Source organism: Calonectris borealis, chromosome 15 (genome assembly GCF_964195595.1).
Source record: "Calonectris borealis chromosome 15, bCalBor7.hap1.2, whole genome shotgun sequence".
In the NCBI taxonomy this organism is placed as follows: Eukaryota; Metazoa; Chordata; class Aves; order Procellariiformes; family Procellariidae; genus Calonectris; species Calonectris borealis.
The window spans coordinates 2,433,425-2,494,372 of NC_134326.1; the positions used below are offsets into that span (position 1 = coordinate 2,433,425).

At 56.1% G+C, this 60,948-nt stretch overlaps 7 protein-coding genes and 1 long non-coding RNA gene across 8 annotated transcripts; all 8 read left to right on the forward strand.

Annotated features, from left to right (window-relative positions):
* The first annotated feature begins 2,011 nt into the window (after positions 1-2,011).
* Positions 2,012-8,119, forward strand: LOC142088936 (protocadherin alpha-2-like). Its single transcript, XM_075164810.1, has 2 exons — positions 2,012-7,320; positions 8,093-8,119. Exons 1-2 carry the CDS (start codon positions 4,837-4,839, stop codon positions 8,117-8,119), a joined length of 2,511 nt encoding a protein of 836 aa, XP_075020911.1. The 5' UTR covers positions 2,012-4,836.
* Positions 8,120-12,672: 4,553 nt separating this feature from the next.
* On the forward strand, positions 12,673-32,298 carry LOC142088574 (uncharacterized). The gene is made up of 2 exons (XR_012675870.1): positions 12,673-12,766; positions 30,507-32,298. It is a non-coding gene; the product is annotated as an uncharacterized LOC142088574 (long non-coding RNA).
* Positions 14,515-17,927, forward strand: LOC142088539 (protocadherin alpha-6-like). Its single transcript, XM_075163929.1, has 2 exons — positions 14,515-17,231; positions 17,760-17,927. Exons 1-2 carry the CDS (start codon positions 14,760-14,762, stop codon positions 17,925-17,927), a joined length of 2,640 nt encoding a protein of 879 aa, XP_075020030.1. The 5' UTR covers positions 14,515-14,759.
* On the forward strand, positions 24,004-27,630 carry LOC142088573 (protocadherin alpha-6-like). The gene has a single exon (XM_075164004.1). It carries the CDS (start codon positions 24,259-24,261, stop codon positions 26,878-26,880), a length of 2,622 nt encoding a protein of 873 aa, XP_075020105.1. The 5' UTR covers positions 24,004-24,258; the 3' UTR covers positions 26,881-27,630.
* LOC142088937 (protocadherin alpha-6-like) lies at positions 32,299-35,255 on the forward strand. Its single transcript, XM_075164811.1, has one exon. It carries the CDS (start codon positions 32,643-32,645, stop codon positions 35,253-35,255), a length of 2,613 nt encoding a protein of 870 aa, XP_075020912.1. The 5' UTR covers positions 32,299-32,642.
* Positions 35,256-41,674: 6,419 nt separating this feature from the next.
* On the forward strand, positions 41,675-45,313 carry LOC142088938 (protocadherin alpha-6-like). Its single transcript, XM_075164813.1, has 2 exons — positions 41,675-44,505; positions 45,287-45,313. The coding sequence occupies exons 1-2, from the start codon at positions 41,863-41,865 to the stop codon at positions 45,311-45,313; spliced, it is 2,670 nt and encodes an 889-aa protein (XP_075020914.1). The 5' UTR covers positions 41,675-41,862.
* A 2,590-nt stretch (positions 45,314-47,903) lies between these two features.
* Positions 47,904-53,318, forward strand: LOC142088939 (protocadherin alpha-2-like). The gene is made up of 2 exons (XM_075164814.1): positions 47,904-52,917; positions 53,310-53,318. Exons 1-2 carry the CDS (start codon positions 50,452-50,454, stop codon positions 53,316-53,318), a joined length of 2,475 nt encoding a protein of 824 aa, XP_075020915.1. The 5' UTR covers positions 47,904-50,451.
* A 1,079-nt stretch (positions 53,319-54,397) lies between these two features.
* On the forward strand, positions 54,398-60,661 carry LOC142088575 (protocadherin alpha-6-like). The gene has a single exon (XM_075164005.1). The coding sequence runs from the start codon at positions 56,930-56,932 to the stop codon at positions 59,567-59,569; it is 2,640 nt and encodes an 879-aa protein (XP_075020106.1). The 5' UTR covers positions 54,398-56,929; the 3' UTR covers positions 59,570-60,661.
* The last annotated feature ends 287 nt before the right edge of the window (positions 60,662-60,948 follow it).

Below are 60,948 nucleotides of genomic sequence, written 5' to 3' on the forward strand. Positions count from 1 at the left end.
TTAAAAGATGTGTAGATATGGTTTAGTGGTGGACTTGGCAGTGTTGGACACAAAGATCTCAAGGGTCTTTCCCAACATCAATGACTCTGTGATTCTATAATCATCTTTGGAAATAGTATTGCTCCCAGGTATGTAAGATTTCCATCTGAGATTGCTGAAGCATTGCAAAACATGAAGGGTAAGCTGCAGAGAGTCTGCTGGACACCGTGTCTACGATACCATCTTTGTGTTTTTCTATGGTGCTGTCATTGATGGAAGGGTCCACAAAAGCTGGAGTGAGCCCTGAGGTGGGAAAGGAACCTGTGGCATGTCGCAGAGGGGAATGTGTCAGTGGCACTGAGTCGGGCCTGGCCATGTCCTGATGTGAAGGGTGACCTTGAGCAGTGGGAAGATTTGTCTGAGGGAACTGGAAATCCTTGGGAAGACCATGTCACAAGAGAAGAATGGGAGATGATGTGCTTGTCTGGAGAACAGGTTGCAGAGTGGGGAATGGAGGATGCTTAGAGGAAAGCATGAGGCAGGAAGGCCACAGAGTGTTCTTGCCCAGAATCCTTTCCCAGGCTGCAAGGGTGTGGAGTTGGAGACCTTCCTGGTCTTGAGCTAGTGTGTGGTATTGAAATATCCACAACATCCTTTGAGGTTATGAAGATCTCCCACCAGAGAGAGTCCCTTGTGCTGCTGCCTGCCTGACGTAGGCAATGTGTTGGTAAGAGGGGGTGAGATGCAGGCTGCTGAATACTGTGAGATGAACGTTTTTGCTCCTGTTCTGGACAAGGTGTTGTGGGAGGGTAGTGCTTCAGTCTGGTGTCCTTGTGTAGTGGTGGGCATCTATAGCAGCTTCTGCATCCATTGATGTTGCCATGATGGTTCCTTGCTCCTCCTCAAATGGGATGTGTAAGCAAATGTGATTTGGAGGTGTGTGTAATCTGCGTGGGCTTGACTTCCCCTACTTGTGCACTTGGTAGAGACGGCCTCGGTAGAGATGGTGTGTCCCCTTGTCATGCTTAACTCAGATATGTGCACGTACACGCCAAATCCTTCACAGCAGCCCAGCTCTGGTTTTGTGTGGTACAAATCCTCCCACCCAGTTGATATCGTGAGTGCATTGCGGCTCAGCATTTGGCGTGGTTCTCTTGAAGAATAAAATCTGTGCGGACTGGATCAGATTTGTCACAGCTCTAATCATAGAATCCTTAAGAACTCTACAGTGCAGCTCTGTGGTGTTTCCATCTGAGATTGCTAAAAAGGCAGGAGAATTCAGGGTGACGTTCATGCACCTGGGAAGAGTCTGCCAGAGAGTGAGTATCTCTGCAGTCCTCCATGTGTTCTTTGTGCCAATCATGAGGGAAGGTGAGGATGTGCCAAGGCCTGTGTCACGCTGAGAGTGGGTTTTATTGCTGGGGCACGCTGTTGTGGTTGAGCAATGTCTGGGTATTGTGGCAGTGATCCTCTGAGTGACATGGAGTAGTGCCTGGGCATGTGTCACAGGGAGGGGGACCTTGAGTGGGGAAGCGTCTTGCCTGAGGGAAGTGGAGATGCTGGGTAGAACATGGTCTGTGTCACTGGGGAAGGGTTGGCGAATGTCTGCTTAGCTGTGGAGATGCTATTTCCCATGGTGCGGGATAGAAGATGCCAGTAGAAAACTTTGAGAAGAGGCCCAGCGCACAGGGCTGCCTGCCTGGGATCCTCTCAGGACCTCCGGAAGTTCCTCATATCCTCGCGCCTTGGTGTTGTCTTTGCAATTCTTGCCAGACGTGAAGACATGTGCCATACACAGCTTTGAGCACTTGTTTTTCATGTGGAATGGTGTTGATCAAACAGAAGCTTTTCCAAATTTGGATCATGCTGCCAGCGTTCTCTGAACATCTCTTTGGTTACTTCTCTGCTCTTAGTCTTGCTAGGGAGGGGAAGGAGTGGTGTCCGTAATCAGGGTGTTGGCAAACCTTGCATTTCAATACAGCAGAATGGGATCCTTTGGTTTTCTTCTCTCCTCTCACCAAAACCGCCCACCCTTTTGTTTTTCTCTCTCTCACATTGGCAATGTGTTGGTAAGAGTGGATGAGATGCATACGGCAGAATTTTGGCGGCTGTCAGGCGGCAGACGTTTCAGGCAGTTGGCCATCAGTGTGGGGGATGGCTTTTCCAGTCTCCTGAACCGAGTTTCATGTTGAGAGAATGTCCTTAGCTTTCAGGTCTCCCTTTCGCTTCCCCTGTTATGGAAGTGCGTGAGCGAGCACTGCGCACTGTCCAGTGATTTAAAAACTTTTGGAGAACGTGAGTCATTTTTTTCTGTCCAGCTTCCCCAGAAATCTCTGCTAGAATTAGGAGTCAATGTCCTTAGAAGCAATTCCCTTCCCCTGAAAATGTTTCTTTTCTGAAGAAGCAACCAGTGATGCTACAGGTAAGTCACTCACACCTGAAGAGGATGAGTTTGAGAGACAGATGTACTTTTGTTCCTGTTTAGTCATGGTATCTTCATGTTGGACCGACCAAACGTTGACTGGATCGGACCAGCAAAGCAGCACTGGCTGCTCTCATTCCTTTCCTGCTGCTTCCAGGCCCAGTGTGAGCAGGTGGCAGCAAGTGCAGACGAAGGAGGGACCCCAATGCATTTCTTGGAGTGGATGTGTTGGGAGTTGAGGGGATGTTGTCAGGGAAAATGCCACGGTGTTACCTGCGTGGATTTTGATGGGTGGATCATGCTAATGAGCAAGAGGCATTCCGTGAGGATTAATGCCCCTGGGTACCGAGATTCTTCCTGTGTTGTTCTGGCAGTGCGTGCCTGCCTGAAAGGAAAAGCAAAACCTCACCATTCATCGTGCAGGTGGAAAATGAGACCAGAAAAATAGCTCTTCACTGAGGTACATGAAGAGTGCTTGGGAAGAGGGCTCATTGGAGCTGGTTTGCACAGATGTCCAAGCAGCTGGGACTTGGGCTTGTGTTTCCGAGGGTGGTGGGTTCTGTTCTGATGTAGCAGAGCTGTTCTTTGCCATATGGTTGCCTTAGACTCTTCTTTCCTGGGTCCTTGAGAGGACTGGGGACTGAAGAGTGTGGTCTTTTTCCAGAAGGGGAGGGAAGCGGAGGTGAAGGGGCAGTCTGTCTGTCTTGCATAGGCTGGAGGAAAGCAGGAAGGTTGATCCTCGTCTGGAGGGATGGAGGGCAGCAGGGAAGAGGAGTGAGAGCTCTTGCCAAAGGGCATGTCCGTGCTTCATGTTGAGCGTGGGGTAGACATGTAGAAAATATTTTGGTAAAGGGGAAAAAGAAAAGAAAGGACAAGGATGGAAGCAGAAGAGAAGGGGAAGCAAGGATAGGGCAGGGCAAGGCAAAAAAGAAAAAGCAAAGGAAAAGAAGTAGGAAAGGGAAAAAACGTGAAAGGAAGAGAAAGGAAGAAGGAAAGAACAAGAAAGGAAGAAGGAAAGAATGAGGAAGAAAGACAGAAAGGAAGGAATCTATGCAAGGAAAAATCAAGCAAAGAAGAAGGAAAGAAGGAAAAGAATGCAAGGAAGGAGGAGGTGATAGAGGAGATTACCAGCATGCACCGACGTTATCTTTATATACTGAATGGAGTTGAGGACCCCGGCATCCTTGGTACTCAGGGGCGCTGTGCAAGGCTTGATGAAAAGTGAGTGGTGAGGAAGAGGAAAGAGCTTTTGCCAAAGGGCATGTCCATGCTCCACGGCGAATGTGATGTAGTCATATAGAAAACCTGTTGGTAAAGGAGACAAGGAAGAGGCCAAGAGGGAAGAAGAAGAGAAAGGGAGGGAAGGAAAGGGAAGAGAGGAGAAGGAGGAAGAGGGGAAAGAAGAGAAGGAGAGGACAATAGGGAGAAAGAAAAGCTAGGAAGAAAGAAGCAAGCAATAGAGAGAAAGAAGAGAGACAGGAAGAAACAATAAACAGGTTTTTTTAGCATGCACCGACGCTATCAGTGCACACAGAAAGGTGGGGAGCGAGAGAAAGGAAGAAAGCAAGCAAGATGCTAGGAAGGACTGAAGCAAGGAAGTAATGAAGGACTGAAGGAAGATGACAAAGAAGAGAAAGAAAGGAAGAAATCATAAAGGAGATTACCAGAGTGCAGCGACGTTATCTCTAGAGGCGGAACGGAGTTGGTCCTTAACAGCCTCCATTTGGTTAGAGTAGCGCGCTCCGGCGCTGATGCCCCGTAATTAGCGCTGATGGCTCCGCCTTTGCCGGTCTCCGCGGCGACGCCGGAGGCGACTGGTGAGCTGCGGTCGGGGGTAAAGAAGAGAGAAGGATGGAAAGAGACGGGAAAGAGGAGTAAAGAATCGGGCAGGGCAGGGCAAGACCGAAACGGAGAAGGAACAGAAGAAGGACAAGGAAAAGGAAGAAGAAAGAGACGGAGTAAAAAGAATTTAGCAGAAAGAGTAGAAATCAAAGTAGAAAAGAGAAAGGAAGAAAGAGATAAGCGAACAAAGAGCACTGAAAGAAAGAAAAGAAGAAAGAAATTAACAAAAAGGAAGAAGGAAAGGAAGAGAAAAGGAAGGAATCTATGCAAGCAAACAGCAAGCAAGAAACGAAAAAGAAATAAGGATTTAAAAAAAAGAGGAAAAGAAAGAATAAAAAGAAAGAGGTGAAGGCAGAGACGGCAGAGGAGATGAGGAGCGCCGGGCCGGGGCAGGAGCGTGCGAGGCGGCGGAGCAGCGCACGGTGTCGCTGCAGGCTCAGCAACGGCGGCGGAGCGGCGAGGCGGCTCCGCCCCGGCGCGGCGGAGAGCCCGGCTGTGAGCGCGGGGGGGCGGCGCGGGGCGGGCAGGAGAGCCGGTGCGTGCGGGCGGCGGCGGGGAGCCGTGCGGGGCCCGGCCGGGCGGCGGCGGCGGCGATGGGCGTGTGCTGGGGGCCCGTGGTGCGGGTGCTGGTGCTGCAGGCGGCCTGGGCGCTGGGCGGCGGGCAGGTGCGCTACTCGTTGCCGGAGGAAGCCAAGGCCGGGACGGTGGTGGGCCGGCTGGCGCAGGACCTGGGCCTGGAGGCGGGCGAGCCGGAGGCGCGGCGGCTGCGGCTGGTGGCGCAGGGCCGGCGGGCGAGCGTGGAGGTGAGCGGGGCGAGCGGGGCGCTGGTGGTGAGCTCGCGGCTGGACCGGGAGGAGCTGTGCGGGAAGAGCGCGCCGTGCGCCCTGCGGCTGGAGGTGCTGGTGGAGCGGCCGCTGCGCGTCTTCCACGTGGAGCTGGAGGTCACCGACATCAACGACAACGCTCCGCTCTTCCCCGCCGCCCGGAAAAACCTCAGCATCGCGGAATTCACCACGCTGCCGGGGTCTCGTTTCCCGCTGGAGGGCGCGTCGGATGCAGATGTCGGAGCCAACGCGCAGCTCTCCTACACACTCAGCCCCAGCGAGCATTTCGGTTTGGATTTACAGCGGAGTGAAGAATACCGGGAATCCCTGTTTCTGGTACTCGCGAAACCGCTGGACCGCGAGACGATGCCCGTGCACCGTTTGGTGTTGACGGCGAGTGACGGTGGCCGGCCGTCGCTGACGGGCACGATGGAGCTGGTGATCTCGGTGCTGGACGCGAACGACAACGCGCCCCAGTTCAACCAGTCGGTGTATAAAGTGCAGCTGCTGGAGAGCGCTGCAGAGGGGACGCTGGTGGCGCGGCTGAACGCCACGGATCCGGACGAGGGTCTCAGTAAGGAGTTTTCTTACAGCATCGTCAGTTCGGTTCCTGCTGGTAACAAAGATCTCTTCACCATTGATGCGAAGACGGGCGAGATCCGACTGACGGGCGCCCTGGACTTTGAAGACGTCCGTTCATACGAGATACAAATCGAAGCGAGAGACAAAGGTTGGCCTCCGCTGTCGGGTCACTGCAAGGTGGTGGTGGAGGTGCTGGACGTGAACGACAACGCGCCGGAGGTGTGGGTGACGTCGCTGTCGGTGCCGGTGCCGGAGGACGCGGCGGTGGGGACGGTGGTGGCGCTGCTGAGCGTGTCGGACCGGGACTCGGGGGCGAACGGGCGGGTGCGCTGCGCGGTGCGGCCGGCGGCGCCGTTCGGGCTGGTGGCGAGGCTGACGGGCTCGTACTCGCTGGTGCTGCGGGAGGCGCTGGACCGGGAGCGGGTGGCGGAGTACGAGGTGGAGGTGCGGGCGGAGGACGGCGGGGCGCCGCCGCTGCGCGCCAGCCGCGGGCTGCGGGTGCCGGTGTCGGACGTGAACGACAACGCGCCGGCGTTCGCGCAGGCCGTGTACACGGTGCTGGCGCGGGAGAACAACGCGGCGGGCGCGGAGCTGGCGCGGCTGTGGGCGCGGGACCCGGACGAGGCGGGCAACGGGCGCGTGAGCTACTCGGTGGCGGAGGGCGGCGGCGGCGGCGTGGGCGCGGCGGCGGGCGGCGGGTGGCGTCCGGCGTCGAGCTACGTGTCGGTGGACGCGGAGAGCGGGCGGCTGTGGGCGCTGCAGCCGTTGGACTACGAGGAGGTGCAGGTGCTACAGTTCGAGGTGCGGGCGGTGGACGCGGGGGAGCCGCCGCTGTGCGGCAACGCCACGGTGCAGCTCTTCGTGGTGGACGAGAACGACAACGCGCCGGCGCTGCTGGCGCCTGCCGGCGTCGGGCCGGGGCCCGGGGCCGCGGGCTCGGCGACGTCGGGGCCGAGCTCGGGGGCGTTGTGGGCGTGGGCGGCGTGGGGGGCGCCGGCGGGGCAGGTGGTGGCGAAGATCCGCGCGGTGGACGCGGACTCGGGCTACAACGCGTGGCTGCGCTACGAGCTGTGGGAGCCGCGGGGGAAGGGCCCGTTCCGCGTGGGGCTGTACAGCGGCGAGGTGAGCACGGCGCGGGCGCTGGAGGAGGCGGACGGCCCGCGGCAGAGGCTGGTGATCGTGGTGCGGGACCACGGGGAGCCGGCGCGCTCGGCCACGGCCACGCTGAGCGTGTCGCTGGGGGAGGGCGCCGAGGCGGCGCTGGCGGCCGCGGGCTCGTCCTCGTCCTCGCCGGGGGCGGGGCTGCGGCCGGCGGCGGGCGCGGAGGCCGGCGCGGCGGCGGCGGCGGCGTCGTCGTCGTCGTCGACGAACGTGTGGCTGGTGGTGGCCATCTGCGCGGTGTCGAGCCTGTTCCTGCTGGCCGTGGTGCTGTACGGGGCGTCGCGGTGGGCGCCGCGGGCGGCCGTGCTGTCGGGGCCCGGGCCGGCGACGCTGGTGTGCGCCAGCGAAGTGGGGAGCTGGTCGTACTCGCAGCGGCAGAGCCGGAGCCTGTGCGTGGCGGACGGCGCGGGCAAGAGCGACCTGATGGTTTTCAGCCCCAACTTCGCGGCGCCGCCGCCCGGCCCCGCGGCGAAGGAGACGCAGCCGGAGCCGCCCGTTCTCCCGGACACGGTCAGTGGCCCTCCCTTCCCCGCCTCTCGCCCCTGCCTTCCCCGTCGTCCTCGCCCTTCCTTCCCGCCCTGGGGCTGGGGAGGCGCTGGTGGGAGCCGGGCTGAGCCCGCGGGGCGTGCGGGCGGTGGGTGCTTGGCGGGTGCTTAAGGATGTGAAGGGGCCCTTTGCATGTGCCTTGGCGTCCTTGCCGGAGCCCCTCGGCTGTCGCTTTGGGGGCAAAAGGAAAGGTATTGCCGCAGGCAGCAGCAGTTGCCGTCGGCAGCTGAGGTTTGCTGTTCTGCGTGGGAGCTGTTCTCCCGTAGAATTAAATCACTGCCGATGGCGATGAGAGGTGCCACGGCACTGGCTGTGGAGACGCTCTCGTGTGGTGGTGTGTAGCATTTCCACCCGAGCTTGCTGAAGTTGTGCAAGAGACGCAGGCTGTGGTGGTGAGAGTCCCCCAGGCACTCTTTACTGCCTTATTGCCTTTGCTGAGTGCAGCCCGTGCTGGTATGAGATGTGGAAAAGTCTGTCCTCCTCTTTGACTCTTCTTTGCAAGATCGTGATTGAAGGTGACAGTCGGGATTCAGGGTTTTTTGTCCCCTGGTGTAATTTCTCCATTTTTTTTTGGCCCACCAGGGTCATTATGAAAGTCGGGAGGCAATATGGTCTTTTCCTATGTTCTTTTTTTTCTACTTAGTAGTATAAAGTGTTCAGGGAGAGGAGTGTGATGCAAGGTAGGTGTCAGAAAGGGGAATTGTCTTTTTCTTTTCCTGCTGCCCCTTTCCCCCAGGTTGTGGACTGCATTCCTTGCCAGTGAAGTGTTATGAAGTACACTGGCCTGTTTTGATGTTCTGTCAACATTTGTATCAACAGCCACACTGTTTCAAAAGCCCTGGAAATCTTATTTTATGAAAAGAAAAACAAATAAAGAAAAAAAAACCCAAATCCAAAGAACCACTGATCCCTAACAAAACCCAGATCAAATTCTCCCAACTGTCGCTATCATGCATTACAGTGTTGTGCTCATCAACATTTTGGGTTTTCTCTCAGAGAATGAAATCAATGCCATTGCCATCAGAGCTGTACCGATATCACTTTTACAAATAGAATTGCTCCCAGGTCTGCCACATTTCCACTCAAGGTATCAGAAGCATTGCCAAACATGAAGGGTCAGCAGCAGAGGGTCTGCCAACACCGTGTATATGATACCATCTGTATGTTTACTATGGTGCTGTCATTGATGGGGAGGGTAAGAAAAAGATGGATCGAGCCTTGAAGTGGGAAAGGAAACTGTGGCATGTCACAGAAGGGAATGTGTCAGTGGCATTGAGTAGGGCCTGGCCCTTCTCTGATGTGAAGGGTGACCTTGAGCAGTGGGAAGTCTTGTCTGAGGGAACTGGAAATTCTTGGGAAGACCATGGTCTGTATTATAAGAATGGGAGATGTGTGCTTGTCTGGAGAACGCATGTCGCAGAGTTGGGAATGGAGGCAGGATGGGCACAGAGTGTTCTTGCCCAGCATCCTTTGTGAGACTCCCAAGGGTCTGGAGTTGGAGGCCTTCCCAATGTTGAGATAGTGTGTGGTATTGAAATGCCCACAATGTCCTTTGAGGTTATGAAGATCTCCCACCAGAGACAGTCCCTTGTGCTGCTGCCTGCCTGACGTAGGCAATGTGTTGGCAAGAGGGGGTGAGATGCAGGCTGCTGAATACTGTCTGATGAACGCTTTCCCTCTTGTTTTGAGCAAGATGTTGTGGGAGGGTAGTGCTTCAATCTGCTGTCCCTGTGTTATGGTGGGCATCTACAGGAGCTTCCACATCTGTTGATGTTGCCATAATGGTGCCTTGCTCCTCCTCAGGCAGGATTTGTAAGTGCACATGAGGAGATGGGTATAATCTTTGTGCTCCTGACTTCCCGTACTTGCCGCAGCCAGCAGCAGTTACCATCGGCAGCTGAGGTTTGCTCTTCTGGGTGGGAGCTGTTCTCCCGTAGAATTAAATCACTGCCGATGGCGATGAGAGGTGCCACGGCACCAGCTGTGGAGACGTTCTCGCTTGGTGTTGTGTAGCATTTCCACCTGAGCTTGCTGAAGGTCTGCAAGAGACGCAGGCTGTGGTGGTGAGAGTCCCCCAGGCACTCTTTACTGCCTTATTGCCTTTGCTGAGTGCAGCCCGTGCTGGTATGAGATGTGGTTTCTTGTGGAAACTCTGTCCTCCTCCTCCCTCATTCTCCTTTGCCAAAGACATGATGGAAGGTGACAATTGGGACTTCAGGGTTTTCTGTGCCCATGGTGTAATTTCTTCATTTGTATTCACCCACCAGAGTCATTATGAAAGCAGGGAAGGCAATACGGACTTTTCCTGTGTTCTTTTTCCAAGTATGTTGTTCCTGTAGTTGGTAGTATAAAGTGTTTGGGGAGAGGAGTGTGACGCAAGGTAGGTGTCAGAAACGGGCATTTTCTTTTTCTTTTCCCGCCCCCACCCAAACCATGTTATAGAATTCCGTTCCAGGCAGGAGAAGTGACGTGATATGATGTACGCTGGCCTGTAACAGAGCTCCCAGGTGTGAAGCATTGCAAAACACGAAGGGTCAACTACAGAGAGTCTGCTGAACACCATGTATATGATACCATCTGTATGGTTTTTATGGTGCTCTCATTGATGGGAATGGTTTTGGACTTGTGTTCCTGGCCAGAAAGGCAGTGTGACGTATGCTGGCCTGTTATGATGTTCTTTCAATATTTCCATTAGCAGCTGTGGCCTCAAGTTGCGCCAGGGCAGGTTTAGATTGGATATTAGGAAATACTTCTTCACGGAAAGGGTTGTCAAGGTTTGGAACAGGCTGCCCAGGGAAGTGGTTGAGTCACTGTCCTGGTTTCAGCTGGGATAGAGTTAACTTTCTTTCTGGTGGCTGGGGGGTGCTGTGTTTTGGGTTTGCTATGAGTGGAGGGTTGATGGCCCATTGATGTTTTGGGTGGTGCTTGCACCGGGGACTTTTCAGCCTCTGCCAGGCCTCTGCCAGGTGCACGGGAAGCTGGGGAGGGAGCATAGCCGGGGCCATTGACCCCGCTGGCCAATGGGGTATTCCATACCAAGTGACGTCATGCTCAGTATAAAAACCCAGGGTGGGAGCTCTCACGTCTCGGGACGGGCTGGGCGTCAGTGGGTGGGTGGTGAGCAGTTGCATTGTGCATCGCCTGCTTTGTATATTCTATTATTGTTGTTATCATTGTTATTATTACTGTTCTACTTTGTTGTATTTCCCTTATTAAACTGTTTTTATCTCAAGCCTTGAGTTTTCCTACTTGTGCCCTCCCGATTCTCTCCCCCATCCTACCGGAGTGGGGGGTGAGTGAGTGGCTGCGTGGTGTTTAGATGCTGGCTAGGGTTAAACCACGAGAGTCACCATCCCTGGAGGTATTTAAACGACATGTAGATGTGGCACTTAGGGATATGTGTACAGTTGGACTGGATGATGTCAAGGGTCTTTTCCAACATCAATGACTCTGTGATTCTATAATCATCTTTGGAAGTAGTATTGCTCCCAGGTGTGTAAGATTTCCATCTGAGATTGCTGAAACATAGCAAAACATGAAGGGTAAGCTGTGGAGAGTCTGTTGGACACCATGTCTGTGATACCATCTTTGTGTTTTTCTATGGTGCTGTCATTGATGGAAGGGTCCACAAAAGCTGGAGTGAGCCCTGAGGTGGGAAAGGAACCTGTGGCATGTCGCAGAGGAGAATGTGTCAGTGGCATTGAGTCGGGCCTGGCCATGTCCTGATGTGAAGGGTGACCTTGAGCAGTGGGAAGATTTGTCTGAGGGAACTGGAAATCCTTGGGAAGACCATGTCACAAGAGAAGAATGGGAGATGATGTGCTTATCTGGAGAACAGGTTGCAGAGTGGGGAATGGAGGATGCCTACAGGAAAGCATGAGGCAGGATGGGCACGGAGTGTTCTTGCCCAGGATCCTTTCCCAGGCTGCAAGGATGTGGAGTTGGAGGCCTTCCTGGTCTTGAGCTAGTGTGTGGTATTGAAATGCCCACAACTTCCTTTGAGGTTATGAAGATCTCCCACCAGAGAGAGTCCCTTGTGCTGCTTCCTGCCTGACATAGGGAATGTGTTGGTAAGAGGGGGTGAGATGCAGGCTGCTGAATACTGTGAGATGAACGTTTTTGCTCCTGTTCTGGGCAAGGTGTTGTGGGAGGGTAGTGCTTCAGTCTACTTAGCTGTGGAGATGCCATTTCCCAAGGCGCGGGATAGAGGATGCCAGTAGGAAACCTTGAGAAGAGGCCCGGTGCACAGGGCTGCTTGCCTGGGATCCTCTCAGGACCTCCAGAAGTTCTGCATATCCTCGTGGCCTGTTGTTCTCCGTGGTGTTACTGCTTGTGAAGATAACTGCCATACGTGCCTTTAATCACTTGGTTTTGATGTGGAATGTTGTTGATGAAAGAGAAGCTTTTTGAAATTTGGATCATGCTGCCAGCCTTCTCTGAAGCTTCCTTAGTCTTCTCTCTGCTCTCAGTCTTGCTACGGAGGGGAAGGAGTCGTGTCCGTATTCAGGATGTTGTCAAACCTTGCATCCCATACAGTGGAATGGGATTCTTTGGTTTTGTTCCCTCCTCTCACCAAAACCACCCACCCTTTCACCCTTTTGTTTTTTTTTCTCTCAGACTGGCAACGTGTTGGTAAGAGTGGATGAGATGCAGACTGCTGAATTTTGGCAGCTGTCAGGTGGCAGACGTTTCTGGGGGTTTTCCATCAGTGTGTGGGAAGGTTTTTCCACTCTTGTGAGCTGAGGTTGACGTTGAGAGAATGTCCTTAGCTTTCAGGTGTCCCTTCTGCTTCCCCTGTGGTAGAAGTGCATAAGGGAGCACTACACACTGTCCAGCATTTTCAAGGCTTTTGCAGAACATTTTTCTCTGTCCAGCATCCCCAGAAATCTCTGCTAATGTTAAGGGACAATGTCCCCTAAAACAAATTCTCCTCTACTGAAAGTGTTTCTTTTTCTGAAGACGACACCAGTGATGCCACAGGTAAGTCACTCATTAGGAGGATGAGCTTGAGAGACAAATGTACTTTTGTTCCTCTTGAGTTCTGGTATCTTCATGTTGGATCGACCGAATGTTGCCTTGATTGTAATGCCTGTGGGTTTGGAGCAGCAAAGCACCGCTGCCTGCTCTCGTTCCTTTCCTGCTGCTTCCAAGCCCAGGGTGAGCAGGTGGCAGCGAGGACAGAGGGAGGAGGGACCTTAATGCGTTTCTCAGAGTAGATATGTTCTCAGTGAAAATGCCGTGGTGTTACTTTGGTGGCTTTTGTTTGGCTGTATGATGGGTGGCTTATGCTAATGAGTGAGAGGTATTCCGTGGGGACTAATGCCCCTGGGTACCGAGATTCTTGGTGTGTTGTTCTGGCAGTGCGTGCCTGCCTGAAAGGGAAAGCAAGAGCTTGACCTTCATTGTGCAGGTGGAAAAGGAGGCCAGAAGAATAGCTCTTCATCGAGATACAGGAAGAGTGCTCGGGAGCTGTGGAGGCCCCGTGCTTTTTCAGCCTTCCTGGAGGATTGGAGTGCTGGGCTGTGATGGGTTTGAGTTCCTGAATGAAAGACTCCCCTGTGTTGTTTGGAGTCTTTGGAGGCTGCTTGCAGAGAGGTTGAAGTACCTGGGGCTTGAGCTAGTGCTTCCGAGGGTGGTGGATTCTGTTCTGATGTAGCAGAGCTGTTCTTTGCCAAATGATTGCCTTGCTCTGTAATTTGTTGGGTCCTTGAGGGGACTGGGAGCTGAAGAGTGTGGCGTTCATCTTGAAGGGAGAGGAAGTTGCAGGTGCATGGAAAAGAGGAAAGCAGGAAGGTTGTTCCCTGTCCAGAGAGATGGAAGGTGGTAGGGAAGAGAAATGAGAGCTCTTGCCAGAGGGCATGTCCGTGCTTCATGGTGAGCATGTTAGTGACCTTTTAAAAACCTTTTAGTAAAGAAAAAAATGAACAGAAGAGGGAAGGATGGAAGCAGAAGAGAATGGGAGGCAAAGATAGCGCACAGCGGGGCCAGAAAGAAAAAGGAAGAGAGGAAGGAAGAGAGAAGGAAAGAGAAAGGAAAGGAAGAGAAGAAGGAAAGAGAAAGGAGGAGCAAAAAAAGAAGGAAAGGAAGGAATCTTTGCAAGTAAGAAACAAGCAAGCAAGGAAGAAAGCAAGCAGGAAGGAAGAGATGATTGAGGAGATTACCAGCATGCACCGCCTTTGTCTCAACACGCTGAATGGAGTTGAGGACCTCAGCATCCTCAGTACTTAGGGATGCTCTGCAAGGCTGGCTGAAAAGCAGTGAGGAAGAGGAAGGAGAGGTCTTGCCAAAGGGCATGTCCACGCTTCATTACGAGCGTGGTGTAGACATGTGGAAAACATTTTGGTAAAGGAAAAAATGAACAGAAGAGACGAGGATGGAAACAGGAGTGGAGGGGAGGAAAAAATAGGACAGGGAAGAGAAGGAAAGAGAAGATACAAGGAAAGAGAAGAAGGAAAGAGAAGGGGAAGAGAGAAAAATAGAAGGAAAAAAGAGAACAGCAGAAGGAAATGAAGAAGGGAAGGAAAAAGGAAAGAAAGACTCTATGCAAGTAAAAAGCAAAAGAAAGAAGAGAAAGGAAGGAAAGAAGAGGCGATAGAGGAGATGACCAGCACGCACCGACCTTACCTCTAGAGGCTGAACGGAGTTGGTCGCTAACAGCCTCCCCCTTGGTCATAGTAGCGCGCTCCGGCGCTGATGCCCCGTAATTAGCGCTGATGCCCCGTAATTAGCCCTGATGGCTCCGTCTTTGACGGTCTGCACCGCGGCGCCGGAGGCGACTGGTGAGCTGCGAGCGGGGGTCAAGAAGAGGGAAGGATGGAAAGGGAAAGGGGAGTAAAGAATCGGGGAGGGCAGGGCAAGACCGAAAAGGAGAAGTAACAGGAGAAGGACAAGGAACAAAAGGAAGAAGAAAGAGACGAAGTAAAAAGAAGATAGTAGAAAGAGAAGAAAACAAAGTAGAAAAGAGAAAGGAAGAAAGAGATAAACGAACGAAGAGCTCTGAAGGAAAGAAAGAAAAGAAGAAATAAAGAAAGAAAGAAAGAGGAAGAAGGAAAGGAAGACAAAAGGAAGGAATCTATGCAAGCAAACAGCAAGCAAGAAACGAAAAAGAAATAAGGATTAAAAAAAAAGAGGAAAAGAAAGAATAAAAAGAAAGAGGTGAAGGCAGAGACGGCAGAGGAGATGAGCAGCGCGGGGCCGGGGCAGGAGCGTGCGAGGCGGCGGAGCAGCGCACGGTGTCGCTGCAGGCTCAGCAACGGCGGCGGAGCGGCGAGGCGGCTCCGCCCCGGCGCGGCGGAGAGCCCGGCTGTGAGCGCGGGGGGGCGGCGCGGGGCGGGCAGGAGAGCCGGTGCGTGCGGGCGGCGGCGGGGAGCCGTGCGGGGCCCGGGCGGGCGGCGGCGGCGGCGATGGGCGTGTGCTGGGGGCCCGTGGTGCGGGTGCTGGTGCTGCAGGCGGCCTGGGCGCTGGGCGGCGGGCAGGTGCGCTACTCGTTGCCGGAGGAAGCCAAGGCCGGGACGGTGGTGGGCCGGCTGGCGCAGGACCTGGGCCTGGAGGCGGGCGAGCCGGAGGCGCGGCGGCTGCGGCTGGTGGCGCAGGGCCGGCGGGCGAGCGTGGAGGTGAGCGGGGCGAGCGGGGCGCTGGTGGTGAGCTCGCGGCTGGACCGGGAGGAGCTGTGCGGGAAGAGCGCGCCGTGCGCCCTGCGGCTGGAGGTGCTGGTGGAGCGGCCGCTGCGCGTCTTCCACGTGGAGCTGGAGGTCACCGACATCAACGACAACGCCCCGTTCTTCCCCGCCGCCCGGAAAAACCTCAGCATCGCGGAATCGTCGCTGCCGGGGTCTCGTTTCCCGCTGGAGGGCGCGTCGGATGCAGATGTCGGAGCCAACGCGCAGCTCTCCTACACACTCAGCCCCAGCGAGCACTTCTCTCTGGATTTGCAAAAAACCGAGGAGGACGGTGAGTCCCTGTTTCTGGTGCTCGCGCAACCGCTGGACCGGGAGACGATGCCCGTGCACCGTTTGGTGTTGACGGCGAGTGATGGGGGCCGGCCGTCGCTGACGGGCACGATGGAGCTGGTGATCTCGGTGCTGGACGCGAACGACAACGCGCCCCAGTTCAACCAGTCGGTGTATAAAGTGCAACTGCCAGAAAATACAGACCGCGGCACTTTAGTTGTCAGAGTAAATGCCACGGATTTGGATGAAGGGACAAACAGGAATATCTCGTATTCTCTCCAGCACTTGTTCCCTCAGGATGGAAGGGCCGTTTTCGGGATCGACGGAAAGAGCGGCGAGATCCATCTTAGGGGAGAGTTAGACTTTGAGGATGTTGGTCTCTATCGCCTGCAAGTGGATGCGGCGGATCAGGGCAACCCTCCGCTGTCGGGTCACTGCAAGGTGGTGGTGGAGGTGCTGGACGTGAACGACAACGCGCCGGAGGTGTGGGTGACGTCGCTGTCGGTGCCGGTGCCGGAGGACGCGGCGGTGGGGACGGTGGTGGCGCTGCTGAGCGTGTCGGACCGGGACTCGGGGGCGAACGGGCGGGTGCGCTGCGCGGTGCGGCCGGCGGCGCCGTTCGGGCTGGTGGCGAGGTTGGCGGGCTCGTACTCGCTGGTGCTGCGGGAGGCGCTGGACCGGGAGCGGGTGGCGGAGTACGAGGTGGAGGTGCGGGCGGAGGACGGCGGGGCGCCGCCGCTGCGCGCCAGCCGCGGGCTGCGGGTGCCGGTGTCGGACGTGAACGACAACGCGCCGGCGTTCGCGCAGGCCGTGTACACGGTGCTGGCGCGGGAGAACAACGCGGCGGGCGCGGAGCTGGCGCGGCTGTGGGCGCGGGACCCGGACGAGGCGGGCAACGGGCGCGTGAGCTACTCGGTGGCGGAGGGCGGCGGCGTGGGCGCGGCGGCGGGCGGCGGGTGGCGTCCGGCGTCGAGCTACGTGTCGGTGGACGCGGAGAGCGGGCGGCTGTGGGCGCTGCAGCCGTTGGACTACGAGGAGGTGCAGGTGCTGCAGTTCGAGGTGCGGGCGGTGGACGCGGGGGAGCCGCCGCTGTGCGGCAACGCCACGGTGCAGCTCTTCGTGGTGGACGAGAACGACAACGCGCCGGCGCTGCTGGCGCCTGCCGGCGTCGGGCCGGGGCCCGGGGCCGCGGTCTCGGCGGCGTCGGGGCCGGGCTCGGGGGCGTTGTGGGCGTGGGCGGCGTGGGGGGCGCCGGCGGGGCAGGTGGTGGCGAAGATCCGCGCGGTGGACGCGGACGCGGGCTACAACGCGTGGCTGCGCTACGAGCTGTGGGAGCCGCGGGGGAAGGGCCCGTTCCGCGTGGGGCTGTACAGCGGCGAGGTGAGCACGGCGCGGGCGCTGGAGGAGGCGGACGGCCCGCGGCAGAGGCTGGTGATCGTGGTGCGGGACCACGGGGAGCCGGCGCGCTCGGCCACGGCCACGCTGAGCGTGTCGCTGGGGGAGGGCGCCGAGGCGGCGCTGGCGGCCGCGGGCTCGTCCTCGTCCTCGCCGGGGGCGGGGTTGCGGCCGGCGGCGGGCGCGGAGGCCGGCGCGGCGGCGGCGGCGGCGTCGTCGTCGTCGTCGACGAACGTGTGGCTGGTGGTGGCCATCTGCGCGGTGTCGAGCCTGTTCCTGCTGGCGGTGGTGCTGTACGGGGCGTCGCGGTGGGCGCCGCGGGCGGCCGCGCTGTCGGGGCCCGGGCCGGCGACGCTGGTGTGCGCCAGCGAAGTGGGGAGCTGGTCGTACTCGCAGCGGCAGAGCCGGAGCCTGTGCGTGGCGGACGGCGCGGGTAAGAGCGACCTGATGGTTTTCAGCCCCAACTTCCCGCCGCCGCCCGGCCCCGCGGCGAAGGAGACGCAGCCGGAGCCGCCCGCTCTCCCGGACACGGTCAGTGGCCCTCCCTTCCCCGCCTCTCGCCCCTGCCTTCCCCCTCGTCCTCGCGCTCCCTTCTCGCCCTGGGGGTGGGGAGGCGCTGGTGGGAGCCGGGCTGAGCCCGCGGGGCGTGCGGGCGGTGGGTGCTTGGCGCGTGCTTAAGGATGTGAAGGGGCCCTTTGCATCTGCCTTGGCGTCCTTGCCGGAGCCCCTCGGCTGTCGCTTTGGGGGCAAAAGGATAGGTGACGACTGGGACTTCAGGGTTTTCTGTCCCGTGGTGTAATTTCTCCATTTGTATTCACCCACCAGAGTCATTATGAAAGCAGGGAAGGCAATACGGACTTTTCCTGTGTTGTTTTTCCAAGTATGTTGTTCCTGTAGTTGGTAGTATAAAGTGTTCAGGGAGAGGAGTGTGACGCAAGGTAGGTGTCAGAAACGGGCATTTTCTTTTTCTTTTCCTGCCCCCACCCTCACCATGTTATAGACTTCCGTTCCTGGCTGGAGAAGTGACGTGATATGATGTACGCCTGCCTGCTTTGATAGTCTTTCAGTATTTGTGCCAGCAGTGACTGCCTTATGGAAGGCCTGGAAACCTTCTTATCAAAAAGCCCCGATTTGTCCTATACATTAGGTATCATTCCTGACAGTGCCGTGCTCGTCAGCATTCGAGTTGTTCTCTCACAGAGGGAAGTCAATGCCCGTTGCTGTTAGAGCTGCCCTGACACCATCTCTACAAAGAGATGTGTAACATTTCAGATGTGTAACAGAGCTCCCAGGTGTGAAGCATTGCAAAACACGAGGGGTCAACTACAGAGAGTCTGCTGAACATCGTGTGTATGATACCATCTGTCTGGTTTTTATGGTGCTCTCATTGATGGCAACGGTTATGGACTTGTGTTCGTGGCCGGAGAAGCGGTGTGACCTATGCTGGCCTGTTGTGATGTTCTTTCAATATTTGCATCACCTGCCACACCCTTACAAAAACCCCAGAAACCTTATTTTCAACAAAACAAAACCCAACCAACAAAAAACCAAAAAGACCCAAACACCCCCCCCCGCAAACCCAAATTCTCCTACAGAATCAGTATCATCCGTTACATTGGGGTTCTTGTCAATGTTTGGGTTGTTCTGTCAGAGCATGAAATCACTGCCATTGCCATTTAGAGCTCTTCCAACATAACATTTAGAAAGAGTAGAGAGTCTGCTGGACAGGGTCTGTATGATACCATCCATGTGTTTTTCTATGGTGCTCTCGTTGATGGAAGGGTCTGCAAAAGCTGGAGTGAGCCCCGAGGTGGGAAAGGAACCTGTGGCATGTTGCAGAGGTGAATGTGTCAGTGGCACTGAGTAAGGCTGGCCATGTCTTGGTGTGAAGGGTGACCTTGAGCAATGGGAAGCCTTGCCTGAGGGAACTGGAAATCCTTGGGAAGACCATCGGCCATGTTGTAAGAAAACAAGAATGGGAGATGGTCTACTTTTCTGGAGAACGTATGTCGCGGAGTGGGGAATGGGGGATGCCTAGAGGAAAGCCTGAGTCAGGATGGGGACAGAGTGTTCCTGCCCACGATCGTTTCCCAGGCTGCAAGGGTGTGGAGTTGGAGGCCTTCCTGACCTTGAGATAGCGTGTGGTATTGAAATGCCCACAATGTCTTTTGAGGTTATGAAGATCTCCCACCAGAGAGAGTCCCTTGTACTGCTGCCTGCCTGACGTAGGCAATGTGTTGGTAAGAGGGTGAGATGCAGGCTGCTGAATACTATTGGATGAACCTTTTTGCTCCTGTTCTGGGCAAGGTGTTGTGGGAGGGTAGTGCTTCAATCTGCTGTCCCTGTGTAGTGGTGGGTAGTAGTAGTAGCTTCCACCTCTGTTGATGTTGCCATGATGGTTCCTTTGTCATCCTCAGGCAGGATTTGTAAGGGCACACACGGAGGTGGGTGTAATCTCTGGGCGCTCGACTTGTTGCCTGGCTCATTCTGATGTACGCATGTACAGGCCAAACCCCGCACAGCAGCCCAGGTCTGAGTTTCTACCATAGAAATTCTCCCACCCAGCTGTAATCACAGAATCTTTAAGAACTCTGAAGTGCAGCTCTGTGGTGTTTCCACCTGAGATTGCTGAAAAGGCAGGAGGATTCAGGGTGAAGTTCATACATCTGGGAAGAGCCTGCCAGACACTGTATGGCTTTGTATGCCTCCATGCAAAGGCCTGGGCATGTGTCATGGGGAGGGTGACCTTGAGTGGGGGAGTCTTGCCTGAGGGAAGTGGAAATGCTGGGTAGAACACGGTCTGTGTCATTGGGGAAGGACTGACGAATGTCTGCTTAGCTGTGGAGATGCCATTTCCCATGGTGCGGGATAGAGGATTCCAGTAGAAAACCTTGAGAAGAGCCCCAGCACACAGTGCTACTTTCTCGCAATCCTCTCAGGACCTCCACATGTTCTGCATATCGTAGGGCACTCTTGTTTTCCGTGGTATTACTGTTTGGTGTGTCACCTAACATACATGCCTTTAATCTCTTGTTTTTGAGGTGGAATGTTGTTGGTCAAACAGAAACTAGTGGTGGGCATCTATAGTAGCTTCCACAGCTTTGATGGTTCCTTACTCCTCCTCAGGCAGGATTTGTAAGGGCACACGAGGAGGTGGGTATAATGTTTGTGCTCTTGACCTCCCCTACTTGTGCATTTGCACAGGTGGCCTCAGTACAGATCGTGTGTCCCCTTACCATGCTTTACTTATTCGGTTACGTGCACGTACACGCCAAACCCTCCAGAGCAGGAACCCAACTCTCTTTTTCGATGGTACAAATTCTGCGCAGTTGATATCGTGAGTGTGCTTACGCTTCAGCATTTGGTGTGGTTCTCTCAAAGAATAAAATCTGTGTGGAGAGGGATCCGAGCTGTCACAGCTCTAATCACAGAATCTTTAAGAACTCTAATGTGCAGCTCTGTGGTGTTTCCATCTGAGATTGTTGAAGAGGCAAAAACATTCAGGGTGAAGTTCATGCATCTGAGAAGAGCCTGCCAGACGCTGTGTGGCTTTGCGTCTGTCCATATGTTCTTTGTGCCATTTGTGAGGGAAGGTGAGGATGTGCCAAGGCCTGGGTCATGCTCAGAGCTGGGTTTAGGGCTGGGGCATGTTACTGTGGTGGAGCAATGTCTGGGTATTGTGGCAGCGATCCTGCAAGTGGTACTGAGTAGGGCCTGGGCATGTGTGATGGGGAGGGTGACCCTGAGTGGGGAAGAGTCTTGTCTGAGGGAAGTGGAGATGTTGGGTAGAACACGGTCTGTGTCACTGGGGAAGGGCTGGCGAATGTCTGCTTAGCTGTGGAGATGCGATTTCCCATGGGGCGGGATAGAGGATGCCAGTAGGAAATCTTGAGAAGAGGCCCAGCGCACAGGGCTGCTTGCCTGGGATCCTCTCAGGACCTCCAGAAGTTCTGCATATCCTCGTGGCCTGTTGTTCTCCGTGGTATTACTGCTTGTGAAGATAACTGCCATACGCACCTTTAATCACTTGGTTTTGATGTGGAATGTTGGTGACAGAGAAGCTTTTTGAAATTTGGATCATGCTGCCAGCCTTCTCTGAACCTTCCTTGGCCTTCTCTCTGCTCTTAGTCTTGCTAGGGCGGGGAAGGAGTCGTGTCCGTATTCAGGATGTTGGCAAACCTTGCATCCCATAGAGTGGAATGGGATCCTTTGCTTTACTTCTCTCACCTAAACCACCGACTCTTTCACCCTTTTATTTTTTTTTCTCTCACATTGGCAACGTGTTGATAAGAGTGGATGAGATGCAGACTGCTGAATTTTGGCAGCTGTCAGGTGGCAGACGTTTGGGTGATTTCCCATCACTGTGGGGGATGGCTTTTCCACTCTCCTGAGCTAAGTTTCACTTTAAGAGAATGTCCTTAGCTTTCAGGTCTCCTTCCTGCTTCCCCTGTGATACAAGTGCAAAAGGGAGCACTGTGCATAGTCCCGGTTTAGCAGAACATGAGTCAGTTTTTCTGTCCAGCATCCCCAGAAACGCTGATAACGTTAAGGGAAAATGTCCTTTAAAAGCAATTCTCCTGTCCTGAAAATATTTCTTTTCTAAAGAAGCAACCAGTGATGATGAAGTCACTCACACCTGAAGTGGATGTGTTTGAGAGGCAGGTGTACTTTTGTTCCTGTTCAGTTGTGGCATCTTTATATTGGATCGACGGAATGTTGCCTGGATTGTAATGCCTGTGGGTTTGGAGCAGCAAAGCACCAGTGCCTGCTCTCGTTCTTTTCCCGCTGCTTCCAGGCCGAGGGTGAGCAGGTGGCAGTGAGGACAGAGGGAGGAGGGACCCCAGCGCAATTCTTGGAGTGGATGTGTTGGGCATGAAGATGTTCTCAGTGCAAATGTCGTGCTGTTACCTTGGTGGCTTTTGTCTGGCTGTGTGATGCGTGGATCGCGCTAACGAAGGAGAGGTATTCCATGGGGACTGAATCCCTTGGGTAACAAGGTTCTTGCTGCGATGTCCTGGCATTGCATGCCTGCCGGAAAGGGAGAGCAAGTGCTTGCCCTTCAGCGTGCAGGTGAAAATGAGTCAGGAAGAATAGCTCTTCCTCAAGGTATGTGAAGAGTGCTCAGGAGCTGTGGTTGCCCCGTGCATTTTCAGCCTTCGTGGAGGATTGTAGTGCTGGGCTGTGATGGGTTTGAGTTCCCGAAGGAAACTCCTCCCACTGTGCGTTGTTTGGACTCTTTGGAGCCTGTTTGCACAGATGTGCAAGTACGTGGAGCTTGGGCTTGTGTTTCAGTTCAAGCTGGCCAGCACTGTAAAGGACAAGAAAAAGGGCTTTTTAAAATATGTTGACAGCAAAAGGAGGATCAGAGATAACATCAGTCCGTTACTTGATGAGGTCGGCCACCTCACAAATAGGGATGTAGGCAAAGCAGAGATGTTTAATGGCTTCTTTGCCTGTGTCTTTAACACCGATGATGGGCCCTGGGACTCCCGGAGCCCTGTGTTGGAAGAGCGTGAGTGCGGGAATGATAAACCCCCAGCCAACTGTGAACTTGTTTGAGACTTGCTGCTCCAGCTGGAGACACCTAAGTCTATGGAGCCCAATGGGATTCACCCCAGGGTACTGAAAGAGCTGGCCGATGTTATCACAGGACCTCTCTCCATTATTTTTCAATGGTCTTGGGAGTGTGGAGAGGTCAATGGAGGTGATGTCCCAGTCTACACTGCAGTGGTGCGGCCCCACCTTGAGCATTGTGTGCAGTTTTGGGCGCCTCCAGATAAGAAGGACATCAAACTGTTAGAGTGTAGCAGAGCTGTTCTTTGCCATATGATCGCCTGTTATTTGCCGTGTTCTTTGAGAGGACTGGAGGCTGAAGGGTGTGGTCTTCTTCCAGAAGGGGAGGGGTGGGGGGGTGAAGGGGCAGTCTGTCTGTCTTGCATATGCTGGAGGAAAGCAGGAAGGTTTTCCCCATCTGGATGGATGGAAGGCAGAAGGGAAAATGAATGAGAGCTCTTGCCAAAGGGCATGTCCGTGCTTCATGTTGAGCGTGGTGTAGACATGTAGAAAATCTTTTGGTAAAGGGAAAAAAGAAGACTCAAGGATGGAAGCAGAAGAGAAGGTGAGGCAATAATACAGCAAGGCAAGGCAAAAAAGAAGATGGAAGAGAAGGAAAAGAAGTAGGAAAGAGAAAAAAGACGAAAGGAATAGAAAGGAAGAGTCATATACAAAACATGTTAGTAAAGGAGACAAAGAAGAGAGAAAGAGGGAATGAGATCGGGAATAAAGGACAGTGAAGAGCAGAGAAGGAGAAAGAGGAGAAAGCAGAGCAGGAAGGAAGAAACAACAGAGGGAAAGGAAAGCAATTCAGAACAAAGCAAGCAATAGAGAGAAAGAAGATAAAATGAGAAAAAAAAAAGAAAAAGAAGAAAGAAACAATAAATGAGTTTACTTGCCTGCCTGCACGCTATCCCTGTACACAGAAAGGTGGTGAGGGAGAGAAAGGAAGAAAGAAGGTAAGAAAGAAAGAAAGAAAGAAGGCCAGAAAGAAAGAAAGAAAGGAAGCAAGGAAGAAATTAAGGAAAGGAGGAAGATGACAAGAGAAAAAAAGGAAGAAACCTAAAGGAAATATCCAAAGTTATCTTGCAGAAGAACCCAGAAGGAAAGGAAAAAGGCAAGGAAGGAATCTGCGCAAGTAAAAAGCAAGAAGGAAAGAAAGAAAGAAAGGGAAGGAAGAAAGACGTGAGAGACGAGATTAGGAGAACGCAGCAACGTTATCACTAGACGCGGAACGGAGTTTGTCCCTAACAGCCTCCACCTTGGTCAGAGTACTGCGCTCCGGCACTGAGGCCCCGTAATTAGCGCTGATGCCCCGTAATTAGTGCTGATGGCTCCGCCTTTAACGGTCTCCGCCGCGGCGCTGGAGGCGACTGGAGCTACGAGCGGGGGTAAGGAAGAGGGAAGGATGGAAAGGGAAAGGATAGTAAAGAATCGGGCAGGGCAGGGCAAGACCCAAAAGGAGAAGGAAGAGAAGAAGGACAAGGAACAAAAGGAAGAAGAAGGAGACGCAGTAAAAAGAAGATAGTAGAAAGAGAAGAAAACAAAGTAGAAAAGAGAAAGGAAGAAAGAGATAAACGAACGAAGAGCTCTGAAAGAAAGAAAGAAAAGAAGAAATAAATAAAGAAAGAGGAAGAAGGAAAGGAAGAGAAAAGGAAGGAATCTATGCAAGCAAACAGCAAGCAAGAAACGAAAAAGGAAAAAGCAATAAGGACTAAAAGAAGAGGAAAAGAAAGAATAAAAAGAAAGAGGTGAAGGCAGAGACGGCAGAGGAGATGAGCAGCGCGGGGCCGGGGCAGGAGCGTGCGAGGCGGCGGAGCAGCGCACGGTGTCGCTGCAGGCTCAGCAACGGCGGCGGAGCGGCGAGGCGGCTCCGCCCCGGCGCGGCGGAGAGCCCGGCTGTGAGCGCGGGGGGGCGGCGCGGGGCGGGCAGGAGAGCCGGTGCGTGCGGGCGGCGGCGGGGAGCCGTGCGGGGCCCGGGCGGGCGGCGGCGGCGGCGGCGGCGATGGGCGTGTGCTGGGGGCCCGTGGTGCGGGTGCTGGTGCTGCAGGCGGCCTGGGCGCTGGGCGGCGGGCAGGTGCGCTACTCGTTGCCGGAGGAAGCCAAGGCCGGGACGGTGGTGGGCCGGCTGGCGCAGGACCTGGGCCTGGAGGCGGGCGAGCCGGAGGCGCGGCGGCTGCGGCTGGTGGCGCAGGGCCGGCGGGCGAGCGTGGAGGTGAGCGGGGCGAGCGGGGCGCTGGTGGTGAGCTCGCGGCTGGACCGGGAGGAGCTGTGCGGGAAGAGCGCGCCGTGCGCCCTGCGGCTGGAGGTGCTGGTGGAGCGGCCGCTGCGCGTCTTCCACGTGGAGCTGGAGGTCACCGACATCAACGACAACGCCCCGCTCTTCCCCGCCGCCCGGAAAAACCTCAGCATCGCGGAATTATCTACGATGCCGGGGTCTCGTTTCCCGCTGGAGGGCGCGTCGGATGCAGATGTCGGAGCCAACGCGCAGCTCTCCTACACACTCAGCCCCAGCGAGCACTTCTCTCTGGATTTGCGAAAAACCGAGGAGGACGGCGAGTCCCTGTTTCTGGTGCTCGCGAAACCGCTGGACCGGGAGACGATGCCCGTGCACCGTTTGGTGTTGACGGCGAGTGACGGTGGCCGGCCGTCGCTGACAGGCACGATGGAGCTGGTGATCTCGGTGCTGGACGCGAACGACAACGCGCCCCAGTTCAACCAGTCGGTGTATAAAGTGCAACTGCCAGAAAATACGGACGGCGGTACTTTAGTGATCAGAGTAAATGCCACGGATTTGGATGAAGGGACAAACAGGAATATCTCGTATTCTCTCCAGCACTTGTTCCCTCAGGATGGAAGGGCCGTTTTCGGGATCGACGGAAAGAGCGGCGAGATCCATCTTAGGGGAGAGTTAGACTTTGAGGATGTTGGTCTCTATCGCCTGCAAGTGGATGCGGCGGATCAGGGCAACCCTCCACTGTCGGGTCACTGCAAGGTGGTGGTGGAGGTGCTGGACGTGAACGACAACGCGCCGGAGGTGTGGGTGACGTCGCTGTCGGTGCCGGTGCCGGAGGACGCGGCGGTGGGGACGGTGGTGGCGCTGCTGAGCGTGTCGGACCGGGACTCGGGGGCGAACGGGCGGGTGCGCTGCGCGGTGCGGCCGGCGGCGCCGTTCGGGCTGGTGGCGAGGCTGGCGGGGTCGTACTCGCTGGTGCTGCGGGAGGCGCTGGACCGGGAGCGGGTGGCGGAGTACGAGGTGGAGGTGCGGGCGGAGGACGGCGGGGCGCCGCCGCTGCGCGCCAGCCGCGGGCTGCGGGTGCCGGTGTCGGACGTGAACGACAACGCGCCGGCGTTCGCGCAGGCCGTGTACACGGTGCTGGCGCGGGAGAACAACGCGGCGGGCGCGGAGCTGGCGCGGCTGTGGGCGCGGGACCCGGACGAGGCGGGCAACGGGCGTGTGAGCTACTCGGTGGCGGAGGGCGGCGGCGGCGGCAGCGGGGGCGCGGCGGCGGGCGGCGGGTGGCGTCCGGCGTCGAGCTACGTGTCGGTGGACGCGGAGAGCGGGCGGCTGTGGGCGCTGCAGCCGTTGGACTACGAGGAGGTGCAGGTGCTGCAGTTCGAGGTGCGGGCGGTGGACGCGGGGGAGCCGCCGCTGTGCGGCAACGCCACGGTGCAGCTCTTCGTGGTGGACGAGAACGACAACGCGCCGGCGCTGCTGGCGCCTGCCGGCGTCGGGCCGGGGCCCGAGGCTGCGGTCTCGGCGGCGTCGGGGCCGGTCTCGGGGGCGTTGTGGGCGTGGGCGGCGTGGGGGGCGCCGGCGGGGCAGGTGGTGGCGAAGATCCGCGCGGTGGACGCGGACTCGGGCTACAACGCGTGGCTGCGCTACGAGCTGTGGGAGCCGCGGGGGAAGGGCCCGTTCCGCGTGGGGCTGTACAGCGGCGAGGTGAGCACGGTGCGAGCGCTGGAGGAGGCGGACGGCCCGCGGCAGAGGCTGGTGATCGTGGTGCGGGACCACGGGGAGCCGGCGCGCTCGGCCACGGCCACGCTGAGCGTGTCGCTGGGGGAGGCCGCCGAGGCGGCGCTGGCGGCCGCGGGCTCGTCCTCGTCCTTGCCGGGGGCGGGGCTGCGGCCGGCGGCGGGCTCGGAGGCCGGCGCGGCGTCGTCGTCGTCGTCGACGAACGTGTGGCTGGTGGTGGCCATCTGCGCGGTGTCGAGCCTGTTCCTGCTGGCGGTGGTGCTGTACGGGGCGTCGCGGTGGGCGCCGCGGGCGGCCGCGCTGTCGGGGCCCGGGCCGGCGACGCTGGTGTGCGCCAGCGAAGTGGGGAGCTGGTCGTACTCGCAGCGGCAGAGCCGGAGCCTGTGCGTGGCGGACGGCGCGGGCAAGAGCGACCTGATGGTTTTCAGCCCCAACTTCGCGGCGCCGCCGCCCGGCCCCGCGGCGAAGGAGACGCAGCCGGAGCCGCCCGCTCTCCCGGACACGGTCAGTGGCCCTCCCTTCCCCGCCTCTCGCCCCTGCCTTCCCCCTCGTCCTCGCGCTCCCTTCTCGCCCTGGGGGTGGGGAGGCGCTGGTGGGAGCCGGGCTGAGCCCGCGGGGCGTGCGGGCGGTGGGTGCTTGGCGGGTGCTTAAGGATGTGAAGGGGCCCTTTGCATCTGCCTTGGCGTCCTTGCCGGAGCCCCTCGGCTGTCGCTTTGGGGGCAAAAGGAAAGGTATTGCCGCAGGCAGCAGCAGTTGCCGTCGGCAGCTGAGGTTTGCTGTTCTGGGTGGGAGTTGTTCTCCCGTAGACTTAACTCGCTGCCGATGTCGAGGAGAGGTGCCACGGCACCGGCTGTGGAGACGCTCTCGTGTGGTGGTGTGTAGCATTTCCACCCGAGCTTGCTGAAGTTGTGCAAGAGACGCAGGCTGTGGTGGTGAGAGTCCCCCGGGCACTCTTTACTCCCTTACTGCCTTTGCTGAATGCAGTCCGTGCTGGTATGAGATGTGGTTTCTTGTGGAAAACTCTGTCCTCCTCTTTGACTCTTCTTTGCCTGATCGTGATGGAAGATGACAGTTGGGACTTGAGGGGTTTGTGTCCCCTGGTGAAATTTCTCCATTTTGTTTGGCCCACCAGAGTCATTATGAAAGTCGGGAAGACAATATGGACTTTTCCTATGTTCTTTTTTTCTACTTAGTAGTATAAAGTGTTCAGGGAGAGGAGTGTGATGCAAGGTGGGTGTCAGAAACGGAAATAGGGTTTTTCTTTTCCTGCTGGCCCTTTCCCCCAGGTTGTGGACTGCATTCCCTGCCAGTGAAGTGTTATGAAGTACACTGGCCTGTTTTGATGTTCTGTCAACATTTGTATCAACAGCCACACTGTTTCAAAAGCCCTGGAAATCTTATTTTATGAAAAGAAACAACAAACACACACCGAAAAATAACAAAACCAAAGAACCGCCTCTCCCCAACAAAACCGAAATCAAATTCTCCCAACAGTCGCTATCATCTGTTACGGTGGTGTGCTCATCAACATTTTGCTTTTTCTCTCAGAGCATGAAATCAATGCCATTGCCATCAGAGCTGTATCAACATCACTTTTAGAAATAGTGTTGCTCCCAGGTCTGCCACATTTCTACCTAAGGTAGCTGAAGCATTGCGAAACATGAAGGGTCAGCAGCTGAGGGTCTGCCAACACCGTGTATATGGTACCATCTGTATGTTTACTATGGTGCTGTCATTGATGGGGAGGGTAAGAAAAAGATGGATCGAGCCTTGAAGTGGGAAAGGAAACTGTGGCATGTCACAGAAGGGAATGTGTCAGTGGCATTGAGTAGGGCCTGGCCCTTCTCTGATGTGAAGGGTGACCTTGAGCAGTGGGAATATTTGTCTGAGGGAAGACCATGGGCTGTGTTATAAGAATGGGAGATGTGTGCTTGTCTGGAGAACACATGTCGCAGAGTTGGGAATGGAGGCAGGATGGGCACAGAGTGTTCTTGCCCAGCATCCTTTCTGAGGCTCCCAAGGGTCTGGAGTTGGAGGCCTTCCCAATGTTGAGATAGTGTGTGGTATTGAAATGCCCACAATGTCCTTTGAGGTTATGAAGTCTCCCACCAGAGACAGTCCCTTGTGCTGCTGCCTGCCTGTCGCAGGGAATGTGTTGGTAAGAGGGGGTGAGATGCAGGCTGCTAAATACTGTCTGATGAACGCTTTCCCTCTTGTTTTGAGCAAGGTGTTGTGGGAGGGTAGTGCTTCAATCTTCTGTCCCTGTGTTGTGGTGAGCATCTACAGGAGCTTCTGCAGCCGTTGATGTTGCCATGATGGTTCCTTGCTCCTCCTCAGGCAGGATTTGTAAGGGCACACGAGGAGGTGGGTATAATCTTTGTGCTCCTGACTTCCCCTACTTGTGCGCTTGCACAGTTGGCCTCAGCAGAGATGCTGTGTCCTATTACACATGGCTTGTTCTGATACGTGCACGTCCGTGCCAAACCCTGCACAGCAGCCCAGCTCTGGTTTTCTATGGTACAAGTTTTCCCACCCAGTTGCTATTGTGAGTGTGCTTGCGCTTCAGCATTTGGTGTGGTTCTCTTGACAAATGAAGTCCGTGTGGACTGGGATCCGAGCTGTCACAGTTCTAATCACAGAATCTTTAAGAACTCTAACGTGCAGCTCTGTAGAGTTTCCAGCCGAAATTGCTGAAAAGGCACAAAGTATTTAGGGTGACGTTCAGGCATCTGGGAAGAGTCTGCCAGAGGGTGAATGGCTTTGCGTCCGTCCATATGTTCTTTGTGCCATTTGTGAGGGAAGGTGAGGATGTGCCAAGGCCTGGGTCATGCTCAGAGTGGGGTTTAGAGCTGGGGCATGTTATGGTGGTGGAGCAACATCTGGGTATTGTGGCAGTGATTCTCCTAGTGGGATGGAGTAGGGCCTGGGTATGCATCACGGGGCGGGTGACTTTGAATGGGGCAGAGTCTTGCTGATGGACATGGGAGGTGCTGTGTCATTGGGGAAGGACTGGAGAATGTTTGCTTAGCAAGAGATCTGCAGATTTCCCATAGCGTGTCATAGAGGATGCCAGTAGAAAACCTTAAGAAGAGGCCTGATGCACAGGGCTGCTTGCCTGGAGTCCTCTCAGGACCTCCAGAAATTCTGCACATTGTTGCACCCTTTTGTCCTCAGTGGTATTCCTGCGTGATGTGAAGACATCTGGCGTAGGCTCCTTTAATAATTTGCTCCTGAGGATGGTATGTTGCTGGTCAAACAGAAGGGTTTTGAAATTTGGATCATGTTGTCTGCCTTCTCTAAAGGTCTCCTCAGTCACCTCTCTGCTCATCTCCCTTGCTAGGCAGGGGAAGAAGTGCTCTCCGTATTCAAGATGTTGGCAAACCTTGCGTTTCAATAAAGTGGAACGGCTTCCTTTAGTTTTCTTCTCTCAGCAAAAATTCCCACCCTTTTGGTTTTTCTTCTTTCACATTGGCAATCTGTTGGTAACAGTGGGTGAGATGCAGATGGCAGAATTTTCGCAGCTGTCTGGTTGCAGAGCTTTGGGCCGTTTGCCATCAGTGTGGGGGATGGCTTTTGCACTCTCCTGAGCCGAGGTTGACGTTGAGAGAATGTCCTTAGCTTTCAGGTGTCCCTTCTGCTTCCCCTGTGGTAGAAGTGCATAAGGGAGCACTACACACTGTCCAGCATTTTCAAGGCTTTTGCAGAACATTTTTCTCTGTCCAGCATCCCCAGAAATCTCTGCTAATGTTAAGGGGCAATGTCCCTTAAAACCAATTCTCCTATCCTGAAAATGTTTCTTTTTCTGAAGAAGCAACCAGTGATGCTACAGGTAAGTTGATGATACCTAAAGATGTGTTTGAGAGGCTGATGTACTTTTGTTCGTGTTCCATTTTGGTATCTTCATGTTGGATCGACCGAATGTTGCCTGGATTGTAATGCCTGTAGGTTTAGAGCAGCAAAGCACCGCTGCCTGCTCCCATTCCTTTCCTGCTGCTTCCAGGCACAGGTTAAGGTGGTGGCACCAAGCACAGATGGAGGAGAAACCCCAATGCATTTTGTGGAGTGCATGTGTTGGGTGTTGAGGGGATGTTCTCAGTGACAATCCCGTGGTGTTACCTTGGTGGCTTTTGTTTGGCCGTGAGACAGGTAGCTCATGCTGGTGAAAGGGAGGTATTTCGTGGGGACTAATGCTGCCGGGTACCGAGATTCTTGGTGTGTTGTTCTGGCAGTGCGTGCTGCCTGAAACGGAAAGCAAGAGCTTGACCTTCGTTGTGCAGGTGGAAAAGGAGGCCAGAAGAATAGCTCTTCATCGAGATACAGGAAGAGTGCTCAGGAGCTGTGATTGCCTCATGTTTTTTCAGCCTTCCTGGAGGATTGGAGTGCTGGGCTGTGATGGATTTGAGTCCCCTAAAGAAAGACTCCCCTGTGTTGTGTGGACTCATTGGAGCCTGTTTGCACAGATGTTGAAGTACCTGGGGCTTGGGCTTGTGTTTCTGAGGGTGGTGGATTCTGTTCTGATGTAGCAGAGCTGTTCTTTGCCATATGGTTGCCTTGCTCTGTTATTTGCCGGGTCCTCGAGTGGACTGGAGGCTGAAGAGTGTGATCTTCCTCCAGAAGGGGACCTTCAGGGGCAGTCTGTCGTTACTGCATAGACGGGAGGAAAGCAGGAAGATTGTTTGCCATCCGGAGGCATGGAAGGCGGAAGGGAGGGGGAATGAGAACTCTTGCCAAAGGGCATTTCCATGCTTCATGGCAAGTGTGGTGTAGTCACGTGGAAAATCTTTTGGTAAAAGGGAAAAAGAAAAGAAGGTGGAAGCGGAAGAGAACGGGAGGCAAGATTAGGGCAGGACAGAGCAGGAAAGAAAAAGAATGAGGAAGAAAAGAAGGAGGAAAGAGAAAAGAAAAAAGGAAGACGATGGAGGAGAAAGGAAGAGAGGACCAAAGGGAAAGGAAGAAGGAAAGAATGAGAAAGGAAGCAGGAAAGGAAGGAATCTATGCAAGGAAAAAGGAAGCAAGGGAGAAAGAAAGGAGGAAAAGAAAGGAAGGAAGGAAGGAGGGAAGCAAGGGAGGAAGGAAGGAAGGAAGAGACGATAAAGGAGATTCCTAGCATGCACCGACGTTATCTCTGCACGGTAAATGGAGTTGAGGACCTTGGCATCTTTGGTTGTCATTCAGTGACACTGTAAGTCGTGATGAAAAGTGGTGAGGAATAGGAGAGAGCTCTTGCCTGAGAGCATGACCGTGCTCCGTGGCGAGAGTGATGTAGTCATATAGAAAACATACTGGTAACGGGGAGAAGAAGAGAAGGGGAGGGCAGGACAGGGATAAGAAGAGAAGGAAGGAGGGAACAACAGAGAGAAAGAAAAGCAAAGAACAAAGCACGCCATAGAGAGAAAGAAGATAAAGAAAGGAAGAAACGATAAACTAGCATGCACCGATGCCATCACTGTACAGAGAAAGGAGGGTATGGAGAGAAAGAAAGAAGGAAAGAAAGAATGAAAGAAGGAGGAAAAAGAAAAAAAAAGCAAGAAGGGAAGAAATGAAGCAGGAAGTAACAAAGGAAGGAAGATGACAAAGAAGAGAAAGAAAGGAAGAAATCATAAAGGAGATTATCAGTGTGCAGCAACATTATTTCTAGAGGCGGAACCGAGTTGGTCCCTAACAGCCTCCCCCTTGGTCAGAATACCGCGCTCCGGCACCGAGGCCCCGTAATTAGCGCTGGTGCCCCGTAATTAGCGCTGATGGCTCCGTCTTTGACGGTCTCCGCCGCGGCGCCGGAGGTGACTGCTGAGCTGCGAGCGGGGATGAAGAAGCGAGAAGGATAGAAAGAGACGGGAAAAGGGAGTAAAGAATCGGGGAGAGCAGGGCAAGACCGAAAAGGAGAAGGAACAGAAGGCACAGAAGGAAGCAGAAAGAGAAGGAGGAAAGAGAAGAAAGCAGGAAGAAGTTGGAAAGAGAGGACAGAGGAAAGAGAAGAAGAGAAGAAAGAACAAAGAGAAGAAAATTAGTAGGAAAGAAAGGAAGAACGAGAGAAACGACTAAAAAGAGATAGTTGAAGGAAGAAAGAAGGAGAACAGAAGAAAGAGAAAGGAAGAAGGAAAGAGCAATCAAGCAAGGAAAAATTAAAAAAAAAGAAAGAAGAAACAGAAAGAGGAGGAAAGGGAGGCAGAGACGGCAGAGGAGATGAGCAGCGCGGGGCCGGGGCAGGAGCGTGCGAGGCGGCGGAGCAGCGCACGGTGTCGCTGCAGGCTCAGCAACGGCGGCGGAGCGGCGAGGCGGCTCCGCCCCGGCGCGGCGGAGAGCCCGGCTGTGAGCGCGGGGGGGCGGCGCGGGGCGGGCAGGAGAGCCGGTGCGTGCGGGCGGCGGCGGGGAGCCGTGCGGGGCCCGGGCGGGCGGCGGCGGCGGCGGCGGCGATGGGCGTGTGCTGGGGGCCCGTGGTGCGGGTGCTGGTGCTGCAGGCGGCCTGGGCGCTGGGCGGCGGGCAGGTGCGCTACTCGTTGCCGGAGGAAGCCAAGGCCGGGACGGTGGTGGGCCGGCTGGCGCAGGACCTGGGCCTGGAGGCGGGCGAGCCGGAGGCGCGGCGGCTGCGGCTGGTGGCGCAGGGCCGGCGGGCGAGCGTGGAGGTGAGCGGGGCGAGCGGGGCGCTGGTGGTGAGCTCGCGGCTGGACCGGGAGGAGCTGTGCGGGAAGAGCGCGCCGTGCGCCCTGCGGCTGGAGGTGCTGGTGGAGCGGCCGCTGCGCGTCTTCCACGTGGAGCTGGAGGTCACCGACATCAACGACAACGCCCCGCTCTTCCCCGCCGCCCGGAAAAACCTCAGCATCGCGGAATCGTCGCTGCCGGGGTCTCGTTTCCCGCTGGAGGGCGCGTCGGATGCAGATGTCGGAGCCAACGCGCAGCTCTCCTACACACTCAGCCCCAGCGAGTTTTTTAGAATAGAGGAGGAAGGGAGTTACTCGCGCAGTAAATCCCTGTTTCTGGTACTCGCGAAACCGCTGGACCGGGAGACGATGCCCGTGCACCGTTTGGTGTTGACGGCGAGTGACGGTGGCCGGCCGTCGCTGACGGGCACGATGGAGCTGGTGATCTCGGTGCTGGACGCGAACGACAACGCGCCCCAGTTCAACCAGTCGGTGTATAACGCACTTTTGTCCGAAAATGCCTTAGAGGGGACCCTGGTGGCTCGGGTGAGCGCAACAGATCCGGACTTGGGAATATACGGAGAAGTGCTTTATGAAATTGATACTTTTGTTCCTCCCTCGGCCTCAGATGTATTCAGCATCGATGCGACCAGCGGGGAGATCAGACTGACGGGCGCCCTGGACTTTGAGACAGTTACTTTCTACGACCTACACGTTAAGGCGAAGGATAAGGGGACGCCGCCGCTGTCGGGTCACTGCAAGGTGGTGGTGGAGGTGCTGGACGTGAACGACAACGCGCCGGAGGTGTGGGTGACGTCGCTGTCGGTGCCGGTGCCGGAGGACGCGGCGGTGGGGACGGTGGTGGCGCTGCTGAGCGTGTCGGACCGGGACTCGGGGGCGAACGGGCGGGTGCGCTGCGCGGTGCGGCCGGCGGCGCCGTTCGGGCTGGTGGCGAGGCTGACGGGCTCGTACTCGCTGGTGCTGCGGGAGGCGCTGGACCGGGAGCGGGTGGCGGAGTACGAGGTGGAGGTGCGGGCGGAGGACGGCGGGGCGCCGCCGCTGCGCGCCAGCCGCGGGCTGCGGGTGCCGGTGTCGGACGTGAACGACAACGCGCCGGCGTTCGCGCAGGCCGTGTACACGGTGCTGGCGCGGGAGAACAACGCGGCGGGCGCGGAGCTGGCGCGGCTGTGGGCGCGGGACCCGGACGAGGCGGGCAACGGGCGCGTGAGCTACTCGGTGGCGGAGGGCGGCGGCGGCGGCAGCGGGGGCGCGGCGGCGGGCGGCGGGTGGCGTCCGGCGTCGAGCTACGTGTCGGTGGACGCGGAGAGCGGGCGGCTGTGGGCGCTGCAGCCGTTGGACTACGAGGAGGTGCAGGTGCTGCAGTTCGAGGTGCGGGCGGTGGACGCGGGGGAGCCGCCGCTGTGCGGCAACGCCACGGTGCAGCTCTTCGTGGTGGACGAGAACGACAACGCGCCGGCGCTGCTGGCGCCTGCCGGCGTCGGGCCGGGGCCCGGGGCCGCGGTCTCGGCGGCGTCGGGGCCGGGCTCGGGGGCGTTGTGGGCGTGGGCGGCGTGGGGGGCGCCGGCGGGGCAGGTGGTGGCGAAGATCCGCGCGGTGGACGCGGACTCGGGTTACAACGCGTGGCTGCGCTACGAGCTGTGGGAGCCGCGGGGGAAGGGCCCGTTCCGCGTGGGGCTGTACAGCGGCGAGGTGAGCACGGCGCGGGCGCTGGAGGAGGCGGACGGCCCGCGGCAGAGGCTGGTGATCGTGGTGCGGGACCACGGGGAGCCGGCGCGCTCGGCCACGGCCACGCTGAGCGTGTCGCTGGGGGAGGGCGCTGAGGCGGCGCTGGCGGCCGCGGGCTCGTCCTCGTCCTTGCCGGGGGCGGGGCTGCGGCCGGCGGCGGGCACGGAGGCCGGCGCGGCGGCGGCGTCGTCGTCGTCGTCGACGAACGTGTGGCTGGTGGTGGCCATCTGCGCGGTGTCGAGCCTGTTCCTGCTGGCGGTGGTGCTGTACGGGGCGTCGCGGTGGGCGCCGCGGGCGGCCGCGCTGTCGGGGCCCGGGCCGGCGACGCTGGTGTGCGCCAGCGAAGTGGGGAGCTGGTCGTACTCGCAGCGGCAGAGCCGGAGCCTGTGCGTGGCGGACGGCGCGGGCAAGAGCGACCTGATGGTTTTCAGCCCCAACTTCCCGCCGCCGCCCGGCCCCGCGGCGAAGGAGACGCAGCCGGAGCCGCCCGCTCTCCCGGACACGGTCAGTGGCCCTCCCTTCCCCGCCTCTCGCCCCTGCCTTCCCCCTCGTCCTCGCGCTCCCTTCTCGCCCTGGGGGTGGGGAGGCGCTGGTGGGAGCCGGGCTGAGCCCGCGGGCGGTGGGTGCTTGGCGGGTGCTTAAGGATGTGAAGGGGCCCTTTGCATCTGCCTTGGCGTCCTTGCCGGAGCCCCTCGGCTGTCGCTTTGGGGGCAAAAGGAAAGGTATTGCCGCAGGCAGCAGCAGTTGCCGTCGGCAGCTGAGGTTTGCTGTTCTGGGTGGGAGTTGTTCTCCCGTAGAATTAAATCACTTCCGATGTCGATGGGAGGTGCCACGGCACCGGCTGTGGAGACGCTCTCGCGTGGTGTTGTGTAGCGTTTCCACCCGAGCTTGCTGAAGTTGTGCAAGAGACACAGGCTGTGGTGGTGAGAGTCCCCCAGGCACTCTTTACTGCCTTATTGCCTTTGCTGAATGCAGCCCGTGCTGGTATGAGATGTGGTTTCTTGTGGAAACTCTGTCCTCCTCCTCCCTGATTCTCCTTTGCCAAAGACATGATGGAAGGTGACAATTGGGACTTCACGGTTTTCTGTGCCCATGGTGTAATTTCTCCATTTGTATTCACCCACCAGAGTCATTATGAAAGCAGGGAAGGCAATACGGACTTTTCCTGTGTTCTTTTTCCAAGTATGTTGTTCCTGTAGTTGGCAGTATAAAGTGTTCAGGGAGAGGAGTGTGACGCAAGGTAGGTGTCAGAAATAGGGATTTTCTTTTTCTTTTCCCGCCCCCACTCTCACCATGTTATAGACTTCCGTTCCAAGCAGGAGAAGTGACATGATATGATGTACGCTGGCTTGTAACAGAGCTCCCAGGTGTGAAGCATTGCAAAACACGAAGGGTCAACTACAGAGAGTCTGCTGAACACCATGTATATGATACCATCTCTACGGTTTTTACGGTGCTGTCATTGATGGGAACGGTTTTGGACTTGCGTTCCTGGCCAGAGAGGCAGTGTGACGTATGCTGGCCTGTATGATGTTCTTTCAATATTTGCATCAGTAGCTACACCCTTACAAAAGCCCAGAAACCCTCTTTTGGCAAAAAAAAAAACCCAGCCAAAAAACAAACAAAACCTCCCCTCACTCACCCCAAAAGAAAACCCCAAACCCCAAGTCTCCTACAGAATTGATATCATATATCGATTATCGATATCATAATCGATATATTCTCCTACAGAATCAATATCAATCGATACATTGGGGTTCTTGTCAACGTTTGGGTTGTTCTCTCAGAGCATGAAATCACTGCCATTGCCATTTAGAGCTGTTGCGACATCACCTTTAGAAAGAGTAGAGAGTCTGCTGGACAGGGTCTATATGATACCATCCGTATGTTTTTTTATGGTGCTCTCATTGCTGGGAAGGGTCTGCAAAAGCTGGAATGAGTCCTGACGTGGGAAAGGAAACTGTGACCTCAAGTTGCGCCAGGGCAGGTTTAGATTGGATATTAGGAAATACTTTTTCACGGAAAGGGTTGTCAAGGTTTGGAACAGGCTGCCCAGGGTAGTGGTTGAGTCACTGTCCTGGTTTCAGCTGGAATAGAGTTAACTTTCTTTCTGGTGGCTGGGGGGTGCTGTGTTTTGGGTTTGGTACGAGAGGAGGGTTGATGGCCCATTGTTGTTTTGGGTGGTGCTTGCACCGGGGACTTTTCGGCCTCTGCCAGGCCTCTGCCAGGTGCAAGGGAAGCTGGGGGGGAGCATAGCCGGGGCCATTGACTCAGCTGGCCAATGGGGTATTCCATATCAAGTGACGTCATGCTCAGTATAAAAACTCGGGGTGGGGGCTCTCACGTCTTGGGACGGGCTGGGCGTCAGTGGGTGGGTGGTGAGCAGTTGCATTGTGCATCGCCTGCTTTGTATATTCTATTATTGCTGTTATCATTGTTATTATTACTGTTCTACTTTGTTTTATTTCCCTTATTAAACTGTTTTTATCTCAAGCCTTGAGTTTTCCTACTTGTGCCCTCCCGATTCTCTCCCCCATCCTACCGGAGTGGGGGATGAGCAGGCGGCTGCGTCATGTTTAGATGCTGGCTAGGGTTAAACCACGAGAGTCACCATCCCTGGAGGTATTTAAACAACATGTAGATGTGGTACTTAGGGACATGTGTACAGTTGGATCTACGATGTCAAGGGTCTTTTCCAACGTCAATGGTTCTGTGATTCTATGATCATCTTTGGAAGTAGTATTGCTCCCAGGTGTGTAAGATTTCCATCTGAGATTGCTGAAACATAGCAAAACATGAAGGGTAAGCTGCAGAGAGTCTGCTGGACACTGTGTCTGCGATACCATCTTTGTGTTTTTCTTTGGTGCTCTCATTGATGGAAGGGTCCACAAAAGCTGGAGTGAGCCCTGAGGTGGGAAAGGAACCTGTGGCATGTTGCAGAGGGGAATGTGTCAGTGGCACTGAGTAGGGCCTGGCCATATCCTGATGTGAAGGGTGACCTTGAGCAGTGGGAAGATTTGTCTGAGGGAACTGGAAATACTTGGGAAGACTGTGTCACAAGAGAAGAATGGGAGATGATGTGCTTGTCTAGAGAACAGGTTGCAGAGTGGGGAATGGAGGATGCCTAGAGGAAAGCATGAGGCAGGATGAGCACGGAGTGTTCTTTTGCAGGATCCTTTCCCAGGCTGCAAGGGTGTGGAGTTGGAGGCCTTCCTGATGTTGAGATAGTGTGTGGTATTGAAATGCCCACAATGTCTTTTGAGGTTATGAAGATCTCCTTCCAGATAGTGTTTTGTGCTGCTACCTGCCTGACGTAGGCAATGTGTTGGTAAGAGGGTAAGAGATGCAGCCTGCTGAATAATGTCTGATGAACATATTCACTCCTGTTCAGGACAACACACCCTGGGAGGGTGGTGCTTCAGTCTGGTGTCCTTGTGTAGCGGTGGGCATCTACAGGAGCTTCTACATCCGTTGATGTTGCCATGATGGTTCCTTGCTCCTCCTCAGGTGGGATTTGTAAGGGGATGTGATGAGGAGGTGGTTGTAATCTGCATGTGCTTGACTTCCCCTACTTGTGCACTTGGTAGAGACGGCCTCGATAGAGATGGTGTGTCCCCTTGTCATGCTTAACTCACATATGTGCACGTACACGCCAAATCCTTCACAGCAGCCCAGTTCTGGTTTTGTGTGGTACAAATTCTCCTACCCTGTTGATATTCTGAGTGTTCTTGTGGTGCAGTATTTGGCATGGTTCTCTCAAAGAATAAAATCCATGCAGACTGGATCCGGGCTGTCACAACTCTAATCACAGAATCTTTAAGAACTCTAATGTGCAGCTCTGTGGTGTTTCCATCTGAGATTGCTGAAAAGGCAAAAGGATTGAAGCTGAAGGTCTTGCATCTAGGAAGAGTCTGTGAGACAGTGAGTGTCTTTGCATGCCTCCATGCGTTCTTTATGCCAATTCTGATGGAAGGTGAGGATGTGCAAAGGCCTGTGTCATGCTGAGAGTGGGTTTTATTGCTGGGACACGCTGTTGTGGTTGAGCAGTGTCTGGGTATTGTGGCAGTGATCCTCTGAGTGGCACAAAGTAGGGCCTGGGCATGTGTCACGGAGAGGGGGACCCTGAATGGGGAAACAGTCTTGTCTGAAGGAAATGGAGATGCTGTGTAGAACACGGTCTGTGTCACTGGGGAAGGGCTGGCGAATGTCTGCTTGGCTGAGGAGATGCTATTTCCCATGGCGCGGGATAGAGGATGCCAGTAGAAAACCTTGAGAAGAGGCCCAGCACACAGGGCTGCTTGCCTGGGATCCTCTCAGGACCTCCAGAAGTTCTGTATATCCTTGCGCCTTGGTGTTCTCCGTGGTATTACTGCTTGTGAAGATAACTGCCATACGCGCCTTTAATCACTTGGTTTTGATGTGGAATGTTGTTGGTGAAAGAAGCTTTTTGAAATTTGGATCATGCTGCCAGCCTTCTCTGAACCTTCCTTGGTCTTCTCTCTGCTCTTAGTCTTGCTAGGGAGGGGAAGGAGTGGTGTCCGTAATCAGGATGTTGGCAAACCTTGCGTTTCAATACAGCGAGATGGAATCCTTTCGTTTTCTTCCCTCCTCTCACCAAAACCACCCACCCTTTCACCCTTTTGCGTTTTTTTCCTCTCAGATTGGCAACGTGTTGGTAAGAGTGGATGAGATGCAGACTGCAGAATTTTGGCAGCTGTCAGGGTTCTGGGCATTTTCCATCAGTGTGTGGGAAGGTTTTTCCACTCTCATGAGCTGAGTTTGACGTTGAGAGAATGTCCTTAGCTTTCAGGTGTCCCTTCTGCTTCCCCTTTGATAGAAGTGCATAAGGGAGCACTACACACTGTCCAGCATTTTCAAGGCTTTTGCAGAACATTTTTCTCTGTCCAGCATCCCCAGAAATCTCTGCTAATGTTAAGGGACAATGTCCCTTAAAACGAATTCTCCTCTACTGAAAGTGTTTCTTTTTCTGAAGATGACACCAGTGATGCTACAGGTAAGTCGCTCATTAGGAGGATGAGCTTGAGAGACAAATGTACTTTTGTTCCTCTTGAGTTCTGGTATCTTCATGTTGGATCGACCGAATGTTGCCTTGATTGTAATGCCTGTGGGTTTGGAGCAGCAAAGCACCGCTGCCTGCTCTCGTTCCTTTCCTGCTGCTTCCAAGCCCAGGGTGAGCAGGTGGCAGCGAGGACAGAGGGAGGAGGGATCTTAATGCATTTCTCAGAGTAGATGCGTTCTCAGTGAAAATGCCGTGGTGTTACCTTGGTGGCTTTTGTTTGGCTGTATGATGGGTGGCTTATGCTAATGAGTGAGAGGTATTCCGTGGGGACTAATGCCCCTGGGTACCGAGATTCTTGGTGTGTTGTTCTGGCAGTGCGTGCCTGCCTGAAAGGGAAAGTAAGAGCTTGACCTTCATTGTGCAGGTGGAAAAGGAGGCCAGAAGAATAGCTCTTCATCGAGATACAGGAAGAGTGCTCGGGAGCTGTGGAGGCCCCGTGCTTTTTCAGCCTTCCTGGAGGATTGGAGTGCTGGGCTGTGATGGGTTTGGGTTCCTGAATGAAAGACTCCCCTGTGTTGTTTGGAGTCTTTGGAGGCTGTTTGCAGAGATGTCGAAGTACCTGGGGCTTGGGCTTGTGTTTCCGAGGGTGGTGGATTCTGTTCTGATGTAGCAGAGCTGTTCTTTGCCAAACGATTGCCTTGCTCTGTTATTTGCTGGGTCCTTGAGAGGCCTGGAGGCTGGAGAGTGTGGCGTTCATCTTGAAGGGAGAGGAAGTTGCAGGTGCATGGAAAAGAGGAAAGCAGGAAGGTTGTTCCCTGTCCAGAGAGATGGAAGGTGGTAGGGAAGAGGAAGGAGAGCTCTTGCCAGAGGGCATGTCCGTGCTTCATGGCGAGTATGTTAGTGACCTTTTAAAAACATTTTGGTAAAGGAAGAAATGAACAGAAGAGGGAAGGATGGAAGCAGAAGAGAACGGGAGGCAAAGATAGCGCACAGCGGGGCCAGAAAGGAAAAGGAAAAGAGGAAGGAAGAGAGAAGGAAAGAGAAAGGAAAGGAAGAGAAGAAGGAAAGAGAAAGGAGGAGCGAAAAAAAAGAAGGAAAGGAAGGAATCTTTGCAAGTAAGAAACAAGCAAGCAAGGAAGAAAGCAAGCAGGAAGGAAGAGATGATTGAGGAGATTACCAGCATTTGCCTCAACATGCTGAATGTCTCAACATCCTCAGTACTTAGGGATGCTCTGCAAGGCTGGCTGAAAAGCAGTGAGGAAGAGGAAGGAGAGGTCTTGCCAAAGGGCATGTCCACGCTTCATTACGAGCCTGGTGAAGACACGTGGAAAACATTTTGGTAAAGGAAAAAATGAACAGAAGAGACGAGGATGGAAACAGGAGAGGAGGAGAGGAGAAAATAGGATAAGGAAGAGAAGGAAAGAGAAGATACAAGGAAAGAGAAGAAGGAAAGAGAAGGGGAAGAGAGAAGAATAGAGGGGAAAAAGAGAACAGCAGAAGGAAATGAAGAAGGGAAGGAAAAAGGAAAGAAAGACTCTATGCAAGTGAAGAGCAAAAGAAAGAAGAGAAAGGAAGGAAAGAAGAGGCGATAGAGGAGATGACCAGAACGCACCGACCTTACCTCTAGAGGCTGAACGGAGTTGGTCGCTAACAGCCTCCCCCTTGGTCAGAGTAGCGCGCTCCGGCGCTGATGCCCCGTAATTAGCGCTGATGCCCCGTAATTAGCGCTGATGGCTCCGTCTTTGACGGTCTCCGCTGCGGCGCCGGAGGCGACTGGTGAGCTGCGATCGGGGACCAAGAAGCGAGAAGAATGGAAAGAGAAGGGAAAGGGGAGTAAAGAATCGGGGAGGGCAGGGCAAGACCGAAAAGGAGAATAAAGGGAAGGCACAGAAGGAAGCAGAAAGAGAAGGAGGAAAGAGAAGAAAGCAGGAAGAAGTTGGAAAGAGAGGACAGAGGAAAGAGAAGAAGAGAAGAAAGAACAAAGAGAAGAAAAATAGTAGGAAAGAAAGGAAGAATGAGGGAAACGACTAAAACGAGACAATTGAAGGAAGAAAGAAGGAGAACAGAAGAAAGAGAAAGGAAGAAGGAAAGAGCAAACAAGCCACGAAAATAAAAAAAAAAGAGAAAGAAAGAAGAAACAGAAAGAGGAGGAAGGGAGGCAGAGACGGCAGAGGAGATGAGCAGCGCGGGGCCGGGGCAGGAGCGTGCGAGGCGGCGGAGCAGCGCACGATGTCGCTGCAGGCTCAGCAACGGCGGCGGAGCGGCGAGGCGGCTCCGCCCCGGCGCGGCGGAGAGCCCGGCTGTGAGCGCGGGGGGGCGGCGCGGGGCGGGCAGGAGAGCCGGTGCGTGCGGGCGGCGGCGGGGAGCCGTGCGGGGCCCGGCCGGGCGGCGGCGGCGGCGGCGGCGATGGGCGTGTGCTGGGGGCCCGTGGTGCGGGTGCTGGTGCTGCAGGCGGCCTGGGCGCTGGGCGGCGGGCAGGTGCGCTACTCGGTGCCGGAGGAAGCCAAGGCCGGGACGGTGGTGGGCCGGCTGGCGCAGGACCTGGGCCTGGAGGCGGGCGAGCCGGAGGCGCGGCGGCTGCGGCTGGTGGCGCAGGGCCGGCGGGCGAGCGTGGAGGTGAGCGGGGCGAGCGGGGCGCTGGTGGTGAGCTCGCGGCTGGACCGGGAGGAGCTGTGCGGGAAGAGCGCGCCGTGCGCCCTGCGGCTGGAGGTGCTGGTGGAGCGGCCGCTGCGCGTCTTCCACGTGGAGCTGGAGGTCACCGACATCAACGACAACGCCCCGCTCTTCCCCGCCGCCCGGAAAAACCTCAGCATCGCGGAATTCACCACGCTGCCGGGGTCTCGGTTCCCGCTGGAGGGCGCGTCGGATGCAGATGTCGGAGCCAACGCGCAGCTCTCCTACACACTCAGCCCCAGCGAGCATTTCGGTTTGGAAGTGAAAGCAAAAGACGAAAATAAAATCTTTGTAGCCCTCGTGATAAAAAAATCTCTGGACCGCGAGACGATGCCCGTGCACCGTTTGGTGTTGACGGCGAGTGACGGGGGCCGGCCGTCGCTGACGGGCACGATGGAGCTGGTGATCTCGGTGCTGGATGCGAACGACAACGCGCCCCAGTTCAACCAGTCGGTGTATAAAGTGCAGCTGCCGGAGAGTGCTGCCCCAGGAACGGTGTTTCTCCAGTTAACAGCGACAGACAAAGATGAGGGAATTAACCGGGAGATATATTACTCGTTTAGCGACTCGATTTCTGCCAAAGTTCAGGACTTGTTCGTAATTGACAGAAATTCCGGGGAGATGCGGACTGCCGGTGAACTGGATTTCGAGGACGTTCAGTCGTATGACCTGGAGATCGAAGCGAGAGACAAAGGTTGGCCTCCGCTGTCGGGTCACTGCAGCGTGGAGCTGGACGTGCTGGACGTGAACGACAACGCGCCGGAGGTGTGGGTGACGTCGCTGTCGGTGCCGGTGCCGGAGGACGCGGCGGTGGGGACGGTGGTGGCGCTGCTGAGCGTGTCGGACCGGGACTCGGGGGCGAACGGGCGGGTGCGCTGCGCGGTGCGGCCGGCGGCGCCGTTCGGGCTGGTGGCGAGGCTGGCGGGGTCGTACTCGCTGGTGCTGCGGGAGGCGCTGGACCGGGAGCGGGTGGCGGAGTACGAGGTGGAGGTGCGGGCGGAGGACGGCGGGGCGCCGCCGCTGCGCGCCAGCCGCGGGCTGCGGGTGCCGGTGTCGGACGTGAACGACAACGCGCCGGCGTTCGCGCAGGCCGTGTACACGGTGCTGGCGCGGGAGAACAACGCGGCGGGCGCGGAGCTGGCGCGGCTGTGGGCGCGGGACCCGGACGAGGCGGGCAACGGGCGCGTGAGCTACTCGGTGGCGGAGGGCGGCGGCGGCGGCGGGGGCGCGGCGGCGGGCGGCGGGTGGCGTCCGGCGTCGAGCTACGTGTCGGTGGACGCGGAGAGCGGGCGGCTGTGGGCGCTGCAGCCGTTGGACTACGAGGAGGTGCAGGTGCTGCAGTTCGAGGTGCGGGCGGTGGACGCGGGGGAGCCGCCGCTGTGCGGCAACGCCACGGTGCAGCTCTTCGTGGTGGACGAGAACGACAACGCGCCGGCGCTGCTGGCGCCTGCCGGCGTCGGGCCGGGGCCCGGGGCCGCGGTCTCGGCGGCGTCGGGGCCGGTCTCGGGGGCGTTGTGGGCGTGGGCGGCGTGGGGGGCGCCGGCGGGGCAGGTGGTGGCGAAGATCCGCGCGGTGGACGCGGACTCGGGCTACAACGCGTGGCTACGCTACGAGCTGTGGGAGCCGCGGGGGAAGGGCCCGTTCCGCGTGGGGCTGTACAGCGGCGAGGTGAGCACGGCGCGGGCGCTGGAGGAGGCGGACGGCCCGCGGCAGAGGCTGGTGATCGTGGTGCGGGACCACGGGGAGCCGGCGCGCTCGGCCACGGCCACGCTGAGCGTGTCGCTGGGGGAGGGCGCCGAGGCGGCGCTGGCGGCCGCGGGCTCGTCCTCGTCCTTGCCGGGGGCGGGGCTGCGGCCGGCGGCGGGCGCGGAGGCCGGCGCGGCGGCGGCGTCGTCGACGAACGTGTGGCTGGTGGTGGCCATCTGCGCGGTGTCGAGCCTGTTCCTGCTGGCGGTGGTGCTGTACGGGGCGTCGCGGTGGGCGCCGCGGGCGGCCGTGCTGTCGGGGCCCGGGCCGGCGACGCTGGTGTGCGCCAGCGAAGTGGGGAGCTGGTCGTACTCGCAGCGGCAGAGCCGGAGCCTGTGCGTGGCGGACGGCGCGGGCAAGAGCGACCTGATGGTTTTCAGCCCCAACTTCCCGGCGCCGCCCGGCCCCGCGGCGAAGGAGACGCAGCCGGAGCCGCCCGCTCTCCCGGACACGGTCAGTGGCCCTCCCTTCCCCGCCTCTCGCCCCCGCCTTCCCCCTCGTCCTCGCGCTCCCTTCTCGCCCTGGGGGTGGGGAGGCGCTGGTGGGAGCCGGGCTGAGCCCGCGGGGCGTGCGGGCGGTGGGTGCTTGGCGGGTGCTTAAGGATGTGAAGGGGCCCTTTGCATCTGCCTTGGCGTCGTTGCCGGAGCCCCTCGGCTGTCGCTTTGGGGGCAAAAGGAAAGGTATTGCCGCAGGCAGCAGCAGTTGCCGTCGGCAGCTGAGGTTTGCTGTTCTGGGTGGGAGTTGTTCTCCCGTAGACTTAACTCGCTGCCGATGTCGAGGAGAGGTGCCACGGCACCGGCTGTGGAGACGCTCTCGTGTGGTGGTGTGTAGCATTTCCACCCGAGCTTGCTGAAGTTGTGCAAGAGACGCAGGCTGTGGTGGTGAGAGTCCCCCGGGCACTCTTTACTCCCTTACTGCCTTTGCTGAATGCAGTCCGTGCTGGTATGAGATGTGGTTTCTTGTGGAAAACTCTGTCCTCCTCTTTGACTCTTCTTTGCCTGATCGTGATGGAAGATGACAGTTGGGTCTTCAGGGTTTTGTGTCCCTGGTGTAATTTCTCCATTTTGTTTGGCCCACCAGAGTCATTATGAAAGTCGGGAAGGCAATATGGTCTTTTCCCACGTTCTTTTTTTCTACTTAGTAGTATAAAGTGTTCAGGGAGAGGAGTGTGATGCAAGGTAGGTGTCAGAAAGGGGAATTCTCTTTTTCTTTTCCTGCTGCCCCTTTCCCCCAGGTTGTGGACTGCATTCCTTGCCAGTGAAGTGTTATGAAGTACGCTGGCCTGTTTTGATGTTCTGTCAACATTTGTATCAACAGCCACACTGTTTCAAAGGCCTTGGAAATCTTATTTTCTAAAAAGAAACAACAAACAAACACCGAAAAAACCCCCAAAACCAAAGAACCGCCCCTCCGCAACAAAACCCAAATCAAATTCTCCCAACAGTCAATATCATCTGTTACGGTGGTGTGCTCATCAACATTTTGGTTTTTCTCTCAGAGCATGAAATCAATGCCATTGTCATCAGAGCTGTACCGACATCACTTTTAGAAATAGTATTGCTCCCAGGTCTGCCACATTTCCACCTAAGGTAGCTGAAGCATTGCCAAACATGAAGGGTCAGCAGCAGAGAGCCTGCCAACACCGTGTATATGGTACCATCTGTATGTTTACTATGGTGCTCTCATTTATGGGGAGGGTCTGCAAAAGGTGGGGTGAGCCCTGAGCTGGGAAAGGAAACTGTGGCATGTCACAGAAGGGAATGTGTCAGTGGCATTGAGTAGGGCCTGGCCCTTCTCTGATGTGAAGGGTGACCTTGAGCAGTGGGAAGTCTTGTCTGAGGGAACTGGGAATCCTTGGGAAGACCATGGGCTGTGTTATAAGAATGAGAGATGTGTGCTTGTCTGGAGAACGCATGTCACAGAGTTGGGAATGGAGGCAGGATGGGCACAGAGTGTTCTTGCCCAGCATCCTTTGTGAGGCTCTCAAGGGTCTGGAGTTGGAAGCCTTCCCAATGTTGAGATAGTGTGTGGTATTGAAATGTCCACAATGTCCTTTGAGGTTATGAAGATCTCCCACCAGAGACAGTCCCTTGTGCTGCTGCCTGCCTGACGCAGGGAATGTGTTGGTAAGAGGGGGTGAGATGCAGGCTGCTAAATACTGTCTGATGAACGCTTTCCCTCTTGTTTTGAGCAAGGTGTTGTGGGAGGGTAGTGCTTCAATCTTCTGTCCCTGTGTTGTGGTGAGCATCTACAGGAGCTTCTGCAGCCGTTGATGTTGCCATGATGGTTCCTTGCGCCTCCTCAGGCAGGATTTGTAAGGGCACACGAGGAGGTGGGTATAATCTTTGTGCTCCTGACTTCCCCTACTTGTGCGCCTGCACAGTTGGCCTCAGCAGAGATGCTGTGTCCTATTACACATGGCTTGTTCTGATACGTGCACGTCCGTGCCAAACCCTGCACAGCAGCCCAGCTCTGGTTTTCTATGGTACAAGTTTTCCCACCCAGTTGCTATTGTGAGTGTGCTTGCGCTTCAGCATTTGGTGTGGTTCTCTTGACAAATGAAGTCCGTGTGGACTGGGATCCGAGCTGTCACAGTTCTAATCACAGAATCTTTAAGAACTCTAACGTGCAGCTCTGTAGAGTTTCCAGCCGAAATTGCTGAAAAGGCACAAAGTATTTAGGGTGACGTTCAGGCATCTGGGAAGAGTCTGCCAGAGGGTGAATGGCTTTGCGTCCGTCCATATGTTCTTTGTGCCATTTGTGAGGGAAGGTGAGGATGTGCCAAGGCCTGGGTCATGCTCAGAGTGGGGTTTAGAGCTGGGGCATGTTATGGTGGTGGAGCAACATCTGGGTATTGTGGCAGTGATTCTCCTAGTGGGATGGAGTAGGGCCTGGGTATGCATCACGGGGCGGGTGACTTTGAATGGGGCAGAGTCTTGCTGATGGACATGGGAGGTGCTGTGTCATTGGGGAAGGACTGGAGAATGTTTGCTTAGCAAGAGATCTGCAGATTTCCCATAGCGTGTCATAGAGGATGCCAGTAGAAAACCTTAAGAAGAGGCCTGATGCACAGGGCTGCTTGCCTGGAGTCCTCTCAGGACCTCCAGAAGTTCTGCACATTGTTGCACCCTTTTGTCCTCAGTGGTATTCCTGCGTGATGTGAAGACATCTGGCGTAGGCTCCTTTAATAATTTGCTCCTGAGGATGGTATGTTGCTGGTCAAACAGAAGGGTTTTGAAATTTGGATCATGTTGTCTGCCTTCTCTAAAGGTCTCCTCAGTCACCTCTCTGCTCATCTCCCTTGCTAGGCAGGGGAAGAAGTGCTCTCCGTATTCAAGATGTTGGCAAACCTTGCGTTTCAATAAAGTGGAACGGCTTCCTTTAGTTTTCTTCTCTCAGCAAAAATTCCCACCCTTTTGGTTTTTCTTCTTTCACATTGGCAATCTGTTGGTAACAGTGGGTGAGATGCAGATGGCAGAATTTTCGCAGCTGTCTGGTTGCAGAGCTTTGGGCCGTTTGCCATCAGTGTGGGGGATGGCTTTTGCACTCTCCTGAGCCGAGGTTGACGTTGAGAGAATGTCCTTAGCTTTCAGGTGTCCCTTCTGCTTCCCCTGTGGTAGAAGTGCATAAGGGAGCACTACACACTGTCCAGCATTTTCAAGGCTTTTGCAGAACATGAGTAATTTTCTTCTGTCCAGCATCCCCAGAAATCTCTGTTAATGTTAAGGGGCAATGTCCCTTAAAACCAGTTCTCCTGTCCTGAAAATGTTTCTTTTTCTGAAGAAGCAACCAGTGATGCTACAGGTAAGTCAATGATACCTAAAGAAGACATGTTTGAGAGGCTGATGTACTTTTGTTCGTGTTCCATTTTGGTATCTTCATGTTGGATCGACCGAATGTTGCCTGGATTGTAATGCCTGTAGGTTTAGAGCAGCAAAGCACCGCTGCCTGCTCTCGTTCCTTTCCCGCTGCTTCCAGGCACAGGTTAAGGTGGTGGCACCAAGCACAGATGGAGGAGAGACCCCAATGCATTTTGTGGAGTGCATGTGTTGGGTGTTGAGGGGATGTTCTCAGTGACAATCCCGTGGTGTTACCTTGGTGGCTTTTGTTTGGCCATGAGACAGGTAGCTCATGCTGGTGAAAGGGAGATATTTCGTGGGGACTAATGCTGCCGGGTACCGAGATTCTTGGTGTGTTGTTCTGGCAGTGCGTGCTGCCTGAAACGGAAAGCAAGAGCTTGACCTTCGTTGTGCAGGTGGAAAAGGAGGCCAGAAGAATAGCTCTTCATCGAGATACAGGAAGAGCGCTTGGGAGCTGTGGTTTCCTCGTGTTTTTTCAGCCTTCCTGGAGGATTGGAGTGCTGGGTTGTGATGGATTTGAGTCCCCTAAAGAAAGACTCCCCTGTGTTGTTTGGACTCATTGGAGCCTGTTTGCACAGATGCCGAAGTACCTGGGGCTTGGGCTTGTGTTTCTGAGGGTGGTGGATTCTGTTCTGATGTAGCAGAGCTCTTCTTTGCTATATGGTTGCCTTGCTCTGTTATTTGCCGGGTCCTCGAGTGGACTGGAGGCTGAAGAGTGTGGTCTTCCTCCAGAAGGGAAGGGAAGGTGCAGGGGCAGTCTGTCGATACTGCATAGATGGGAGGAAAGCAGGAAGATTGTTTGCCATCCGGAGGCATGGAAGGCGGAAGGGAGGGGGAATGAGAACTCTTGCCAGAGGGCATTTCCATGCTTCATGGCAAGTGTGGTGTAGTCACGTGGAAAATCTTTTGGTAAAAGGGAAAAAGAAAAGAAGGTGGAAGCGGAAGAGAACGGGAGGCAAGATTAGGGCAGGACAGAGCAGGAAAGAAAAAGAATGAGGAAGAAAAGAAGGAGGAAAGAGAAAAGAAAAAAGGAAGACGATGGAGGAGAAAGGAAGAGAGGACCAAAGGGAAAGGAAGAAGGAAAGAATGAGAAAGGAAGCAGGAAAGGAAGGAATCTATGCAAGGAAAAAGGAAGCAAGGGAGAAAGAAAGGAGGAAAAGAAAGGAAGGAAGGAAGGAGGGAAGCAAGGGAGGAAGGAAGGAAGGAAGGAAGAGACGATAAAGGAGATTCCTAGCATGCACCGACGTTATCTCTGCACGGTAAATGGAGTTGAGGACCTTGGCATCTTTGGTTGTCATTCAGTGACACTGTAAGTCGTGATGAAAAGTGGTGAGGAATAGGAGAGAGCTCTTGCCTGAGAGCATGACCGTGCTCCGTGGCGAGAGTGATGTAGTCATATAGAAAACATACTGGTAACGGGGAGAAGAAGAGAAGGGGAGGGCAGGACAGGGATAAGAAGAGAAGGAAGGAGGGAACAACAGAGAGAAAGAAAAGCAAAGAACAAAGCACGCCATAGAGAGAAAGAAGATAAAGAAAGGAAGAAACGATAAACTAGCATGCACCGATGCCATCACTGTACAGAGAAAGGAGGGTATGGAGAGAAAGAAAGAAGGAAAGAAAGAATGAAAGAAGGAGGAAAAAGAAAAAAAAAGCAAGAAGGGAAGAAATGAAGCAGGAAGTAACAAAGGAAGGAAGATGACAAAGAAGAGAAAGAAAGGAAGAAATCATAAAGGAGATTATCAGTGTGCAGCAACATTATTTCTAGAGGCGGAACCGAGTTGGTCCCTAACAGCCTCCCCCTTGGTCAGAATACCGCGCTCCGGCACCGAGGCCCCGTAATTAGCGCTGGTGCCCCGTAATTAGCGCTGATGGCTCCGTCTTTGACGGTCTCCGCCGCGGCGCCGGAGGTGACTGCTGAGCTGCGAGCGGGGATGAAGAAGCGAGAAGGATAGAAAGAGACGGGAAAAGGGAGTAAAGAATCGGGGAGGGCAGGGCAAGACCGAAAAGGAGAAGGAACAGAAGGCACAGAAGGAAGCAGAAAGAGAAGGAGGAAAGAGAAGAAAGCAGGAAGAAGTTGGAAAGAGAGGACAGAGGAAAGAGAAGAAGAGAAGAAAGAACAAAGAGAAGAAAATTAGTAGGAAAGAAAGGAAGAACGAGAGAAACGACTAAAAAGAGATAGTTGAAGGAAGAAAGAAGGAGAACAGAAGAAAGAGAAAGGAAGAAGGAAAGAGCAATCAAGCAAGGAAAAATTAAAAAAAAAGAAAGAAGAAACAGAAAGAGGAGGAAGGGAGGCAGAGACGGCAGAGGAGATGAGCAGCGCGGGGCCGGGGCAGGAGCGTGCGAGGCGGCGGAGCAGCGCACGGTGTCGCTGCAGGCTCAGCAACGGCGGCGGAGCGGCGAGGCGGCTCCGCCCCGGCGCGGCGGAGAGCCCGGCTGTGAGCGCGGGGGGGCGGCGCGGGGCGGGCAGGAGAGCCGGTGCGTGCGGGCGGCGGCGGGGAGCCGTGCGGGGCCCGGCCGGGCGGCGGCGGCGGCGGCGGCGATGGGCGTGTGCTGGGGGCCCGTGGTGCGGGTGCTGGTGCTGCAGGCGGCCTGGGCGCTGGGCGGCGGGCAGGTGCGCTACTCGGTGCCGGAGGAAGCCAAGGCCGGGACGGTGGTGGGCCGGCTGGCGCAGGACCTGGGCCTGGAGGCGGGCGAGCCGGAGGCGCGGCGGCTGCGGCTGGTGGCGCAGGGCCGGCGGGCGAGCGTGGAGGTGAGCGGGGCGAGCGGGGCGCTGGTGGTGAGCTCGCGGCTGGACCGGGAGGAGCTGTGCGGGAAGAGCGCGCCGTGCGCCCTGCGGCTGGAGGTGCTGGTGGAGCGGCCGCTGCGCGTCTTCCACGTGGAGCTGGAGGTCACCGACATCAACGACAACGCCCCGCTCTTCCCCGCTGCCCGGAAAAACCTCAGCATCGCGGAATTATCTACGATGCCGGGGTCTCGGTTCCCGCTGGAGGGCGCGTCGGATGCAGATGTCGGAGCCAACGCGCAGCTCTCCTACACACTCAGCCCCAGCAAGCATTTCGGTTTGGATTTACAGCGGAGTGAAGAATACCGAGAATCCCTGTTTCTGGTGCTCGCGCAACCGCTGGACCGGGAGACGATGCCCGTGCACCGTTTGGTGTTGACGGCGAGTGACGGGGGCCGGCCGTCGCTGACGGGCACGATGGAGCTGGTGATCTCGGTGCTGGACGCGAACGACAACGCGCCCCAGTTCAACCAGTCGGTGTATAAAGTGCAGCTGCCGGAGAGCGCTGCAGAGGGGACGCTGGTGGCGCGGCTGAACGCCACGGATCCGGACATGGGAAGCAATTGCGAGGTGATGTTCAGTGCGAGCAATGCTTTTCCTCCAAAGGGATTAAACCTTTTCATTTTGAATCCGAAGACGGGCGAGATCCATCTCCGGGGCGCCCTGGACTTCGAAGAGGTCCGTTCATACGAGATACAAATCGAAGCGACAGATAAGGGGACGCCTCCGCTGTCGGGTCACTGCAAGGTGGTGGTGGAGGTGCTGGACGTGAACGACAACGCGCCGGAGGTGTGGGTGACGTCGCTGTCGGTGCCGGTGCCGGAGGACGCGGCGGTGGGGACGGTGGTGGCGCTGCTGAGCGTGTCGGACCGGGACTCGGGGGCGAACGGGCGGGTGCGCTGCGCGGTGCGGCCGGCGGCGCCGTTCGGGCTGGTGGCGAGGCTGGCGGGGTCGTACTCGCTGGTGCTGCGGGAGGCGCTGGACCGGGAGCGGGTGGCGGAGTACGAGGTGGAGGTGCGGGCGGAGGACGGCGGGGCGCCGCCGCTGCGCGCCAGCCGCGGGCTGCGGGTGCCGGTGTCGGACGTGAACGACAACGCGCCGGCGTTCGCGCAGGCCGTGTACACGGTGCTGGCGCGGGAGAACAACGCGGCGGGCGCGGAGCTGGCGCGGCTGTGGGCGCGGGACCCGGACGAGGCGGGCAACGGGCGCGTGAGCTACTCGGTGGCGGAGGGCGGTGGCGGCGGCGTGGGCGCGGCGGCGGGCGGCGGGTGGCGTCCGGCGTCGAGCTACGTGTCGGTGGACGCGGAGAGCGGGCGGCTGTGGGCGCTGCAGCCGTTGGACTACGAGGAGGTGCAGGTGCTACAGTTCGAGGTGCGGGCGGTGGACGCGGGGGAGCCGCCGCTGTGCGGCAACGCCACGGTGCAGCTCTTCGTGGTGGACGAGAACGACAACGCGCCGGCGCTGCTGGCGCCTGCCGGCGTCGGGCCGGGGCCCGGGGCCGCGGGCTCGGCGACGTCGGGGCCGAGCTCGGGGGCGTTGTGGGCGTGGGCGGCGTGGGGGGCGCCGGCGGGGCAGGTGGTGGCGAAGATCCGCGCGGTGGACGCGGACTCGGGCTACAACGCGTGGCTGCGCTACGAGCTGTGGGAGCCGCGGGGGAAGGGCCCGTTCCGCGTGGGGCTGTACAGCGGCGAGGTGAGCACGGCGCGGGCGCTGGAGGAGGCGGACGGCCCGCGGCAGAGGCTGGTGATCGTGGTGCGGGACCACGGGGAGCCGGCGCGCTCGGCCACGGCCACGCTGAGCGTGTCGCTGGGGGAGGGCGCCGAGGCGGCGCTGGCGGCCGCGGGCTCGTCCTCGTCCTCGCCGGGGGCGGGGCTGCGGCCGGCGGCGGGCGCGGAGGCCGGCGCGGCGTCGTCGTCGTCGACGAACGTGTGGCTGGTGGTGGCCATCTGCGCGGTGTCGAGCCTGTTCCTGCTGGCGGTGGCGCTGTACGGGGCGTCGCGGTGGGCGCCGCGGGCGGCCGCGCTGTCGGGGCCCGGGCCGGCGACGCTGGTGTGCGCCAGCGAAGTGGGGAGCTGGTCGTACTCGCAGCGGCAGAGCCGGAGCCTGTGCGTGGCGGACGGCGCGGGCAAGAGCGACCTGATGGTTTTCAGCCCCAACCTCCCGCCGCCGCCCGGCCCCGCGGCGAAGGAGACGCAGCCGGAGCCGCCCGCTCCCCCGGACACGGTCAGTGGCCCTCCCTTCCCCGCCTCTCGCCCCTGCCTTCCCCCTCCTCGCCCTTCCTTCTCGCCCTGGGGCTGGGGAGGCGCTGGTGGGAGCCGGGCTGAGCCCGCGGGGCGTGCGGGCGGTGGGTGCTTGGCGGGTGCTTACTCTCTGACTGCTGGCTGCAGTGTTCCTTGTGTCTTCTTCCTCTGCAAGCTGTTTCACTGATGCAGTTTTTTATGCCACTTTCTCGTCTTCCTGGGGCACGGATTTGCTTGGAGCCGTTCTGCAGCCATTTTCCATAGCGTCGCGACCTGAATGCTGTTATATTCACCTGATCGTTTACTCCTTTATTTCTCGCTGAAGTGTGATAGAGTGGGCTGCTGTTTTCTGTAGCACCTCGTATCTTTTTGTAGGGGAGATGAGGAGATCGAGAGCGTAAGTTGGGATTTAAAGGTTGTGTGGCAATGTCCAGTCCAAACCCATCCTGAAAAGCGGACGTGTTGAAGTTGGGTGGGTTTTCTTGCGGTGTTGTCCAATCTAGTTTTTCATGTCTTGCTCCTTATCATTCTTCATGGTACTTGTGCTTCGAAGACCTCTCTCCTATTGCCTTTCAGTCTTTTATTTTTTAACACGAGAAAATGTTCCTCAAGCAGAAGCTTTGGTCATCCTGGCCATCAAGCTGGCCTTCTAGTCTTCTCTCTTCTTCTTACTGTGTTAAGAAGGGAAGGACCTCTACAAAATATTCAAAGTGTTGGTGAACCTTATATTTCCACAAAGCTGAATGAAATGCATTTTTTCTTCCATTGTGTCATAAGTCTCACCTTTTTGATTGGCATTGAGAACGGAGCTGATATGTCCACATCCATGTCTTCTCTATGCCAAAGATGTAATTTCAGAACCTTAAATGGTTGTTTCAGCGTCAGTTACAGTCTGTGTTGAAGCCACCTTTTTTTCCTCATCTGCTCAGCTTTGTAGTGTCCTGCATGGAAAATATGTTGCTTAGGTCTTCAGGGTCATCAACTCTTTCTGCAGTTTTTCTCAGCAGACCTGTATTTTAACTCTGCTCCATAGGGTAATATCTCCCATAATCTTTGTTGCTTCACTGTCTATGACTTTTTGAGATCCATTGATGAGCTATTAAATGGCACACTTTCTGGCAAAGATCTTTGTCCAACAGCAGTGTTGACCTGCCATCTGTGTAGTTACTCACGACTCTAAATGCCTCTTTCAGCCTTCTTTCATTTTGTATGGAGGGTCTTCATTCGTACGTTTTCCTGTCTTGCAGGTAGGACAGTTTTAATGAACTTTTTGCTTTGGCAAAGTGCTGGTTTCCAGTCTTTTCTTAATCAGAAGTCTGTCCAGTTTTTTGATTCTCATCTGAAACAGAGATCATGCAAGGTGACCACAGTTGGTACTCCAGGTTCTTCTCTGTTCGCCTTGCATGGCGTATATTAGTTTGTGAAGTACTACAGAATTATATGGAGATGGAAAAGATAGCAGAAGCATTTCACGTTGCCCCTTTCTAAGTATGATGTGAATGTTCTTTCTAATACAAAGTACTTAACGGCAGAAGAGCACAAACCAAGGTAGGTGTGAAAAACGTGCAGATATATTAGGCAAGATGTATTGCTAGAGGACTTGGTTTTGGTGCGTGAATACATTTGTAGAAGCACTTCAGCTATGGTTCCTGATTCTGCTAGTTCCATGTACCCTGCAGTGGTAGGCTTTGTATTTCCTTTCTTTTTTTTTTTTCCTTCCTGGGAATACTTTTGAAAATAAACTGTTATTTTGTGTCTTATTGTTTGTGTGCTTTATGACAATCATGTGAATATGAACTGGGATGACACTTGAAATGCCTTATTCCCCCATAGACTGTGGCTTAGCTTTCCTTTCTCAGGAGATGTGTCAGTAATTGTGGGTGAGAGCCATGCTGCCAAATAATGTTGACTGTTTGATTTCAGAATTTGTGCCCCTTGCCATTACTGTGGTTCACTGTTTTGTAGACTCTTAAGGTGATGTTTACCTCGAGAGAATGCCATGAGACTTCAGGTTTAATTTCTGTTTCCGCCTTCATATAAGTGGATACAGAAACACTGGCAATACAGCCGGGATTTGAGAGGCTGGACAAAACCTGTTTGCTTTTCCAGCCCTGCTTCCCTGAAATTGTGAACTGTGATCCCTGAACTCGGCCTGGACAATGGAGACTTGGAAATAAATCAAGACTGTTAGAATAGCAACAGGTGTAATTAAAGATGACCTATCGACAGACCTAACTGGATTTTGCAGCATTTGGTATCTTCGTTTTATTTTTACCTATTGTTGCATCGTTGATGCTTCTGTGGTAGAACCAGCAAATCACTACCATGTGCAGTCACCCGTTTCATCTTGCTGCCTGGCCTGTGTGACAGGGTAGCAGCAAGTGTTCATAGTTGTGTAGAAAAGGGGCCCTGGTCTGTTTACATCAGTGGATGAGGTGGGAGCCTGGGAACACGTTATAAGACGAACTGTACCTTGCCAGAGCAGTGGTGCAACCCTTTTGTGTTGTTGTCAGTCACGGGATGTATGGATGACTGTACTGTATTCTGCAGCGGCTCTTCTCCATCAGTAATGGGCATGCTGTTCTACTGTACTGTGAGTGCCTACCTGCCTAAAAAGGTAAGAAAGAAATCGTCATTCATTGTGCAGCTACAAGTGGGGAATAAAACTTACAGGAAATACTTTACTGAGAGATGTCAAGACTACCAGAGAGCTCAGGTTGTCTGAGCTATTTCACCCTTCAGAGAGGATTTGTGGTACGTGGGTTGTGTTTAGACTGACATATAGAGTTAGGAAGTCACTGATGGAGTTGAAAGTCTTTGGAATTTGTATGCATGGCTGGTTTCTTATGTTGGACTTATACTTCAAAAGGCAAAACAATTCTGTTATGGACAGACAGATACTCTTTGTAATATGATGTCCTCACTGTATTAATTACTGTATGAAAACCAAGGAGAGTGCATGGGATTGCTCAGCTACATCACTGTCACAAAGCCATTAAAAAGTAAGCAGTTTCTGCTTGTTTTTAGCATTGCTGCACTAGGCAGAAATAAATTCCATGTGAATCTATTTCTTCTGGAGACCTGAGTACTTTCCATAGATGGAAGGTCAAGGATACAGTCTTCTTCTGTAGAGGAAACAGCTGAACTCTCTTTGCAAGGAAAGAAATAAGTGAGGAAACTGAGTTATGCCTCCTCAACAACGTGTAGGGAAGACAAAGTCGGGAGAGGAGAAGTGGGGGCCTTCCCAGATGTGATTCCTGGGTTAATGTAGGCATTTAGGAAACATTTTGGAAAGTATATATCAATTAAAGTGCCTTTATGGAAGAGAAGGGGAAGAGAAGGAGAAGAGAAGGAGAAGGAGAAGAGAAGGAGAGGGGAAGGGGAAGAGGAGGAGGAAGAATGGGAAGAGAAGGAGAAGGAGAAGAGAAGGAGAGGGGAAGGGGAAGAGGAGGAGGAAGAATGGGAAGAAAAGGAGAAGAGAAGGAGAAGGAGAAGAGAAGGAGAGGGGAAGGGGAAAAGGAGGAGGAAAAATAGGAAGAGAAGGAGAAGAGAAGGAGAAGAGGAGTAAAAGAAGAGGAGGAAGAGGAAGAGAAGAGGAAGAGAGAAGAGAGATGACAGAAAAGGGAGACAAGAAAAGAGAAAAGAAGATAAAAGAGAAAAGAGAAGAGAAGAGCCAAAAGAGAAGAGAGTAGAGAAGAGAGAATAGAAGAGAGAAGAGAAGAGAAAAGAGAAAAGAGAACCACCTATTATCGTTTTTGAGAAAAGGAAATGTTCCGAAGGCAAATGGCGGAGCTTGTCGGGCGAGCGGGCGAGCCACGGCCCGTCCTTCCTCGAGCGGAGTGCCGCTGCCGGGCGCGGGAGGAGGCTGCTGGCGGAAGGAGCCGCGGCCGGACACCAGGTGCCGCTGTTGGCCGCGACCCGTGGGAGGGAGGAGGCTCCTCCCCGAGCCGCTGCCGCGGGTGCCGTCAGCGGGCGGCGGAGCCGCGGGAGGCAGGATGCGGCGGGCTGGCCCGGGCGGGGCCGAGGAGCGCGGAGCGGCGCCCGGCGCTTGCCGGAGAGCCCTTAAGGCGGGCGTGCGGGCGGCGGCGGGGAGCCGTGCGGGGCCCGGGCGGGCGGCGGCGGCGGCGATGGGCGTGTGCTGGGGCCCCGTGGTGCGGGTGCTGGTGCTGCAGGCGGCCTGGGCGCTGGGCGGCGGGCAGGTGCGCTACTCGGTGCCGGAGGAAGCCAAGGCCGGGACGGTGGTGGGCCGGCTGGCGCAGGACCTGGGCCTGGAGGCGGGCGAGCCGGAGGCGCGGCGGCTGCGGCTGGTGGCGCAGGGCCGGCGGGCGAGCGTGGAGGTGAGCGGGGCGAGCGGGGCGCTGGTGGTGAGCTCGCGGCTGGACCGGGAGGAGCTGTGCGGGAAGAGCGCGCCGTGCGCCCTGCGGCTGGAGGTGCTGGTGGAGCGGCCGCTGCGCGTCTTCCACGTGGAGCTGGAGGTCACCGACATCAACGACAACGCCCCGCTCTTCCCCGTGAACGAAGAAGCCTTTACAATCGCGGAATCGTCGCTGCCAGGGTCTCGGTTCCCGCTGGAGGGCGCGTCGGATGCAGATATCGGAGCCAACGCGCAGCTCTCCTACACACTCAGCCCCAGCGAGCATTTCCGTCTCGATTATCAAGGGAATAATGACCAGAGCGCGTCTTTGGCTCTTGTTCTAACGAAACCGCTGGACCGGGAGACGATGCCCGTGCACCGTTTGGTGTTGACGGCGAGTGACGGTGGCCGGCCGTCGCTGACGGGCACGATGGAGCTGGTGATCTCGGTGGTCGACGCGAACGATAACGCGCCCCAGTTCAACCAATCAATCTATAAAGTGGAAGTCGTAGAGGGTTCAGAGCTCGGGACTCTGTTAATCAAGCTCAGTGCCACGGATTTGGACGAAGGGATAAATAGTGATATTATATATTTATTTAGTAGGCGTGTTGCTGCTCAAATAAAAGAAATGTTCGCTATCGACGAAAACAAAGGAGAAATCAGACTGCAAGGGAAATTAGACTACGAAGAAATGGATAGTTACGAGATTACAATAGAAGCAAGAGACAAAGGTTCCCCACCGCTGTCGGGTCACTGCAAGGTGGTGGTGGAGGTGCTGGACGTGAACGACAACGCGCCGGAGGTGTGGGTGACGTCGCTGTCGGTGCCGGTGCCGGAGGACGCGGCGGTGGGGACGGTGGTGGCGCTGCTGAGCGTGTCGGACCGGGACTCGGGGGCGAACGGGCGGGTGCGCTGCGCGGTGCGGCCGGCGGCGCCGTTCGGGCTGGTGGCGAGGCTGGCGGGGTCGTACTCGCTGGTGCTGCGGGAGGCGCTGGACCGGGAGCGGGTGGCGGAGTACGAGGTGGAGGTGCGGGCGGAGGACGGCGGGGCGCCGCCGCTGCGCGCCAGCCGCGGGCTGCGGGTGCCGGTGTCGGACGTGAACGACAACGCGCCGGCGTTCGCGCAGGCCGTGTACACGGTGCTGGCGCGGGAGAACAACGCGGCGGGCGCGGAGCTGGCGCGGCTGTGGGCGCGGGACCCGGACGAGGCGGGCAACGGGCGCGTGAGCTACTCGGTGGCGGAGGGCGGCGGCGGCGGCAGCGGGGGCGCGGCGGCGGGCGGCGGGTGGCGTCCGGCGTCGAGCTACGTGTCGGTGGACGCGGAGAGCGGGCGGCTGTGGGCGCTGCAGCCGTTGGACTACGAGGAGGTGCAGGTGCTGCAGTTCGAGGTGCGGGCGGTGGACGCGGGGGAGCCGCCGCTGTGCGGCAACGCCACGGTGCAGCTCTTCGTGGTGGACGAGAACGACAACGCGCCGGCGCTGCTGGCGCCTGCCGGCGTCGGGCCGGGGCCCGGGGCCGCGGTCTCGGCGGCGTCGGGGCCGGGCTCGGGGGCGTTGTGGGCGTGGGCGGCGTGGGGGGCGCCGGCGGGGCAGGTGGTGGCGAAGATCCGCGCGGTGGACGCGGACTCGGGCTACAACGCGTGGCTGCGCTACGAGCTGTGGGAGCCGCGGGGGAAGGGCCCGTTCCGCGTGGGGCTGTACAGCGGCGAGGTGAGCACGGCGCGGGCGCTGGAGGAGGCGGACGGCCCGCGGCAGAGGCTGGTGATCGTGGTGCGGGACCACGGGGAGCCGGCGCGCTCGGCCACGGCCACGCTGAGCGTGTCGCTGGGGGAGGGCGCCGAGGCGGCGCTGGCGGCCGCGGGCTCGTCCTCGTCCTCGCCGGGGGCGGGGCTGCGGCCGGCGGCGGGCGCGGAGGCCGGCGCGGCGTCGTCGTCGTCGACGAACGTGTGGCTGGTGGTGGCCATCTGCGCGGTGTCGAGCCTGTTCCTGCTGGCGGTGGCGCTGTACGGGGCGTCGCGGTGGGCGCCGCGGGCGGCCGCGCTGTCGGGGCCCGGGCCGGCGACGCTGGTGTGCGCCAGCGAAGTGGGGAGCTGGTCGTACTCGCAGCGGCAGAGCCGGAGCCTGTGCGTGGCGGACGGCGCGGGCAAGAGCGACCTGATGGTTTTCAGCCCCAACTTCCCGCCGCCGCCCGGCCCCGCGGCACAAAACGGTTCTACTGGGAAGGGTCCGTCTCTCTCCCCACTTGCTTCAGGCGTGGTAAGTGTGTTCGCAAATATGGTTTGATTGTTTTTTTCTTTCTCTCTTGGGTTGTTCTTTTTACCTGTCACATTTCGTGGATCATCTGCGTATTAAAACATCTTTTCTGTGGTAATAATTTTACAATGCGAGTCCTAGCCTTGTATTGCGCTTGGATGTACCCGTGGTAATGCGCGTTAGACATGCGTGTTCGCCTTTTGAAATTTCATTGTTTAACCACCTGAATGCCTCGCAAAATTTCCGTGTCTCCTTTTCTTTTTTTTTTTTTTTTCCTTGCGTAGGACGTCATAATTAAAGGTATTCTTAGCGTCGTAAGTTTTTTTTTTCCCTGCCACTTCTCGTCAAATGACAGTAGTAGGTGTTAGCGGATCTTTTCTTTCCCTTTTTTACCGTCTTCCAGTGTGTGAAAACACCCGTGAGGTGACCAGGAGTTTGGTAGCTCCCTCAGGATGCTTGTAATTAGGGTACTAGTTATCTTTGAAACCAGGTATGGTTACACTTGGTTTGATGAGTATTGTGTCCATGTGCGCCAAGGATCGTTCGGGTTTTTAATTGATTCAGAAGCTCGCTGAATCTTATGAAGCTGATATAGATGAAGTGAGAGTTATGGGGTGCAGTGAGGGGAAGAAACGTTGGTGGAGGTCATGAGTACTGTTCTGACTCTGGAAGTCCGGTGAAAATGTGGGGGAAAGTAGAGCAAGACACAGGATGCTTTATGAAAAAGTGGAGAACTGAGGGAGGGGGTGCTCCCTGGCCTCGCTGCGCCTCTCCCCACGATCTGATCCCGCTCTCTTCGTAGTGTTGTGGCGTCTGTTCTACCCCATCCACCCCAGTAATTGGAAAGTGGTCGAAAATTGTGGAAAGTAGTCGAAAATTGTTAAGTTGGTGGGAGTCGAAAGAGGGAGGAAGAATGGTTAAGGGAAAAGTGGAAGGGAAGACTTCTATATGCAATATTGAATAGTCTAGAGATGGTAGGTTGAAAACTTTTCGTTCTTCCAGCAGTAGAGCAGAAGAAACTGCGAAACAAAAGTTCAGCTAGAGAAAAGTTTTCGACACTAGTTTCCACATTGATTTCCCTGCGTCGAGAGTGATTGCTTAATTACGCGGTTATCACTGTTACCGAAGCAGCTGATCCTGGCCATGCACTAGTGGCACTGAATCGACTCTGTTCTCATCAAGACCGGCTCCAAAGCACTCTTTGAGACGAGATATTAGGATTATGTTTTGTGTTCCTTGTTCAATGTTAGAAATTGGGTACAGCTTCTACAGGGAAAACCGAAGATCTCTTACATCTGATTTTTATAGCGTAAAAACGAATTCTGTAGGGCTGCTGGGGTAATAAGAACAAACAGTACTTTTATATAATTCTTTTTCGTGTTACGCGTTCAATTCGCCACAGACACGCG

Coding starts and splice junctions, on each gene's coding strand:
- LOC142088936 (XM_075164810.1), top strand. CDS start 4,837: ATGGGCGTGTGCTGGGGGCCCGTGGTGCGGGTGCTGGTGCTGCAGGCG. Junction 7,321..8,092: donor CGCCCGTTCTCCCGGACACG/GTCAGTGGCCCT, acceptor CCTTTCCCCCAG/GTTGTGGACTGCATTCCTTG.
- LOC142088539 (XM_075163929.1), top strand. CDS start 14,760: ATGGGCGTGTGCTGGGGGCCCGTGGTGCGGGTGCTGGTGCTGCAGGCG. Junction 17,232..17,759: donor CGCCCGCTCTCCCGGACACG/GTCAGTGGCCCT, acceptor CTGCTTTGATAG/TCTTTCAGTATTTGTGCCAG.
- LOC142088573 (XM_075164004.1), top strand. CDS start 24,259: ATGGGCGTGTGCTGGGGGCCCGTGGTGCGGGTGCTGGTGCTGCAGGCG.
- LOC142088937 (XM_075164811.1), top strand. CDS start 32,643: ATGGGCGTGTGCTGGGGGCCCGTGGTGCGGGTGCTGGTGCTGCAGGCG.
- LOC142088938 (XM_075164813.1), top strand. CDS start 41,863: ATGTCGCTGCAGGCTCAGCAACGGCGGCGGAGCGGCGAGGCGGCTCCG. Junction 44,506..45,286: donor CGCCCGCTCTCCCGGACACG/GTCAGTGGCCCT, acceptor CCTTTCCCCCAG/GTTGTGGACTGCATTCCTTG.
- LOC142088939 (XM_075164814.1), top strand. CDS start 50,452: ATGGGCGTGTGCTGGGGGCCCGTGGTGCGGGTGCTGGTGCTGCAGGCG.
- LOC142088575 (XM_075164005.1), top strand. CDS start 56,930: ATGCGGCGGGCTGGCCCGGGCGGGGCCGAGGAGCGCGGAGCGGCGCCC.